Below are 62,994 nucleotides of genomic sequence, written 5' to 3' on the forward strand. Positions count from 1 at the left end.
TCATTTGAAATGAATATGCAAGATGTCTCTAAAACTTTATTGATGATAGGATAGGAAGTAATTTTATGAATCTCCAAAGCCTATAAAACGTTGGTAATGATATATTATTTAGTTATTCGCTGCATCATTGATAGCTATATCAAAACGCTTTGCTTACAAAAGTGCAAACAACTATAAGCAAGAAGAGAAAAAAATCATACACAAAGTTTTCTATACAACGTACGACTATACAACAATGAGATTAATTCACTTGAGAAAATTCTCTCGAAAGAGCGAATCTCGTTTTTTGTGCGTTACGACCCCCGTGTTGAAGAAAAGTAAAGTTTAGTGCATGAAATGGGTTTTTAATAAAGTGTACCTTTTCCACCTTTTCTGAACGAATTTTAAACTTAAAATGTGTATTTATGCAAAAGAATACTTCTATGTGTCATTTGGGAATAAATCTTCTAGGATTTGTCCAATTAGAAGAAGGTTTTAATTTTTAACGGAATTCCGTTACTTTGCGCAAAGTATCATAAGCCATCCCACCAAAGTTGTATGGCCTTGAGCGACCCGCCTGTTTTTTCTACAAATAACAGATAGAAACTAAAATTTCCCACTAGCTTTCAAAAAATATACCATTCAAAAAACAAAGAAATCACTAAATCCTATACGTCTCGTCAAAACACGGCGTAAAAAATATAAGAATTCACTTTTTCTTGCCTGAGAAAGGTTAAAGATTTATAGCTTATACTTCATTCTGATTGATGTTTATCTTTAATTAATTTATTTTAATTTTTTCATGTGCAAATCTAAAATCATCGTTTTGTGGTTATGGGATAATGTTCACAAGAGTTCCGAGTTTCGACGCAGTGTTTCAATCAATCTCTTTCATCATTCAGCTGATTGGAAAACTTTGTTAGCATCTTCTATGATATATCAGTAATATATGAGTAAATGTAGGCATGCTAATGCAAATATAGATTAAACGATTAATTGAATTTGTGTATATCTTGTTATTTTTTTTTTTTTTTTTGCAGAGAGATAAGCAGTTCTCTTCTTCGTGCCTCTCCCTAGACAGGAGACCCGTCGTGTGTTTTTTTATAATTTGATGTATACATTTCGCCATCAGTTTATCGGTTTATCAAAGAAGAAATCATAGCATGGATTCCCCCGAAGAGACAAAAATATAATAGGCCGAATTCGCAAAAATTTAACAGTCTTCTCTTAAACTTGTGCAATTAGTGAACATCATTTGTCCGTTTTTCCAGCATGGCAGGAATTTGAACCGCTAAATCAAACTATTTTATTAATTACACAAATATAATTAGCCCGGGGGGGGGGTACTTAGGCAAAAATAGGTGCTGGGTATGTGCGGACGGTAAGGGTCGGGTTTTTCACCTTTCAAAGTCTCTCTAAGGGTGGGAAAAATCACGATTTTTAGAAAAAAAATTTGATTTTGAGAGAAAAAATTACAAAAAAGTCTCACTAAGGGTAGGAAATTTTTGATAATCAGAGAAAATTTTTCGAAAAAGTCTCTCTAAGGGTCACTTTTTCACTAAAATTTGGTCTCTCTAAGGGTCGGTTTTCGGAGGTCCCGTCCGCACATACCCCTCATTCACCAACCCTAGTACCGCCCCTCCCCCCCGGATAATTGGTCAAGTATTTAACAGTCATGAAATTTTTACAATTTGAAATTAACACAAATAAACCAGCTGCGCTGGAAGCTCCGGCTTAAGAGATTAAAAGATGTGAAAGATGAGTTTGTTGAGTTAGAACTTTGCCCACAAACTACTAATCAGAACAGATCAGAAAGCAAAGTAATAATTCTATTGCAGAGCGAGTATGAGAAAATATCTTAACGAATATAAAAAAAAACAGCTGAAAGTTTAGCTCTTCTAAGTGATTACACATGCACTTTCTTGCCTAAGTAAAGAACCAACCCCAACCCCCCCCCCACTCATCCTCGACTAAAAAGTTCAAAATTGGAGATAAAGGAGATAAACATTTAGGAGTTAATATCTTCAAGTTCTTATAAATTTATTTTTTTCTAAACTTGCCAATAGTGAAGCCATGATGCGTCGTTAATTTGATTGTCCGGATAAAATTTTGGGGAGAAAAATAGCTTAATTAGAGGCCACGGCTTTTAGCTAAGCATTATTTTTTCTGTTGGGATAATTCTTGGAGGAGAGTAGGATAAACCAAATAAAATGGTACAATGTTGTGTATGTAATAAATACCGTAGGTCGGGGAAACTTCGGACAGATTTTCAAGTTTTTTCTTTATTTCTCCTGGAATATGAAAAAAAGATCAACCAAACTTACTGTACATAACATTTGTGTTATTGTCTTTCAGGAAACCAACGTTACAAGTAAATCAGCCAGGTCATTATGAAAGAAACACCATCTCAATTTCAGAAAGGTCAACTTCGTAAAATGTTAAACTTCGGAATGATTTGCCGTCACTCCAACGATCTACCATCATGACTGGATGCTGCGCTATTTCGAAACAAAAACATTGCACTTGAAGTGCCATTTGTTGAAAAATACCAAGAGACAAATTCGTGTGAGCCGAGAAGTTAACGACATAACGATTCGAATTTCACTTAATTGGTCATTAATTTTCTGGGCGTGCAATGGAAGCGTGAATAACAAAAACTCGTCAACCGATCATTAGACTTTTTATGGACGCTGAACACATGAGAGGGTTTTCCTAGCACACTTAAAATTTACGATTTATATAGCGGAAACCTGGGAAATAGTCATAGGGGTTTCCTGAGTAGGCTGTGAATTTCTAAAGCGGGAAAAGAAAGAAGGCGAAAAATTTGAATGTTTTTATAAGTACACATAATTAGAATCCGATCATAAATATAAAAAGTACCACTATAATATGAATTTCAATCTTGAATATAGACAGAATATAGTCAGCAAAATGACTATCAACATAAATGTTTTATGAACACAAATTTACACACTGAATTAAAAAGTACTGAAAAAATTTATTTTTTCGCCTTTTGTTTTAAGCGTTGGCTTTGCCTCTGCGCTGGTCTCGGCTGACAAACATCACATGTGAACGGTATCGTCTCCCAATCAATTTCGTTAACTTTTCGAATGTTATAATGTAAACCGGAACAATGGATGTGGTACGCCCGGCCACATTTTTGATCACATACTATCCAGCTGAAATAGCAAAGAGTTAAAAAAATAAGAGTGCAAAAAAAACAGTACCAAAATGTGTTTAAGGTATTTGAAGCCATAAATTAGAACCTTTTCGTCCAAAAATCATAAGCATTGATTTCTACTATCAATGGGTGACGTTTTAATTTAGACACTTTCTGTACCAACAAATGGAGCATGTTTGAAATACTATACTCCCGCCAAAATTGTTAAAACCTGTCATTTCAGATTTAATCCTAGATTTAAGCATGGGCTTGTGACACAGGGGTGTACTTAAGGAATTAGTCAGCTGTTACACTTTACTAATCTTATTGTCAATTATATTGTAAAATGAAAATGCCAAAGGGTTGAAATATTTCTAACGAGTTTATATAGACAGGGTGCAGACACTCACATTTCAGAAGCAGTGTCGCTGTTCCAACCGATATTGCAGCCTGGACACACCCAGCTGATGCCATCTCCGTCCTCTTCCTGCGTCATTTCCTCAGTTTCCTCTACTGTATCTGTGGGGAGTTGTTCCTCGGCCTGTTGTCTTTCTTTTGCCGCAAGATTTTCCATTGCCTCTATTTCTATTTCATCCATCTCTTCCTCTATATTGAAGTATTCCTCATCCTCATCTTCATCCGATTGTGCGGCCAGGGCTTCCTCTAGCTCCAATGTCAATTGCTCTTCGACGTCACTATCATCAGTGTCTGTATCAACCTCTCTGTCATTGATGACGTTCGATGGCCCTGGTTGTTCACCATCGTCCACACTGGCTTGTGCTTGGGTCTGTGCTGGTTGCTGTGAAACCTCAAGGACTTCAGTAGTTGTAGCCGCCTGGGTATCCAGCATGTCGCAAGCATTTTTGCCAGGCTCACATTTCTTGCCTCTGGTTTGTTTGTATAAGGGAGAAAACAGTTGTCATTTCAAGTATTTCAAGAAGAGCAAGATTTTTCCATTGTGTGACATCAACGACCGGTTTTCCATCTTTTTAACGAGGACAAAACCGACTGTTAAAATCCTGGGGGGGGGTACTAGGGTTGAGGGAGAGATTGCTATTTGCTGACAAATCAGAAAGTCTTAAATTAGTCTCTCTAAGGGTCACCTTAGAGAGACTGATTTAAAACTTTCTGATTTTTCCGACCTTTCGAGAGACTTTGGAAGGTGAAAAAACCGACCGACCTTAAGCCACGCACATACCCAGCACTCATTTTTGCCTAAGTAACACTCCCCACCCGGGTTAAAATCTTTGTAGTGGATTTGGTGAACAAATAAGCATATCTGTAAGCTTGATGATTGGTGTATACTTGGGTGTAACTTTCGTTTATCTTTTCCATTTTAATGACTCCCTTTTTTCGGAAGAATTCAATTCACAATATAGCTAGGCGTAACCGAGTCTGTTTAAAAAAAGGAAATATGCTTATAAGAACGTGTACTCACTGGTTACAGAACATGTTCGGTTGTTTTCGAGAAAGTCTAGAACACTATCATTGAATATATTTAAATCAAAGCCATCAACAACATGAACACGTGAAGGTATCTTCTTTGCTATCTTAGTACGGTCCAGTGGGTGAATGCCACACGTTCGAAATCCTAAAATGACGTGGAATGATAGAATTCATGAAAATGTGATATCGACTGTTCATGGCTTCATTAGACGAAGGTAGAAGAGCAAATTTCACCCTAATTTAACACTCAAAAATCCACAATTTATCCGGCCCGTCGGCATAAACCGTTGTCGTATCTTTTCAAACTCTAAGTTCATTACGTTGACTCCCAAAAATAATTTGTATTTGCACGTCCAATTAAGAAGTAAGAATCACTGACGGGAAAATTATCAAGTCTCCATAAAAAAGAGATGCCTTGGAGTTTTTACAAGATACTTTAATAATTGGTCATGTAAAGCGATAGAGATGACGCGTTCTTTAGAAAAGGTAATAAGATTCTTTTATTACATCTTAACAACCAACCAAATCAAATAAGAGCTAGTAAAAACTCCAGCTTGTCCCATAAAAAAGGCATTTTTATGAAAATCAACCGCTATCATATATAAAAATGCATACTAACCAGATTCTAGGGCAGTTCCAAGCTCGCGTTCTATCCTGATAAAAGTACTCCTTAGAATTGCCGGAAAGCACGTTTTTTGTAAGTCATCCTTAATTCTGGTTTCCCGTCTCCATGCCTCCAAGCTTTGCCGCCAAAACTTCTTTACTGGGGAGAAAACGGCAACATCAAGGGGTTGTGAAATGTGGGTGGTGTTCGGAATGAGCGGAATGAATGCAATGTTGTGACGGCGGCATTCAATCAAGACGTCAGCAGTGTAATGACACCCAAGATTGTCACCAATGATGACCTTCTTTCCAGTCAACTCCTTTAGACGTGGTAACGCCAGGTCCATAAACCATTTGGTGAAGGATTGTGCCTCAAACCAACCATTTTTACTCATAGTATACGAAGCACCTTAGAGTAATGTGATAAGACGTTATTTCCACTATAATACACCCCTGTCTCAGTGCCCCGGTGGAACCTTTTCCCACGGTGGGGATGAAAATTTCTATCGAAAGCCCAATATGGATAGAAAATCTATTGTTTCCAGCTCAAAATTTACAGTGGGGATGGTTTTGGAGTCCAATTTTTTTCATTGAATTTTCAATGGGGATAGCCCACAATTAAGTCACTCAGGTATTGTCTGTAAATCAATGCTAAGGCAGGCTATGTGAACGGTAAAATAACTACGCAAAAAACCTTATTGTTGACGAATATGAAATAGGAGGAGTCAGTTACTACATAGAAACATACATACCTCTTGGCCCGTGTTTCTTCCAGTTTTCCCACATACATTTCGATTTATATACAATCATGGGTGGCATGAACTCGCCCTTCGGGTTGCCGCAACACATGACTGAAAATGAAGTTTTCGAGTGAGGCATGCATCGTTCAACTCTCCGTCTCCTCTTAGATACAATGACCTGGACGAGATAATATATGTCGATAAAGTTAATTAGCGTGCCCTGTGAAACAGAGATATGGTGCTCACAATCCAAAAAGACTCCTGTGTAATGGACGCGGTCAGATCTTAATGGGCTAGCTAGGTTAGCTAAGTAAAAAATTGAACATCAATGTAATCCTGAACTTTCTGACACGAATACTAACATCTACAGTTACACAAAAGGTACGAGAATTCAATTAAACTTTTGATAAAATTAGTTAACCTATGATTAGGAATTGAGTATAAAATCTCCACCTTTGTAAAACCGAAGATTATAAATCCCTATATTTGGTTATTTGCCTGATTTTATCTGAAAAGGTACGAATTTGCATTTGGGTCACAGGAGAAGGGGTTAAAAAACCTTTTCTGATGTAAAAAACGGTCAGATTTGATCAATAATCTAGAAATGTTTTAACCTTTTTCTTTCCTGGATCGTCAGTGAAATTAGTCTCGTCAAAATTCCAAATATTCTCTGGCGGTACCCCGTCGAGTTCTTTTTCCAGATTGATGAAAAATTTGTTTACATCTTCCAAACTTAACCCACTTCTGTTCGGTTTGACGTTGTCTACACTTCGTAGTTTGAGTTTGAAGTCACGAATAAAGCGTTCGGTCCAATCCATGCTGGGGAGGTTTTCATTTCTGAACAACTGTAAGACAATATATACATGTTTTTATATAAGCGTATAGGTTCAGCGATGCCTAGGTTGAGGGCGTGGCAAGGCCGAATACTGTTCGTAAGAGTGCTTATACCCCGAGCAAAATGTTAGGAAAAATCCGTGAAACCCAGTTCAAATCAGGATAATTTTCTTAGTCTCGAGAAATGCCTAGTATATGCTTAAATTATTGCCATTACTGATTCTAGATGTTTATAACTTCAATGCTTATAAAAAAACATAATAATGTAAATTGGTTTAATAAAATTCGTCACAATTCTGGCAGTCCATTTCCCCTAAAAACACATCAGAATATTTCCCTAACCTTTACGCCCTTTTTGTTGAGGTAGTCTTGCACAAAGTATCGTAGGTCTGTTCTGTCCATGGGTACCTGCCACTCACATGTCAGCTCTACCATTGAAGCCAGTGCCTTCTCTTCATCATGACTGAGCACGGTCGGGCGTCCAACTTTCTTTGGGTGATTGTCTGAGAGTATGCAGAGGAAAATAATTTTATAAAGGCAAATTTTATAAATTTATAAAGGCAATTCTTTGTTAAAAGTCTTAAAGAACCTAAGATATAACTGTTATGTTCAAATACTAAAATCAATTTACCGACTATGGTCAGAGCCCTTAAATGAAATCCTTTATAATAAGTTCCCTCTTTTACTCGGGTATCGTAAATATTACCTTTTATTTTGTCATACAGAGTGGACCGTGGGATTTTATATTTTAGCGCGATATCTTTGACTTTTTTTCCCAACCTGATTTCTGTTAACGCCCTCTCCATTGTCCCATCGTTTGGGTCATACTTTGTCTGGTATTGACGAGCTCCGTACTTCCCCGCTTTTCTCTTTGGATGTCTTGCCATGATGCTTTGTTCCTACTGCAAAGGAAATATAGTTTTGTTATATTGCTGCAACAATGGAGATAAATCATAAAGAATTTGTGTCCATTCATTTTTGCCAGCATTGGCTCGATGGCTCTTGATTAATCATAGCGTGTGAACGTGCTACGTATGAGAGAACGACAATGGTCGTTCGCGCCACGCAGAAGAGTCGGTCACTTTCGATTACACCGGCACTCTTATTCCCTTGCGGCACGAACACACTGCGACTGATCAAGGCCGTCCCAAGGGAACGCCTCACCTCTAGCATTGTATTACAGGCTGACTGTACACAACTTGTTAAGATATAGTGGATTACAAAATTACCAAAACACATTTGGGACAAACTTCACTTGTGGTGCCCAAATTAAATTTTTGTAAGACAACATGTAAGCGCTATAATTTATTGGAGGACAGGCTAACAAAGAAAAAAGAAAATATCCATACACCTGGATGATAGACATGGGTTTCTGCAAAGTATGTATTAGATCAGGGTTTGCCCTGGAATCAGGTAACAATAAAAAACTCTTTTCAAATCCCCAATACTTTTATCGGTACAGGCTAAGTGAAATAAGCCCATACATCCACAACAAATATACAGGCCCTGCAATTTAGGTAGAATAAGTGTAACTGAAACAGGGGTGGCTTATGTCACGAAAACATGATTGACCCACTAAAATAAACATTTCAGCCCAAAGCTATAGCTAATAATTTACATGTAAATTTAAAAGGATAAATAAAATTTTCTTACCTTTGGATGTGTTTTGATGTAGATTTGTTTCAGTGTGTCATGCGAGTATGTATGTATGTGTATTTGGATACAAATTTGTGCTCAAGGCATTTATACACAAAACTGCACACGTGTGTAAACAGTGGTCACCCGCTCATTCACACTCACGAGATGAAAACAATTATTACCGCCCTTTCAATACGCCCCTACGTCACTGACCCAGTGAGACCCCCGCCTCACTGGAAAATTTGACCGAAATTTCGTTCCGGTAGGAAAACACTTTACAATTTCTACAAGTATGGGAAGAAATCCTACTGGGGCTGTGAGACCGGGATATAATAGTTATGTGGATATTTGCTGGGACTATAGTGAGTAAGACCGTTAGCAACGGAGGGTGAAAAAAAAGAAGGAAACTGTGAGGGTAAATTTCAAAGTCACCCTGCCGCAAGTGACTCAAATACGATGGTCGCAAAAAACTTTTGAATTAAAGACTTTTTGGACGTTAAAAATAAAAAGGACTCAGACAGCCGTTATTCCATGGCTAGCCACTTAAAATATAAGTTGTTATTACTATTATTATGTTATTATCAGTAACTGTTGAAATAACGCGAAAGAGGCCAGCACGAAAACATTTGGGTCATTTTTCTCCTTTTTGTGATTTTTGAACAGAAACAACGAGGCGCTATTTCGCTTCCATTGTCTTTCGGTGCTCCCTGTAGAAATTGCCTGCTAGTGTTACCCCTGGCCCCCCTGCCACCACGTTACTACTTGTCTAAATTAAACCCCCCTGTAACAGATCATTCCGGTGGTTGAATAACCAAGTGTATAAGATTGTCAATCAATGCCTTGGATACTTAACGTGTGAACCTGGTCACAATTATTCATAAATTAAAGTTTATAAGTTGGTCAACAATGCAAGATTTTTCAAGGGAGCAGCCAACTAAAGTAAAATTTTTCTTATCCGCTTATTTTTAACATAACGCATGCTAAAATAAGTTATCGCAGCAAGGTTTTAAAATGCCACCGGGTTACTGAGATAGGGTTGTTCAAAAAAAGTTACCATGCGTAAAAGTTGAGTTAAATAGTCGTCCAACTATGGAAAAAATGGCCGACATATTGTCAAGAAAGTATTCACTCACAAATCAGACAACGGTTCCTATAAAAAACTTGTTGCACTTTCCCCTCACCTTTTGAAATAGAATTAAGGGGTTTCCCTTTACTTTTTCATTTAAAACGTCATAATTAGTCTACTTACGTCATAATTGGAAAACGTGCAAATCGCGGGACAATTCTAAAAAACCAATTACCTTAAATGACTAGCATAACGTAAGAGCTTGAGAAATTTCTCGCTTGGGAATTGGTTCAATTCTTAGATCTTCGGCTACCGGTGCAACAATTTCCGCAGCGATCTTTCTGCGTGATGAATGGGCCAACTTTAAAGGGCTGTTAAAGATCGAGGAATGAATATTTTTGAACGAAATAAACTTTAACATAACATTGAATATATCCTCTTTTCATTACATAATAAAAATTTGAGGTTGCCGCCTTAGTTATCCAACAAATCTCTTTACAATGGAAGATGGTCAAATATCGTGGTTTTCTTCAATTTCTTCTTCGTTTTTCTTTCGGCGTTCCGTCGCTTGATATGTATCGTCGGGTGTACTTCATTTCTGAACTGTGAAAGAAAAAAGTACGATAAAATGTTAAATCCTCGCGAAGTAATCACTCGTTAAAGATTTTAGTCCGAAGTTTCCTTCATTCCGAAGTTTTCCCCGACCTACGGTAGTGGTATATTATTCGGGTTTGAAAAATCTCCAAAGGAACGGTCGCCCCAGCCAATGAAATTACGACACAAAGTCCAAAAAAATATCATTTTCAGTTATTAACAACAAAAGGCTACTAGGCAAGGATAGGCAGAAAGCACACAGATATGTCTACATGGTATTTTCAGTTCTTGACGGAATAAAACACTGTGAAAACGGCACAGACAAAATATGTACAGGAATATAAAACTAGGAAAATAAAACAAATGATTACAGGAGCACAGTATAGTAAATAATGACACAATACAAACATATAGGTATATATATAAAATCAATGGGCCAGCAAATGGCAAATACATAGTATAGACCGTAAAGGAAACGGTTCACATAAAGAAAATCTAAGAAAAATATCAAAATATTCGGTGACCTAAGCATTAAATAAAATTGAACCTAGGAAAGCTTCCACCAAGATGCTGGGGAGGGAGGCGGAGCAAAAAACAGCAGTCTGCACTGAAGAACTGAAGAACTGAAAAAGGCCCATGTGGAAAATCTGTGGCCTTATAAGGGGCATGAAAGTGAGGCTAAAACAAGAGTCCGGATTAGGACCACCAAACAAACCATTGCATCTAAACCCTGATATACAAAAACATATATCAGACACTTAAACACAAAAGGCTACTAGGCAAGGATAGGCAGAAAGCACACAGATATGTCTACATGGTATTTTCAGTTCTTGACGGAATAAACACTGTGAAAACGGCACAGACAAAATATGTACAGGAAATATAAACTAGGAAAATAAAACAAATGTCCAAATCCAATGTGTGTATTAGTTGTTAGGTAAAGAAGAAATATATGAAGAAATAGAATGCTGGGCATGCAAACGCTGCGACAAGGGCATATGTAGATAAAGATACATTGCATCAGACTTCCAGTCACCCATAACTGCAATGGAGTCAAGAGGCACACCAGCCTCCAAAGCAAAGGTAGCCCCACCACGTCTGAATGAGTGTGACCCATATTGACGGTGTGAGAGCCCAGAACGTGAGAGGTGTGCTTGAAGAATGTGCATGAAATCCCGGTAAACAAAAACACGGTTAGCCCCAAGGTAGGAATCCCTCCAACAAAAAGCTTGATCACACGGGAGGGCCCCAGGGGTAAGGGAGAAGGCACGTGAAACTGCGGAAACAGGACAGAGGTGAGATGAAGGCATTGCCACCAGTGGTATAGTAACAGTGCGTTGACCAAACTGGATAGTCTTGCTCCATCTCACCCTGATGTGGATCTCAGAACCCAAAAAAGTAAAATCATCCCGGGTGAGAAAAGTGTCTGGGGAAAAACCCTTCTGGGAAACGGGTAAAAGGTGACTCTTCCGAAAAAGCCCAAAAAAGGAAACCAAACATAGAGCCCAAAAAGAAGCTTGCTTACTATCCCGCAGGTTGAGCTGGGAGTGAATGAAAGAAAGAATCTCAACCGTGATGGGAAGCTTGGGGACGGGAGGGACACCCTTGGAGCGCTTGATACCCTTCAAACAGAGGACAGGAAAAAATTATCAAGAAGAGGGTTGGGGAACCCCATCTCACGATGCAAGAGGCCAACAATGTTCAAATATATACAAACAGACTGAGGTAACAGGAAACGGGCTAGATACGCAGCATACATGCAGAGGTGCACACACTTAGCAGGAGCTGGCGGTAGATCAAGCATATTGCAAAACTGAAGATAAACCTTGCGGTGAGTACGGTAGGCCTTGCGGGTATTGGTAGCATAGGTGGCTTCACGATAGAACTGCACATCCGCCAGCAGCGAAGACGCAAACTCTAAAAAGCAGAGTGAAGACGTGAGCCTGAGCCATGCAAGCCAAGAAGAAAACAGAAACAGTTCACAGACATGTGCCAGACAACATTATCAGTGGAAGCAGATTGGCCAAAACAGTCACAAAGATACTGGAGAAAGGCTGCAAGATGTGAATGCTCATGCAAACGAGATACATGATCAGCAACAACATTTTGGACTCCCGGCACATGAAAGACTTTAGGCGAAAGTTATAGGTGGCAGAACACCAGAACAGACGTCTGAGGTAAGTCATCATGAGCGGGTTGCGAGATGATCCTTTATTCAACATCCCAACTGCAGCCGTGTTGTCACAGTAAATATGGACAACCTTATTACACAAGTAAGGTGCCCAGCGTTCCAAGGCAAAAACAATGCAAAGCGCTTCCTTGTAGTTGATGTGCAAGCCTGCAAGGGCAGGAGCATCAACCAACAAATTAGAATAGAACCAGTCATTGTCAAAAACTGCTCCAATGCCTGTTGTACAGGCATCCGTGTGGATGTTAGTAACAGGTCTAGTGTCATGAAAGGAACACTGACCATTAAAAATCTCAAGAAAATCCAACCACCAAGAAATGTCCTAAAAAACTCCTCACTCAACAGACACTTGGATGACTGTTTCCGTAAGGAGCCCATAAGGTCAAGAATACGACGCAAAAAAGTTCTTCCTCCATAAATAACTTTGCAAGCCCAGTTTAAGACGGCCAGCAAGCTGTTGTAGCTGCCTCTTGATGCACGAGCTCGGGACTGAAAAGACAGTAGTGCATCTTTCAGATCACCTAGCTTCTTGACTGGGAGAGAGAGAGTCAAAGAGGTGGTGTCAATCTCAACTCCAAGAAATACCAGTCTTGTGCATGGTGGGACAAGCTTAGAGGGGCTGATGGTAAAACCTAGGGAAACCAGAAGAGAGGAAAGAGTATCAAAGGCAGCTTGACATTCATGCTGAGTCCTACCAATGACCAAGAAATCGTCAAGATATACTATGATCAAAGGGTAGCCTCTTCTCTGCATCATACGTCTGACACTCTGAGTTAAACGATGAAAAAATACCAGGGGCACTGCGTGCCACAAAAGGGAGACGTGGTCTTTTAGATACGTGTAATGGCTATCCCCACTAAATTTCCACTTCAAACCGAGAGCATCTCGGTTAGAAGGATGGACTGGGACAGATCGATATGCATGTCTCAAATCTATCTTAGCGATGAAGAAATCCTTCCCTATCAACCTGCAGGCATCATCTAGGGTCTGGAAAGATTGCTTCTCAAATCGATGTAAGAATTAACGCCCATACCGTGGGGCATCGAACAGTCATGATCAAACGGAGATCCTCAGAATCAGGCTTTGGAACTGCTCCAAGTGGCCTGACTATCACAGGCTTTTCAGTAGCAATAATGTAATTTCCGGCCGCGAGTTCTTCAAGGATAGTGGCTTCAACTTTCCCTTTAGAACCCTGGCCAATAGCAGAATTATAGTTATCCATCTCCGCAGGGCTGATTGAAGCATCTGCTGGGAGCAATTGAAAAATCCATTGACCACAACCATCAAACAAAAATTGACGGTCCGGATCATTTTGGGAGTTCTTTGTCCCAAAGTGCAGAATCAAGCGGAGAGGACCAGGTTCAGAAGAAAAGAGTCATTGAGAGCCACCCTCATTCACAGGATGCAGAAAACCCTGATGTGATTTTTCCACAAGCCTGAGAGCCAACCTTGCGGTTACAGGCATGGGGTGAACCTGCAGGGTGACTTCTGACAACCTTTTCTGAATTAAACATCCGACAAATCTCAGAGCCAGATGAGAGATGTGTCATTGTGGGAGGACCAGAAACCTTACTGTTACCCGCAAGACCTGAGGAGAGAAAATCAATCTTGGGTGAGGAAGTAATCAGTGCCATGCCCAAGCCCACGAGGTAGCTTTGCAGCCCAGCGAGGTATAAGAACAACCTCATGTAGATGGCTATGGTCAGTACTCCACGAGAACCCATAAAGTATGTTGCAAAATCCGAAATTCATCGTCAATTGCAACACGGATTGCCATGTGTACTTAGTTGCCAGCTCTAGACCTTAATCGCTAAGAAAGGTACTCCTGTACATGGAAAAGGGTGGAAAGCTTCCCAGAAAAAAGTAACTCGTAAAAAATTCTCAAATTAGCAATGTTTAAATTGTTCAACTGTAACACTAGAAAGTTTGGGTTAGAGATCCTGTAAAATCAAGGCAAGTTTACAATTGTTGTCTAAGACAAAAACCTTTCATCCTCCGCAGGTCGAATACGAGAGACAAAGTCCACTTATACGTAAAGCTTTACCTCTGGTACGTCGTTGGTGCGTGTTGGGCGAAGAAAACGTTCGTTCTGTGTAAACTGACGAGTAGAAAGAAGGTTCAGCGGTCGAGCCAGAATTCAAAAGGGAAGAACATTACCAAACGAAGAGCCAGGATTCAAAGTTTGTTGTTGTTGTTGTTGAGAAGAAAGAAGAAGCGGGCGGTGAAGCAAGTAGACATGGAATCGGCAGGAAAAATTATTTAAAATGGCGGATTGAGCTGTAAGGTTTTCCCCTGAGGAACTGTTGCGGTGTTTCGGGCGGAGGGGCGGCGCGAGACGAATGTTGTTGACTTCTAGAGTCTTTACTGCAAAGGAAAATAATATTTTATATTGCTGCAACAATGGAGGATAAAAAGAGCTTTCTTGTGGCGTATCATTTTTGCCAGCATTGGCTCGATGGCTCTTGATTAATCATAGCGTGTGAACGTGCTTTTTCTGAGCTACGACAATGGTCGTTCGCGCCACGCAGAAAAGTCGGTCACTTTCGATTACACCGGCACTCTTATTCCCTTGCGGCACGAAACACCTGCGACTCAAAACACCCAAGGGAACGCCTCACCTCTAGCATTGTATTTTTGGCTGACTGTACACACTTTAAGATATAGTGGATTACAAAATTACCAAAACACATTTGGGACAAACTTCACTTGTGGTGCCCAAATTAAATTTTTGTAAGACAACATGTAAGCGCTATAATTTATTGGAGGACAGGCTAACAAAGAAAAAAGAAAATATCCATACACCTGGATGATAGACATGGGTTTCTGCAAAGTATGTATTAGATCATGGTTTGCCCTGGAATCAGGTAACAATAAAAAACTCTTTTCAAATCCCCAATACTTTTATCGGTACAGGCTAAGTGAAATAAGCCCATACATCCACAACAAATATACAGGCCCTGCAATTTAGGTAGAATTAAGTGTAACTGAAACAGGGGTGGCTTATGTCACGAAAACATGATTGACCCACTAAAATAAACATTTCAGCCCAAAGCTATAGCTAATAATTTACATGTAAATTTAAAAGGATAAATAAAATTTTCTTACCTTTGGATGTGTTTTGATGTAGATTTGTTTCAGTGTGTCATGCGAGTATGTATGTATGTGTATTTGGATACACAATTTGTGCTCAAGGCATTTATACACAAAACTGCACACGTGTGTAAACAGTGGTCACCCGCTCATTCACACTCACGAGATGAAACAATTATTACCGCCCTTTCAATACGCCCCTACGTCACTGACCCAGTGAGACCCCCGCCTCACTGGAAAATTTGACCGAAATTTCGTTCCCGGTAGGAAAACACTTTACAATTTCACTACAAGTATGGGAAGAAATCCTACTGGGGCTGTGAGACCGGGATATAATAGTTATGTGGATATTTGCTGGGACTATAGTGAGTAAGACCGTTAGCAACGGAGGGTGAAAAAAACGAAGGAAACTGTGAGGGTAAATTTCAAAGTCACCCTGCCGCAAGTGACTCAAATACGATGGTCGCAAAAAACTTTTGAATTAAAGACTTTTTGGACGTTAAAAATAAAAAGGACTCAGACAGCCGTTATTCCATGGCTAGCCACTTAAAATATAAGTTGTTATTACTATTATTATGTTATTATCAGTAACTGTTGAAATAACGCGAAAGAGGCCAGCACGAAAACATTTGGGTCATTTTTCTCCTTTTTGTGATTTTTGAACAGAAACAACGAGGCGCTATTTCGCTTCCATTGTCTTTCGGTGCTCCCTGTAGAAATTGCCTGCTAGTGTTACCCCTGGCCCCCCTGCCACCACGTTACTACTTGTCTAAATTAAACCCCCCTGTAACAGATCATTCCGGTGGTTGAATAACCAAGTGTATAAGATTGTCAATCAATGCCTTGGATACTTAACGTGTGAACCTGGTCACAATTATTCATAAATTAAAGTTTATAAGTTGGTCAACAATGCAAGATTTTTCAAGGGAGCAGCCAACTAAAGTAAAATTTTTCTTATCCGCTTATTTTTAACATAACGCATGCTAAAATAAGTTATCGCAGCAAGGTTTTAAAATGCCACCGGGTTACTGAGATAGGGTTGTTCAAAAAAAGTTACCATGCGTAAAAGTTGAGTTAAATAGTCGTCCAACTATGGAAAAAATGGCCGACATATTGTCAAGAAAGTATTCACTCACAAATCAGACAACGGTTTCCTATAAAAAACTTGTTGCACTTTCCCCTCACCTTTTGAAATAGAATTAAGGGGTTTCCCTTTACTTTTTCATTTAAAACGTCATAATTAGTCTACTTACGTCATAATTGGAAAACGTGCAAATCGCGGGACAATTCTTAAAAAACCAATTACCTTAAATGACTAGCATAACGTAAGAGCTTGAGAAATTTCTCGCTTGGGAATTGGTTCAATTCTTAGATCTTCGGCTACCGGTGCAACAATTTCCGCAGCGATCTTTCTGCGTGATGAATGGGCCAACTTTAAAGGGCTGTTAAAGATCGAGGAATGAATATTTTTGAACGAAATAAACTTTAACATAACATTGAATATATCCTATTTTCATTACATAAATAAAATTTTGAGGTTGCCGCCTTAGTTATCCAACAAATCTCTTTACAATGGAAGATGGTCAAATATCGTGGTTTTCTTCAATTTCTTCTTCGTTTTTCTTTCGGCGTTCCGTCGCTTGATATGTATCGTCGGGTGTACTTCATTTCTGAACTGTGAAAGAAAAAAGTACGATAAAATGTTAAATCCTCGCGAAGTAATCACTCGTTAAAGATTTTAGTCCGAAGTTTCCTTCATTCCGAAGTTTCCCCGACCTACGGTAGTGGTATATTATTTCGGGTTTGAAAAATCTTCAAAAGGAACGGTCGCCCCAGCCAATGAAATTACGACACAAAGTCCAAAAAATATCATTTTCAGTTATTAAACACAAAAGGCTACTAGGCAAGGATAGGCAGAAAGCACACAGATATGTCTACATGGTATTTTCAGTTCTTGACGGAATAAACACTGTGAAAACGGCACAGACAAAATATGTACAGGAATATAAACTAGGAAAATAAAACAAATGATTACAGGAGCACAGTATAGTAAATAATGACACAATACAAACATATAGGTATATATATAAAATCAATGGGCCAGCAAATGGCAAATACATAGTATAGACCGTAAAGGAAACGGTTCACATAAAGAAAATCTAAGAAAAATATCAAAATATTCGGTGACCTAAGCATTAAATAAAATTGAACCTAGGAAAGCTTCCACCAAGATGCTGGGGAGGGAGGCGGAGCAAAAAACAGCAGTCTGCACTGAAGAACTGAAGAACTGAAAAAGGCCCATGTGGAAAATCTGTGGCCTTATAAGGGGCATGAAAGTGAGGCTAAAACAAGAGTCCGGATTAGGACCAAACAAACCAATTGCATCTAAACCCTGATATACAAAAACATATATCAGACACTTAAACACAAAAGGCTACTAGGCAAGGATAGGCAGAAAGCACACAGATATGTCTACATGGTATTTTCAGTTCTTGACGGAATAAACACTGTGAAAACGGCACAGACAAAATATGTACAGGAATATAAACTAGGAAAATAAAACAAATGTCCAAATCCAATGTGTGTATTAGTTGTTAGGTAAAGAAGAAATATATGAAGAAATAGAATGCTGGGCATGCAAACGCTGCGACAAGGGCATATGTAGATAAAGATACATTGCATCAGACTTCCAGTCACCCATAACTGCAATGGAGTCAAGAGGCACACCAGCCTCCAAAGCAAAGGTAGCCCCACCACGTCTGAATGAGTGTGACCCATATTGACGGTGTGAGAGCCCAGAACGTGAGAGGTGTGCTTGAAGAATGTGCATGAAATCCCGGTAAACAAAAACACGGTTAGCCCCAAGGTAGGAATCCCTCCAACAAAAAGCTTGATCACACGGGAGGGCCCCAGGGGTAAGGGAGAAGGCACGTGAAACTGCGGAAACAGGACAGAGGTGAGACGAAGGCATTGCCACCAGTGGTATAGTAACAGTGCGTTGACCAAACTGGATAGTCTTGCTCCATCTCACCCTGATGTGGATCTCAGAACCCAAAAAAGTAAAATCATCCCGGGTGAGAAAAGTGTCTGGGGAAAAACCCTTCTGGGAAACGGGTAAAAGGTGACTCTTCCGAAAAAGCCCAAAAAAGGAAACCAAACATAGAGCCCAAAAAGAAGCTTGCTTACTATCCCGCAGGTTGAGCTGGGAGTGAATGAAAGAAAGAATCTCAACCGTGATGGGAAGCTTGGGGACGGGAGGGACACCCTTGGAGCGCTTGATACCCTTCAACACAGAGGACAGGAAAAAATTATCAAGAAGAGGGTTGGGGAACCCCATCTCACGATGCAAGAGGCCAACAATGTTCAAATATATACAAACAGACTGAGGTAACAGGAAACGGGCTAGATACGCAGCATACATGCAGAGGTGCACACACTTAGCAGGAGCTGGCGGTAGATCAAGCATATTGCAAAACTGAAGATAAACCTTGCGGTGAGTACGGTAGGCCTTGCGGGTATTGGTAGCATAGGTGGCTTCACGATAGAACTGCACATCCGCCAGCAGCGAAGACGCAAACTCTAAAAAGCAGAGTGAAGACGTGAGCCTGAGCCATGCAAGCCAAGAAGAAAACAGAAACAGTTCACAGACATGTGCCAGACAACATTATCAGTGGAAGCAGATTGGCCAAAACAGTCACAAAGATACTGGAGAAAGGCTGCAAGATGTGAATGCTCATGCAAACGAGATACATGATCAGCAACAACATTTTGGACTCCCGGCACATGAAAGACTTTTAGGCGAAAGTTATAGGTGGCAGAACACCAGAACAGACGTCTGAGGTAAGTCATCATGAGCGGGTTGCGAGATGATCCTTTATTCAACATCCCAACTGCAGCCGTGTTGTCACAGTAAATATGGACAACCTTATTACACAAGTAAGGTGCCCAGCGTTCCAAGGCAAAAACAATGCAAAGCGCTTCCTTGTAGTTGATGTGCAAGCCTGCAAGGGCAGGAGCATCAACCAACAAATTAGAATAGAACCAGTCATTGTCAAAAACTGCTCCAATGCCTGTTGTACAGGCATCCGTGTGGATGTTAGTAACAGGTCTAGTGTCATGAAAGGAACACTGACCATTAAAAATCTCAAGAAAATCCAACCACCAAGAAATGTCCTTAAAAAACTCCTCACTCAACAGACACTTGGATGACTGTTTCCGTAAGGAGCCCATAAGGTCAAGAATACGACGCAAAAAAGTTCTTCCTCCATAAATAACTTTGCAAGCCCAGTTAAGACGGCCAGCAAGCTGTTGTAGCTGCCTCTTTGATGCACGAGCTCGGGACTGAAAAGACAGTAGTGCATCTTTCAGATCACCTAGCTTCTTGACTGGGAGAGAGAGAGTCAAAGAGGTGGTGTCAATCTCAACTCCAAGAAATACCAGTCTTGTGCATGGTGGGACAAGCTTAGAGGGGCTGATGGTAAAACCTAGGGAAACCAGAAGAGAGGAAAGAGTATCAAAGGCAGCTTGACATTCATGCTGAGTCCTACCAATGACCAAGAAATCGTCAAGATATACTATGATCAAAGGGTAGCCTCTTCTCTGCATCATACGTCTGACACTCTGAGTTAAACGATGAAAAATACCAGGGGCACTGCGTGCACCAAAAGGGAGACGTGTGTCTTTTAGATACGTGTAATGGCTATCCCCACTAAATTTCCACTTCAAACCGAGAGCATCTCGGTTAGAAGGATGGACTGGGACAGATCGATATGCATGTCTCAAATCTATCTTAGCGATGAAGAAATCCTTCCCTATCAACCTGCAGGCATCATCTAGGGTCTGGAAAGATTGCTTCTCAATATCGATGTAAGAATTAACGCCCATACCGTGGGGCATCGAACAGTCATGGATCAAACGGAGATCCTCAGAATCAGGCTTTGGAACTGCTCCAAGTGCGCTGACTATCACAGGCTTTTCAGTAGCAATAATGTAATTTCCGGCCGCGAGTTCTTCAAGGATAGTGGCTTCAACTTTCCCTTTAGAACCCTGGCCAATAGCAGAATTATAGTTATCCATCTCCGCAGGGCTGATTGAAGCATCTGCTGGGAGCAATTGAAATCCATTGACCACACCATCAAACAAAAATTGACGGTCCGGATCATTTTGGAGTTCTTTGTCCCAAAGTGCAGAATCAAGCGGAGAAGGACCAGGTTCAGAAGAAAAGAGTCATTGAGAGCCACCCTCATTCACAGGATGCAGAAAACCCTGATGTGATTTTCCACAAGCCTGAGAGCCAACCTTGCGGTTACAGGCATGGGTGAACCTGCAGGGTGACTTCTGACAACCTTTTCTTGAATTAAACATCCGACAAATCTCAGAGCCAGATGAGAGATGTGTCATTGTGGGAGGACCAGAAACCTTACTGTTACCCGCAAGACCTGAGGAGAGAAAATCAATCTTGGGTGAGGAAGTATCAGTGCCATGCCCAAGCCCACGAGGTAGCTTTGCAGCCCAGCGAGGTATAAGAACAACCTCATGTAGATGGCTATGGTCAGTACTCCACGAGAACCCATAAGTATGTTGCAAAATCCGAAATTCATCGTCATATTGCAACACGGATTGCCATGTGTACTTAGTTGCCAGCTCTAAGACCTTAATCGCATAAGAAAGGTACTCCTGTACATGGAAAAGGGTGGAAAGCTTCCCAGAAAAAAGTAACTCGTAAAAAATTCTCAAATTAGCAATGTTAAATTGTTCAACTGTAACACTAGAAAGTTTGGGTTTAGAGTCCTGTAAAATCAAGGCAAGTTTACAATTGTTGTCATAAGACAAAACCTTTTCATCCTCAGCAGGTCGAATACGAGAGACAAAGTCCACTATACGTAAAGCTTTACCTCTGGTAACGTCGTTGGTGCGTGTTGGGCGAAGAAAAAGTTCGTTCTGTGTAAACTGACGAGTAGAAGAAGGTTCAGCGGTCGAGCCAGAATTCAAAAAGGGAAGAACATTACCAAACGAAGAGCCAGGATTCAAAGTTTGTTGTTGTTGTTGTTGAGAAGAAAGAAGCGGGCGGTGAAGCAAAGTAGACATGGAATCGGCAGGAAAATTATTTAAAATGGCGGATTGAGCTGTAAGGTTTTCCCCTGAGGAACTGTTGCGTGTTTCGGGCGGAGGGGCGGAGCGAGACGAATGTTGTTGACTTCTAGAGTCTTTTAAACGTTGGAGTTTCTCTGTCTGTCGTTTAATTTCCTCGATCAAAACGTTTTCTTCTTCACGAAGTTGGTTCTCTTTGTCACGTCTGATCGATTCCAGGAGCTCAGTTTCTTGATTTTTAAGGTCTTGAAGATGTTGGCGGTAATGATCCATCTGCTCTGTTGAGAAGGGACGAGAATCGGGGCTTTTCCTTGTGTTTTCAGCAGATGAGCGACGATTTCGTGTAGATGGAGAAGAAGGAGACGGCGGTGGAGGTGGACCTTGGCAGTTTTTGCTTGGATGACCAAAATCATGTAAGTCATGACTTCTTTGGCATCCAGGGCATTTTTTCTTTCTGGTACCAGTATCCTCACTGGTTGGGGTACCAGGTGGAGTAGTCAGGAACATAAGTATTGAAAAGAATAGTCTTTCAGCAAGCATTTTGACAGATAAACAGTAACAGGAGATAAATATGAAAACAGCAAAAAACAGCAGTCTGCACTGAAGAACTGAAGAACTGAAAACGGCCCATGTGGAAAATCTGTGGCCTTATAAGGGGCATGAAAGTGAGGCTAAAACAAGAGTCCGGATTAGGACCAAACAAACCAATTGCATCTAAACCCTGATATACAAAAACATATATCAGACACTAACACTGTGAAAATTTCTCCGATCTTGTTCAAATTTACACAGGAATTGTGTTTTAGTATCCTTTACTGAATTCCCATAGTGATATGTTTGTAAAAAATCTGTGTCGGGTTTGAAAAATCAAAAGTAACGGTCGCCAGCCGCGATAAAATTACGACAAAGTCAAAAACGATAATTTTCAGCCATAACACTGTGAAAATTTCTCCAATCTTGTTCAAATTTACACATGAATTGTGTTTTAGTATCCTTTACTGAATTCTCATAGTGATACGTTTGTAAAAAATCTGTGTCAGGTTTGAAAAATCAAAAGGAACGGTCCCCAGCCGCGATGAAATTACGACAAAGTCCAAAAACGATAATAGACCTTTTTTCAAAGAGGACGTCCTGTTGAATAATTATGTAGCCCAGCCATAAAAAACAATGATAGAGCCATGCATAATTACTGTATCATGCATATTGTAATAATTATGCATGGTTTTATCATTGTTTTTCTGCTGGACTATATTTGCGAAAGTAATTCTAATGAATTTATGCAAATAAATATATAGAAATAGAAATAGACTACATAATTATTCAACAGGGTGGCCTCTTTAAAAAAAGGTCTATTTTCAGCCATAACACTGTGAAGATTTCTCCAATCTTGTTCAAATTTACACAGAAATTGTGTTTTAGTATCCTTTATTGAATTCTCATAGTGATATGTTTGTAAAATATCTGTGTCGGGTTTGAAAAATCAAAAGGAACGGTCGCCAGTCGCGATGAAATTACGACAAAGTCCAAAAACGATAATTTTCAGCCATAACACTGTGAAGATTTCTCCAATCTTGTTCAAATTTACACAGGAATTGTGTTTTAGTATCCTTTATTGAATTCTCATAGTGATATGTTTGTAAAAAATCTGTGTCAGGTTTGAAAAATCAAAAGGAACGGTCGCCAGTCGCGATGAAATTACGACAAAGTCCAAAAACGATAATTTTCAGCCATAACACTGTGAAAATTTCTCCAATCTTGTTCAATTTTACACATGAATTGTGTTTTAGTATCTTTTACTGAATTCTCATAGTGATATGTTTGTAAAAAATCTGACAATGATGAATACAAAACAGGATCATTTTCAGCCATGACTATGGCCATACACATAATCTATTTGTACTTCAGCGGTCAGAAGCTTGGGGAATAGCGATAGATTTGGACCCTTGTTACATTTCATCATAAATCCCAAGGTAATTAGCATTACTTATTTCCAGATTAAAGTATAGATAGGGCCTTGTCTTAGCAAAGTATCCTGGGACGCCCTATATGTGACGCCCTCATTCCTCCCGTTACGCCCGAAAAAAATTCCTAACCGCCGCCGCCGCAGAAACACGCTGAAACAATACTTTCGCTAGGCGAAATTAATAATAAAAGTTTGATGTAGTAAAGATATTATTATCCACCTAAATCACTTAAAGTGAATGGACTTTTTCAATTCTGCAGGTTTATTCCGAGAGGGGGGCAAATTCCGGGGTGTGTGATTGCATGGCATGGTTTTGGCTATCTTTTACAATCATAATGAAAACTAAATTTAGGCATACTGTAACGAGTTTTACAGCTGCGTTGGTGTACGTTGGCAAAATTGGGGCAGACATGAAGGTCTCTTTTATGAGGTACACCCCTCAGCGTTAAGTCAGATCACGATATCACACAATTTTTTTGTCTTCAGTTCAATCATGATCACATAAATCAGCAAAAAATTTGGATATCAGGAATCCCTTTGAAAAAGTCCAAATCACGCATCACGGCTCGAAAATCTTTACAAATCAAGATCACGCTCTTTGATTTGACCTCTGTTCAGATGGGTGCATGTCACTAGTCTGACACTTTCTAGTCTGACAGTAAAATAGTCAGAATCTATAAAATAAATTTACAATTTATAAGTCTTTTTTTCCAACGTCACTTTTGTGACCACCCCCCTCCCCCCCAAGAAAAAAGAAGGATCGTAAAAACAGCTAAATTCAATTTCTTGACTCTTGAAAGCCTGATCCTAATAAACTTCCCAAAATTTAAGAGAAGTTGAGTTGAGGGGCCCAACCTCAAAGTCGGAACTTTGGATTTTTATAAGCACCTGTTGCTTATAAAAGATGTGCCTCCTCATATTTCGTTTTATATGTGTTTTTTTGACTCGTTGTCAGACGAAATCGTTATCGGACTAGAAAGTGTCCGACTACTACACGACCTCCTGTTCTAAATCACGCAATCAAAAAAAAAAAATTTCCAAATCACCCAGTTTGGAAATTGCGACTCTGGCGTAGATTTGAGGTTTGAGATCTGCTGCCTTCAACTTTTCCCAGTTAAGTTGCCGCAGCTCCAGCGTAACATTTCTCCTCCTTTCCAGATTGGCAAATCACGTATAATCATGCAAGAAAAAGGTCTCTATCACGCCATCACAAAGACCGCTTCTGGGGGGGGGGCTCTTTTATTTGGTATTCTTTACACCCTTGAAAATTGACCTGTAGTAAAGAGACTGAACTTAAAAATTTTATGACCCTTGACCCTTCTTCAGCAGACAGAGAAACTCAAGAATATCAGAAACAAAAAAAATTATACCAATTTTGAGTAGCAAAATCTTGGCTGATCTGATCAAAATCTGGTGGGTCTGGAATCGGTTTGTACATTATCACTTTTATAAATCAATGCTTGCCAATAAATCTTTCTTTTACGAAATAACCCGAAATAACTCATTCATCATTTTGGACATTTTTGGTGGCGTCAGACATCGGATTGGGCAGTTCATCCTCCTCAACGTGCGAAAAAAAATTTTTTTTGAGATCTACTTTTTCCCGCCAAATAATTGATGTCCAGGTTTCACTGACCAAAATTTAAGAATAATTTTTCAATTTATCTCAAATTAAATGTGTCTTGCTTTATATCGAACAATTAATTTAAATTATATATTTTAAGAATAAAAAAAATAGTGTATTCAATTCGATTATTTATGTAGTTTATTAACACAGTTGAAAAACTTTCTCAGTCTGTAATTTACACACACTATAAAACTTAAATTCTCGGAAGAAAATGTAAACAAAATTTCTAAACGACGTGTTTCAAGCAGAAGTGACCAAAATGAAGCCAGCGTCCACAGGAAAAAAATTTTGATTCCTTAGGCTATGGAAATGTATATTTCCAGATCTGGAAATCTAGATTTTTCCCTAACCAATCCCTAACTAGGGAAGGTGCAACAGCTCCCTAGTTATGGAAATGAAATTTCCCGATCTTATGACTACCTAGGGATGTTAAATTTCCCTATTATTGAAAAGTGCTTTTATTGAGCGAACCCCAATAAAACCCCATAGGGCTACCCATATTCACGAATTAAATCCTGATTTATAGAAAGCTGGTAAATAATTAAATGTATTCGATCATTCTGTGAGCATTGGTTCGATAGCTCTCATTCGTTCTGACATGTACTTGCGCTACTTTGAGAATCCCGGCACTTTTGTCACAACAGTGGAGCTGCACTAGAGAGCCAACTTAATGACCTCAAACCCGTCTCACCGATCCACTGAGCCCTTGCGACGCAAGTCCATTGCGAACGAATGAGGCCGCCCTGGCGGGACGCCTCACCTTTAGCGTTGTGTTACACACTGATCGAATACACCCTTATAATGATTTGCTTTACATACGACTCGAACACTTTTGAGTGAAAAATCACTTGTGGTTTTTTCTCACGCATGCGTAATACAAGTTAGGGGAATCAATTTTCCCGAACCTAAACAAAAATTTCCCGAACTTAGGCTCTAATTTCTGACAGTTTAAAATTTTTGATTGAATTGTCTTATTTGAAGGTTTGAAAAATAAGTTCTGATTTTATTAATTGTTTAAAGGTAGCCATTCCAGGGTCAAATTGAAACTATTCTGGTGGCAATCAAACCTAGTTCATCTTGTAGAGCTTCAAAAAAGAAAAAAAATGAGGGGTCATACACCTCCTAATGATAAGCGGTTCCGGAGATATTGAGATTTTGGTTCCGCTAAAATAGTACCTTTTTAGACATTTGGCGTTGACAATTTAGCCCAGAAATGGCATATGAAATGGCACCGAAATATGCTGCGAAAATTGAAAATTCAAGCTTTTGTATTGAGTCAAGATATTCCAGATATCTTCATTTTGACTGCAGACTTTTATCAAATTCTTTTTGTAATGGCTTGCTAACACTTCAAGGAAGAAATGAAAAGACATTTTTTTGAAAAAGAAGACATTGCATTGCAAAAAACAATTAAAACGTTATAAAGCGGAAGCTAAAATTGCTGAACCTACCTATCTTTGTAATCAAAGCGCTATGGAGGAAAAATTCCCCATGGCATATAAATAACTGTTTTAGGCTAAAAAAGGGTCAAATTTTTCAGTGGTATCACTCTCTATAATTCTAGTCCTCATTTTCAGGCTGAAAATGCTTGCCAAAGTATGAAAAGTAAAAATTAATAACTTTAATGAAAGAATTAATTTCAGAGAGTAGCACCATTGGATTTCTCAGGTATTTTCTGATAAATATGGAAAGTTTCACTGTCTGAACATTTTTTCCTTCGCAGCGCTTTGAAATCAAAGATGAGTTGTGAAATTTTTTGTGTCCCGCAGATCTAATTTTTCTAAAAATGGCCTTAGTTGGAACGAATTTTTAGACAAAAGTATAGAATATTACACCTGCATATTATATATGGTTGGAAAGCTAAAAGAAAGCTCTAAATTACTCAAAAATAATTAATTTTAAAGCTCAATTACATAAAGAACAATTGCTTGTCAAAGTTTGACCTAAAATAGAAGATTTTGATAAGCGTCAAATAAAAAACAAGCAAACCCGGAATGGCTATTAAAGGATACACTCAAATTAAAGAGTTTGGGAAATCAAATTTCCCAATCTAGGACATTTTATTTCCCTAATTCAAGAAATCACATTTCCCGATCCAGAGAAAGAATAGAATAAAGCAAGCAAGGTCACAATTCGTGGTATTTCCTTTCCCTAGCTTTTAGAAAGTAATCATTTCCAAAACTCGTGATCTCTCTTTTCCCGACTCATCCATAATCAGTTTAGAAAACTTGGGATTTTTAATTTCCCGATGCAATTCTGAATGGGCAAATAGAATGTTAAAAATATTAGTTTTCCACATGTGGAAATCCGTTTTCACTAACACATTGGTAATACACTTCCAGCATGGGAAAATAGGTTTCCCTAGTTTCCTTACTTTCCCGAACTTAAAATTCTAGACTAATGTGATCGAAGAAAAAACCACATCTGAAAATGAACAATCCCTAGGCTAGGGAATCAATAATTTTTTCCTGTGGTCAGTTTCGCAGCGTCAGCGTCAGCGTCAGCGTCAACGCGAATCAGATTTAAATCGAAAGTGGTTATAAAAAGTGTTCTAGCCAACTTGGATCGAATGGTATGGCTCCCATTTATAGATATTATGCAACCTAGACCTATCAGTGACCTTTTACAAAAGAAATGAAGTTCATAGCTCCTTGCAATTTTTCAGTTAGTCGAGGAACGTGTCCCTGACTGACTTTAACCAAAATGTGAAAAAGTGGAATTCGGGCTTTCTGGCCAACTTGGATCGAACGGTATGGCTCCCATTTATAGATATGATGCAACCTACACCCATTAGTGACCTTTTACAAATGAAAATGAAGTTCATAGCTCCTTCCAATTTTTCAGTTAGTCGAGGAACGTGTCCCTGACTGACTTTAACCAAAATGTGAAAAAAGTTGAATTCGGGCTTTCTGGCCAACTTGGATCGAACGGTATGGCTCCCATTTATAGATATGATGCAACCTACACCCATTAGTGACCTTTTACAAAAAAAATGAAGTTCATAGCTCCTTCCAATTTTTCAGTTATTTTCCAATAAGTGGAAAAGTGGAATTCTACCCTTCTCGCCAACTTGTAGCAGTCAATCATACTTTATACAAGCCGACATTAAATTTACCGAGGAAAAGTTGATTTTTAGAGAATGTTAAATGTTAAACATAACAGTGATACAACAATTATTGACAACAAGTTAATCTTTTTTATTTAGGACAATAATTGAATTTGTTCATAAATTTGTTTAGTTCTCTGTAAACAGCGCCAGGGGTTTTCACTTTTCTGGTTGGCTTGAAACCGAACAAGTTTCAAATACTGACAGCTGGTATGTCTCAATTGTTCCAGAAAGACTTCTAGCGTTCTACTTTTCGTGACAAGTTTGAATTTTTCTATTCTGATGCAAATTGTTCGACAACGCATCTCCTCTGCTCGGTTGAAAATTGGTTTTGCCAAATTTGAGAGGTCTTCTTCGTTTGTTCGATATGAAGCTAAAACCAATAATAATTAGATGGAATTATAAAGATCTAAATCCTGTGCTCGTTGAAAAGATCATTAGATGTTTTGTTTTACTTGCTATTTTCTAACAAATGGCTGATAAAGGGTGTGATAACTGGTTTATCGTCAACTTAAAAAATATGACCAAACTTTTCTTCTTGACACTCATCAATTGTGCCTTTTTCGTTTTTTCTCTTTCTGTGTTTTTATTGACGATAAACTTTAACGATCTTTCATGTTTGACTGCTTAGTAAGATAAAATGAAACTAGCCGGTACCCGGCGTCGCACGCCGGTTTAGCCAGCTGTTGCTGAACGCATTTTAAAGTCCTTTGGATGTTGGGAAGCTGGCTTAAAATACGATGAAGTCAAAATTAAAGGGAAAAATTATCTTCAAAGTTTGACTCTGTCCCTCCCAGGTCACGTATCTTTTAACCATATTTTGAAAAAGATTTTTAAATTGTTGCAAAAATGATCAGAAAGGGCGTTATTCACGAGATTCGTCGAAAAAAGGCAGCCCGTGGGTACTTAGGCAAGAGAAGGATACGGGCATGAGCCGTTCTTAAGGATGCCTTTTTAAAAATGGCAGTCCCTGTAAGGGTTGGAAAAATCAGAAAATCAAACTTCAGTCCCAGTAAGAGTCGGTAAAAATAGGGAAAAAATTCAGCTTTTTACCCCCACAGAAAGATAGAAATTTAATCAAATTAGTCCCAATAAGGGAAGTAAACTTCACAAAATTTCGCTTGTTTCTTCTTCTCTCTAGTCTCGCTAAGGGTCCAAGGGCCAAAAGTCAGGCAGCTAGGCACCTTCGTCATAACTTTTCGAATTCAACAATGAATGACTTAGATTTACAGCAATATAATTATCGACATAGATGTTTATAAGTCCCTTTTTACGAAAAAAGATCTCTTGTTTTTACCGCCTTTCGAATGTATTGTTAATGTTGCTGTTTAGTTGTTCCAACAAACTTTTCTTGTGATTCTTATGTTTTAAATGTTTTAAATTTCGAAATTATAAATTGAAATTTGTTCTTTTCTAAAAAAGATATTGTTTGAAAGATTTTCTTTTGTTTTGTTTTAAAACGAATTCGAATGTCTCAAATCAAATAAAGTCGTTAATTACATTCGAAAACATAAAACAAAAGAATAGAGAGAAAAAAAGAAAAAACATAAGAGGCAGCCTCGGGCACGTCTGGGCAGATATTATAATCTATCAATCAAAACAAACTTATCGAACAACTCAAAGTCTTTATAAAACGGCGCGAATCTGATTTAACACATTTGTGGGGCAAGAAGCAAAAGTCATCTTTTAAAAGAACAAAACATTGCGTTCGAAAACGAAAGTGACACACAAACAAAATGACATACAGACTACGGCTATTAATATATAGATATATAAATCGAAAAAATCTTACCAACTGCACAAGAGGGAAATTTTGATCGACATTTTTCGCTTTTGATTCCATAGTGAGAGATAGCGTGGTGTGGCACCAATTCAACTGTTGGGAATACCCCGTGTCGAAATTTCTTCGATTTGCGAAAACGGAACGGTCGTTCCGCAACCCCTTTTATGTTGATTTATTTTTTGCTCATCAACCTCACTACATAATTGTTACATTGCAAAATTAAACAATGATTATGCTAAAACTTAATGTAGTCGTCTTCCAGTGCGCGGGCGAGCTGACTGGTATATGCCACTTCTATAACCATGCTGTCTTACCTCTGAAAAAGCTAATAAAATGCTAATGAAACAGTAATGAGTCGTCTGTGACGACGTTCTGGGACCGCAAGTTTTACACGATAATATACTAAGGGACCATTCAAAAAGTACGGAAAAAAAACAACAGAAGTTGAACTTATTTTAATTTTTCTCAAAATCCCCTAATTTACCTTTGTATAGACTGTTTAATACGATCTAAATTTTTTTTGAGGGGTGGGGGGTCATTTCAAAAGCGTATGTACGCGAAAGGGGGGGGGTAATGCCAAAGCGTAAAAGGGGGAGGGGATGGTCAATTTTCACCGATTTTGAGCGTACGTACTTTTTGAATGGTCCCTAACTAAAAAGTTTTAACATAGGCAAGTTATGAATCCTAAAACAATTACTCACCAAGTTTATTGGAGTCGTGTTACTATGCGTTAGAACAGAGATTTGGGAAAAGAGGATAAGAAACGCCGCTGCCGCTCGCTGTTTTCCTATTCTTTCCCTTTGAATTTGGCACCCTTTGAAGAAGCAAGGCTGTAGAATAGTTGAGCAAGAAGGAAGGCCGAAACAAAATGGCGTTACGTACAGGTTAACCAATGTTCAAGAAAAAAGTCCTTGAATAAAGCTTTCCAGTGAGTTCTTTGTGAAAAAGAGACTGGGGAGTGAATCTTTGATCTTCTGGGGGTTTCCCCTGAGAAAATCGAGGAAAATCATTCTATATTCTGGGAGTAAAGATGGCGGACATGAGGCATGCTTGAAATTTTGAAAATTTGGGACCAATTTCTTTCTGACTTGTATTGCTCTGAATGAATTTTTTGTGTTGCAGACATAATTTTTATGGGTAGTAGGAAGGTTGATTGTGACCACCTATGCCTTAGTTTTCCTGGGCACTCTCTAAAACTTCTTGGCATTTTGATTTAAGATGGGCAAAATCGATTGATAATTTTGTTGTTTTTTTCAACTTTTAGATGAAAAAAATAGTGTAATCTTAGAAAAACTTCCTCCATGGTAATGGACTTGAGATTCAGTAAGTATACTTGATTTCCTCTGTGGTACTTTTAGCTTTATCTAGGGAAACCATTGACTTTTGGGTTGGAAATTTCAAGTTTCGGCTAACAAAAACATTGTAAAGTTCAAATAACCTCGACATGTGATATTTATAAAGTCTGACTATTGATGGGCCATGATTTTGACCGGTCAGTGGATTGACTCACAAGGCTTGGACAATTTTGCAGCCAAAACATAATTTCATCGGTGGACTTTACAGTCTGTGTTAGAGTAATTCATGCAGATTGCTTAAAAAAACAAAAAAGCCCTATAGTTGACAGAAGCTTCATGTTCATTTTTGGTAAAATTTATTTCAAGTAGACGTTTCGGCTTCTCAACAGAGAACCATCCTCAGTACAGTAAAATTAAAATGAATGAAATGCATTCTAGTTACAAATTCTAAAAACAGTTTGAAAAAGATAGGTAATTACCTTCATAAAATGCATTAATAAAATGTCGTTAAACAATAAAACATTATCAAATTTCTAAACAAAAAGTATTGACGCTAAAATCTCAAAGGAGAGAATAATTAATTATAACAATTAATATACAAAGACTCTCCAGACCCACTCCACTGTTCAAGTAATGAGATCCTGGAGTGGGTCTGGAGAGTCTTTGTATATTAATTGTTATAATTAATTATTCTCTCCTTTGAGATTTTAGCGTCAATACTTTTTGTTTAGAAATTTGATAATGTTTTATTGTTTAACGACATTTTATTAATGCATTTTATGAAGGTAATTACCTATCTTTTTCAAACTGTTTTTAGAATTTGTAACTAGAATGCATTTCATTCATTTTAATTTTACTGTACTGAGGATGGTTCTCTGTTGAGAAGCCGAAACGTCTACTTGAAATAAATTTTACCAAAAATGAACATGAAGCTTCTGTCAACTATAAACTTTACACTTAAGTTGTATGAAAGGATTGATTTGTTTAAAAAAAGCCCTAGTTTTACAGTAGATTTTCATTTTATATATTTTCAGGGCTAGTTATCGTCATTTTCTCTATGAAATATTGTTTATAACAACACTACCCAGAAAAACCATTCCACAGAAAGATAAGTATGGGCCATTGGCCATCAGCACTGGTGCAATGAAGTAAAGATTGACTCAGGATGACTCAACATTTTTGCATTTTGACCGTCACGTTAAGGCATGGAAAAGTCTGCTAAAAAATGAAATTAAACCTGCAGAACCTATATTACGTGCATTATTCAGCTTGACCAAAACAGAATGGAATAATAAATATATGCAGAGGATGTTAATATTTTGTAAATGTTTTCTGGACAACCGTGGATATGAACAGTTGAACCTGGTTGAGCACCGCCTACATAACCTTTGAAATTGGACATATACTTGGAAAATGTTCTCTGGAAAAAGTGGATTTCCATATACGTATTATGTAAATTTGATCAGTCTGGAGAATTTTTATCGATGGAGCTGTTTTGTATAACTATTGTATTTTTTTCAATAATGTTTTTGGATTATTTTATGCTTTATTGTTTCGAGTTCATATAATTAAAGCTCTTAAAAGAAAGATTTCATGATATTTGTGATCTTCTAGCATTGATATCATGAATTACCTTAAGGGTATTAATTTTCGCGGGGATTATATTTCGCGAATTTCGCGAGTTTTTCCGAAATTCGCGAAATATAATCCCCGCGAAAATTTTAAAAACCTGTGGATTCGCGAAATTCGCAAAATATAATCCTCGCGAAAAATTTAAAATCATGATTTTTGCCTGAACCCCTAGGAAAATGAAAGAAATTCGGTTAAAAAGGGGCTGATTCGCGAAATTTTATCCTCGCGAAAATTTAGAATTCCCGTCTTCGTGAAAATAAGTCCCGCGAAAATTAAATTATTTCGCGAAAAAATTGTCTCGCGAAAATAAGTTACCGCGAAAATTAGTACCCTTAAGGTATCATCGCTTCTTTTTTCTTTCTTTCTTTTGAGCTCTATTTTTGTCATGTTTCCAATTTGTTCTAATACCCAACATCACTACCCGGCTGAAGAGGCCTCCATGATTTTTCTTAGAAACTCTAGTTCAAGAAATAACCAAAAATTATCCTAGTTTTACAAGCTTATCATTTTTGGTTTTATAATGTGAATTTCAATTCTTTTAGCTACAGTATGTATAAATTGATCAAATTGATTCGATCATTCTATAAGGAAAATATTTTGGTCAAAGCTGGGAAATTCTCCCCTTCAGGCACAACGACGAAGGCTTGAGAAACACTGCGTTCAAAGTGAAAAGTGCTTATAAAAAATATCAAAATCCGCGATTTAAAAAAAAAATTATTTCACTTTCGATATCAATCACGGCTGCCATTTTTTATTTGTACTTCTAGTCTTGTGCGCATAACGAATCAAGCGCTCTGATTGGTCCAGAATAAAAACAATCGATCGGCCGCAGACATTTCAATAGAAACAAAAGCTTCTACAGCCTAGCTTCAAATAGATGAATAGCGCATTTCTTATCCTCTTTTCCCAAATCTCTGGTTAGAACGACAATAGCATCTGTGTGTTGCCTAAAAATATCTTGTTCGGGTGCTAAAAAAATTAAATATGTCATATTTATCAAATCAAAATAACTAAAAATAGCTGAACATTTTAAGAACAGTTTGACTTTTTTTTGCTCATAAAAATCTTGAATGGGTATAAAATTTCGAAACCTTTTGATACTTTGCATTAATTAAATAAAAAGTATCCAGCAGGAAACCAATTTTTGTATTGTGGTAAAATAAGGTAGCCTAAATAGCGATATACCGGGTGCACCACAAAAAGTTTAACATTTTGAATCATTACACCTTTTTGACACCTTTTTTTGGTGCACCCGGTATAGTCCTTCTATTTTCATTTTGATTATTGCTGATGATTTTTCCGTTAAGTAATAAAACTGAACTTTTGTTAGTTTTAAAAGCTCAGATTTTTTTGTTACTCTAATCAAGAAACAAGCTAGATGCTGAATGGACCTACCTGATGATGAAAGTTAGATAGCAATGCGAGGAGAAAAAAGAAAAAAAATCAGTTTTAGTTGGTCGCAAAAGTCAGTTTTATTGACAATTGAATCATGATTGATGGTGAGCATTGTTATCAATAATGTTTTTGTGTAAAAAACATAGAAATGAATATAAGGAACAGGGACACGTTCCTCGACTAACTGAAAAATTGGAAGGAGCTATGAACTTCATTTTTTTTGTAAAAAGTCACTAATGGGTGTAGGTTGCATCATATCTATAAATGGGAGCCATACCGTTCGATCCAAGTTGGCCAGAAAGACGGAATTCCACTTTTTCACATTTTGGTTAAAGTCAGTCAGGGACACGTTCCTCGACTAACTGAAAAATTGCAAGGAGCTATGAACTTCATTTTTTTGTAAAAGGTCACTGATAGGTCTAGGTTGCATCATATCTATAAATGGGAGCCATACCATCCGATCCAAGTTGGCTAGAACACTTTTTTTAACCACTTTCGATTTGAATCTGATTCGCGTTGACGCTGACGCTGACGCTGACGCTACGAAACTGACGCTGGCTTCATTTTATTGTAAACAAACCAGGAAAATGGTACCGAGCTCGAGTTAAAAAAAAACAACAACATTAAAATCGAAAGTATGAAAGTGAAAGTAAGACGTTAGCAGAATAATAAATGGATGGAGAAATCAAAGATTCCAGGAGCAAACGTTCATCCTATTATCATAAGTTACCAGCTGAAGCAAAAAGCAGGTATGATGCCAAGCTTCTTGCAATGCAGCTTGTGTATGATCCACTTGTGATTGGAAAAACATACTACCAGTTGACTGACCATTTTGAGCAATGGCCAAATTTGAGTTATGCTGATATATATGCATATCTCATTGACCACCCTAGCACATATAGCCATCAGCAGTTGAAGGCATACAAAGGACTTGATGGGTATAAATATGTAATTGCCAAACTTGTCAATAACGTCCTCGTCAAACCCATGAATCTTAAAGATGGAAACTACCATTTGGTCATGGCAAAGGTACGCCATGGTCAAAGTATGTTTAGCAAGACCCCACCTCGGGCATGGGTGTATTTGAATCCTGATGGCGAGGTTTGTTATGCCCATTGTACTTGTATGGCTGGACTTGGTGAAGCATGCTCACACATTGCAGCAATCTTATTTTTGCTTTACATGTCCACAAACCATAGAGAGCGGATGTCATCTAACTCTTGCACGTCACTAGAATGCCCTTGGCTGCCAGATTCTGCTGTCAAAGAAGTTGAGTGTCTACCAATATCGAAAATTGATTTCAGTGACCCTAAGAAACGAACAGAAAGTGATACTACCGCCACAACAGTGAAAGAAAAAAACCATATCAACCCCTTTTCAAGTGTACCAAAGCCTACAAAAGATGAGCAAAGTGCCTTCTTTAAATCTCTTGTTGGTAACAGTGCCGCACTTTCGTTGATTCCTGAATACAGTGATGACTATGTACCCTTTTCAGCTAGAGTTAGCCACAATCCTGCTAAACTATTTGACATACAAAACCAAAAGCTTCATTTCCATGACATTATTGCGTTAAGTGAACGTTATTTCAACAGTATGGCAATTTCAGAAGAAGAGATTGCTTTCATTGAATTCAAAACCAGAGAGCAGGCTAAATCAAATTTTTGGTTCAAAATGAGAGCTGGTATCATAACAGCCAGTAATTTCCGTAAAGCCTGTCACACAGATATTCAAAACCCTTCTCAAACATTGATTTTAGACATTTGCTATCCATCTACTAGGCGTTTTACTTCAGCGTCAACAGAACATGGCAATAAATTTGAAAAGGATGCACGAAATACCTTAAATGTATACCTAAGCTCGCAGCATCAGAATTGTGTGATTAAGGATTGTGGGCTTTATCGATCGCAAGACTATCCATTTTTGGGTGCTTCTCCAGATGGAATAATGGAGTGTTCTTGTTGTAGTGTTGGCTATGTAATTGAGGTAAAATGTCCCCACAAATGTACAAAGTCTGATATGATTCACCTTGCAGACACAGATAATGATTTTTGTATGGAAAAAGAGGAAGGGACTGAAAATAAATACAAACTCAAACAAGATCACCCCTATTATTATCAAGTACAGTTACAAATGTTAATCACAGGAATACCTAGAAGCTACTTCATTGTTTACTCACCTACTGTATCTCTGATTCAAGAAATTTTTATAGATCCTGATTTTCTTAATGAGAAAGTTCCTATCTCCAAGCAGTTTTATGTTAATGTTATTTTGCCAGAATTAACCAGCAAATGGTACTCAAGGAAATATTCAGATATTCCAGAATTTGCAATCGAAAACACTTCCTCCGTTGCTGAAAATGATTCAGAAGATTTGTGTTGTACATGTAATAGGGAAGTGAATGAAGATATAATTGTTTGTGGAGATAAATCATGTGTTGTTAGAGTGTATCATTTAAAATGTGTTGGTTTGGATTCTGCCCCTAAAAGAAAGTGGTTTTGTCCCTACTGCAGTAAAAAGAAAACAAGAAAATCTAAAACAAAGGTAGCAAATTGAACTTTGGTATATTGTAACATATTCTTTATAATAACAATAACTGCATCAAATATTCTAACATTGTTTCTATATATATATATATAAAGTATAAATTTTTTGTGTATTTATCCCAGGAAAATCAGTTACATAATTTTTACTCAAATCGTTTAGGTAATTACTAAGGAGAATAAATATTGTGTGTTTTCTAGAACCTTCAACGTATTTTCCAAGGAAAATTGATACATAATATTTTTTGAGTTAAATTTACGTATTCTCAAAGGATGATTAAAACAATATGTTTTTGAGATTGTTTTACGTATTTTCCAAGGAAAAGTATTACAGTATTCTATGTATTAGTAATTTAGATCTGTTCATGTATAAGGAAATGAAAATCAACACAATATATTTTATCTCATAAGGAAAATTGACGTTAAATTGTTAGAAATCAATTACGTATTTTTCAAGGAAAATTGAGTTTAGTCTCTTTTCACATATTTTTCAAGGAAAGTCTACACAATCAATTTTAGAGATTTATTTATGTATTTTATAAAGAAAATTGAGGTTTATTTGTTAGAAATCGATCTCGTATTTGTCAAGGAAATTTAAGTTTAGTCTTTTATCACGTATTTTCCAAGGAAAGTCAACACAATTAATTTTAGGGATTTACTTATGTAATTTCTCAAGAAAATTGAGGTTTAATTGTTAGAGATCAATTACGTATTTTTTAAGGAGCATTGTGGTTTAACCTTTTTTTGCGTATTCTCTAAGGAAAATCAACGCAATATATTGTAGAGATTTATTATGTATTTCATAAGGTAAATTAAGGTTTAATTGTTAGAAATAAATTCTGTATTTTTCAAGGAAAATTGTGGTTTAACCTTTTTTGCGTATTCTCTAAGGAAAATCAACACAATATATATTTTTGAGATTAATTATGTATTTCATAAGGAAAATTAAGGTTTAGTTGTTAGAAATCAATTCAGTATTTTGCAAGGAAAATTTGTGTATTTTTCGAGGAACAATTATTTATTAATAAAATTTATCATAGTTAATAGAGTTATAGTTAATAGAGTTTGAATTTTTTTTGAAAATCAACTTAAAGGTATAGTTTGTTACAAGGGAAATTTAGATCTATAATTGCTCCCGAAGGGAGCCTATGTTGCTTCACGAGGCTGGGGATCGAGCTGGCGAAAAATTGTTCAAGAAAAAACGGGACGATGTAACCTAGTGACCGCATCTATAAAAGATTGCCGTGTGGTGAGCTTTTAAGCTAGCTCGACCGCGCGAACAGATATTTTACGTTTTTGGCGCTCCAAAGTCATAGCTTGGAATACAACAACACCGCGTGAACAGAAATTTAGCGTCTTTAGCGCTCCAAAGTCATAGCTTGGAATACAACAAAAAGCAATGAAGCAACTTGGGACCAGTTGGTTTCAGAAAGTAGAAGGTATAATCCCACAGACTGTTCTGCAACTTTGATAGTAAGTATAATACTATTTTATCAAAAGTAATGTTTCAGATAGGATGTTTGATTGAAAATTATTTTACAGAATTTCTTTTTGCTTTGTATCTTTGTTGTTGGTGTATATATTATATTCAGGCATCATCAGTTAGACATTAGATACTTGTTACTTTTGGGTAATTATTATCAGAAATTGGAAAAAACTTTGCATACCACCATTAACGAACCTTCTGTTTATCTCCAGGCGATGTCAATTGAGGGATGGTGAAATTGACGCCCATGTGTGATCGCCCAATTGTTTAAGTGCGTCTCGCAGACCACGCGTTCAGTCCGGGGTAAGTCTCAAAAAGTAATGTTAAAATCCTCGGACACGCAACAAGAAAATCCCTGGAGTCCGGGGAATCGGCAGGGTCGTTCGAACATAATTCACCAGAATCTTTTAGTTTCGTTACTGTTCGATTTGGTTGCGGTAATCTAACACCTATTATCGTTTGATAATGTTAGATTGGTGTTTGAGAGAAACTTTACATTGCCTCCAAACTGCTGACTGCAGACCTTTCTTGGTCTGCACTTTGTCCAAGCTAAAATGTAAATTAAATGTTTTTGACTTTTGAATTTTTACAATTTTATTACCAGAAAGCTCTACTATTTGGAGGCGATACCAGTTTCCCTCAGTGATTACTCTTTTTCACGGTAATCAAACAGTCTGATTGACATCACCTGGATATTTATTACAAATTATCTATTGACAGTTTCTTCTTCTCTATCTGTCTATTCCTATTTCAGCTTTATGGTTTTGCCTTCCAGCCTTCGTTCATTCACGACAAATACCATATTAACCATTAAAGTAGTTTTACACGTTGGATGTACCGTCAACTGCTTTAAAGCCAGATTGACATTATATGTTTTTACGAGCTCTGAATCGCTGCTTCAAATACGCTGAGTTTGCACAAAGATAGCAGTTGTTCAACCAATCATCAAACTTCATTTTAACATAACATTTTAATGACAAGAGAGTTCTGACTTCAAAATGTTGAACAAGAATTGGTATGAATTGTCTGCGTTTTTAATGGAGCTGTGCAATGTTTGTGCAATGGGACACCAAAACAGCAACCATTTTAACCGAACCTCCACAGAATCATCTTTTTTGTACTGTCCAAGAAACATGGATCTGTTTGTTGTTGAAGAGGATGTGACGATAGAGAGAAAAAGCTGACCAGAAAGCAGTATGCCCCATGTTATCTCAAGTAATCCCATTTTAGAGCAGTTGACATTAACACTCCTTTTGTTGGAGAAATTCCTGAAGGATATTTCATGTTGTGTTCCTGTTGTTTGGTTGTATTTTGAATCATTTTGGTTTTGGAATGCTTCTGTATCCACTGTATTCTTTACAAAACAATATTACATTACGATATAGACAACAACTTAGCTGAAAATTATATCATTGTCAAAATATAGTCTTGGAAATTATAAATTCATGTTTTGATATGTTTGTTATTTCTATTTTTGTTATTGTTGTTTCAAAGAAAATGTATTTGAGAAGAAAGTCATTCTAAATATTTCCTGAAGATTATTCAAAGTCCCTGCCTATAAAACATGAAAAGCTTTGTAATTCAAGCTTTATAATGTATCTATTAAAGGGGGCATGTTTAGTGCAAGCTATGGCTGAGAAAAATTGAATACTTTGCAATATCACTGTATTTCTGACAAAAATAAACACGGCATTTCGCCTTTTCTGAATTTCAATCAATCACTGTCAAATGCCTGTCATCGGGAGCATCATAGCGAAAGCTACTTGCTAGTATATATTAATTAATTATGTAGTAGAATTATTTGTTAAAAATATTGCAATTAATCTTTAGACAACCTCTTAATAACAATCATAAACTCAATCTCAAATTAAATAGCAGAACCTTATTTTTTAAAGCAACAGTTTCTTAAAACAAGGCAAAATAATAATTTTCAATCTTTTGGAATAATGCTTGGGCAGATATTGCACAATGCGCTGCACACAAGGACAATGTCTGTTATTTGACTGTAGTCATTTACATCATTCATCACAGTGTTGATGGCTAAAACCCTTTGCAAATAAGTGTATTTGTTTCTCAGTAGACCAATTACTCTTTCTACATGAATTCTCACCCTGGAAATTGATCTTGAGGTATCCACTTCTTTCATACTTAATTGTGATTTACCTTTTGTGAAAGCAGGGATGACAATTTCTGCGCGGTAAAGGGCAGCTGATTCCTGTAACGTGAACCCTCTATCAGCAAGAACTACATCTCCTGGCTCAAGTCTGGATAGTAATCCACTGTTTTCTGTTAGATAAACATCTGAAACTCTTCCTCCCCAAGGCTCTGAAATAAAAGACACAGTCCCTTGTGGTGTAATTCCGATCAAAACTTTGATGGTGTTGTGTTTCTTATATTGAGAATATGTTGATGCCCGAGTAACAAGTTCAGAAGGCTTTTCAATAAATATTTCAAAGCAATCGATGATAACTGCGCACTTTCTAAACGATTCACGGAAACATGTAGGCATAGTTTTGTACAGCTCTTCTCGTTCAGGCCAACGAACCAAAAAACTCATGCGCCTAGCCATAGTCCCAATCCAGCGCTTAAAAATTCTACTAACTGTAGATTGATGTACTCTAAATCTGTAGGCAAGATCTTGCTCTAAAAGACCAAGCCTCAGTCTCATCAGAGTCATGATCATTTGTTGAAACTTGGAGAGCTTCGTTGTTAGGGTTGATTCGATGTATGGGGCATTGATGTTATATAAAGCTCGAAGAGCTGCTGCATTTGGAAGACCAGTGTAGAAGTTGATTTTGAAGTCACTGTCAAAGAAATTCCAATCCCATTTATAATAGTCAACTTCTGCCTGAAGATTCTTAATTTCACTGGATGAAATGGACGAGTCAAGCGAAAAGTCTATTTGGATCGAATCGTCAGTTTGACAGGCAGTTGAATGATTGGTTACCTGATTAGCTGGTATTGCCTGGCTTTCTGTTAATGATAGATCTTCCAGTAACGGTTCCAAATCATTTTCATGGTCTATAGTTTCATTTGATGAGTTAGAAGTTTCTGAACCTGCAATTTCAGAAAATTCGTTTTCGGAAAGTTCGTGTTCGGAAAGTTCGTGTTCGGAAAGTTCGTGTTCGGAAAGTTCGTGTTCGGAAAGATTGTTCTCAGAAAGTTCAACATCTGAAGAGTCACTTTTATCAGACGTTTTTGTGTTGATTGTGGATTCATCGTTTATAGTGTTTTGATTTTCAAGAAACTTTTGGCGTCTTCTCTGGAAAAGTCTGTTGTATCGATCAACAGAAGAAGTGTTTGTGTTATTTTGCTCATTATCATAGTCTTTAAAAATCGTTGGTACATAGCTCGGATGTCCAGATATGTCAACTTGTTTCCCAGATTTAAAGTGTCTACCACAAATCCTGGCAGCGTTTAGATTATCAGGTAGAGAGCCGTTTTTCATACAAGCCCTTACCCATAGCTCCCTTCGTTCCTTATTGGCTGGGAAGCGATGGAATGGAATTTCCTCTCCTTTCTCTTTGATCGAGAATGTCTTTTCACCAACTGTCTTCTTCCTTTTGTAAACTCGATAAAATCGTTTCTTACAGTTGGGAATGGAACAATTTTTTACCATCACATCAGACTTGAATTTTATTTAAGATTGCTAAAAAATAAAATATTTCCCGCGTACATTATCAAAGTGACACCTGTCAATCAGTTTCGTTTTGACACCTGTCAATCAGTTTCGTTTTGACACCTGTCAATCAGTTTCGTTTTGACTTGTGCTTTCCGCCGGAAAAATATGGACAACATTTTTGAAAAAACTTAGCTTTTAAGTAAGTGGAAAAATAGAAAAGTTGACATGTATGAAAACAGTCAAAGGTAAAAAGATAAAAATAATCAGATCTCCTTGGGACTCTTATATGACTTATATCGGACTTATATCCCAATTCCAACTGAACTTAATTCATTGGTTGTCATTTTTTAATACAGTAGAGCTCTGAACAGATCAGACATTGAGGATCATGAATATAGGCAAAATTGACATCTTTGACACTGGCAAAGTAAAAAGATAAACATAATCAGATCTTCTTGGGACACGAACCTTAAGTTCTAAAAAAGTATGTAACACAAGCACGACTTAATTCATAAGTTGTCAACTTTTTAATACAGTAAAGATGGAAGGTGCACAAGAAACAAATTTAACATCTGACAGAAATCAAAGAGAATAGACTTATATCGAATTCTTTTCATGGGACTCGAACGTCCAATATCAACTACCATTGAAGGGGGGGGGGCGTACGGGTTTGTCGGTGTGTCGGTATTGACCCTTTTTTGCGTCGGTGTTTCGGTGTTTTAAGTAAAAAGTGTCGGTATTTCGGTGTTGGACATGCCTTGCGGTGACGGTAAAATTGATTTTTTGGGTCGGTATTTCGGTGATTCGAGAAATACTGGCGGTAAATCTGCATATTTCATAAAGTTTTTGAATCTGTATTTCAGCTATTGAATATCTTATCTATACAAGAATTGTAGCTATGACGAGTAGAATTGTAGCTATGACGAGTAGAATTGTAGCTATAATATAGCTATTTTTGGGTAGCTATGTACCCTGTCTCATCCTCTTTTTAAAATTGTGTGCATAATGGTGTTTCTCTTAACCACTTCTTTACGGGAAATGTGCACTTTATGAAAAAAGTCATAATAGTGGGTAACAGGTAAAGAAAGCCAAGTTTGCAGAATTTCTCGAGGTCTCGAATGCAGCACTCATCAAAAATCAACAATCGTTAAATTCTTTCATTTTACGGAATAATCCATTAACCTATGATTTAGATGCGTTTTTCAGCATTTCTGGCACCTTAAATTTCAAATTTTGCCTCCTCGGGCCAAACCATGGTTGGCCCTCGAATCATATCTCATTTGCCTTTCAATATAAAATACTTCCTGTGGTCCTCCCCTTGCAGAGCTCTCTTTGCAGGCTTTCAATACCAGTTTAGTTTCAGCCTAAATCAAACGAACTATTTATCTGGATGGCGTAGTAAAATGACTAGTTTTGTGAAAAAGAGAGCGTTTTTAGCCAAATGAGATTTCCTGAAATATTTTTCTGTCGGCGCAAACCATGCTTGTGCCTTCTTTTACCCGCGTGGCTTTGTTTCAATCGGTTTGCGACCCTGTCTGGTTAAAGCGTTTTAAAGACAATGTAATGAGAAACATGCAAAGGCTTCAGGGGTTTCGACCCGTGAATGATTAGAAAACCCATTTCTTGGGATCGGGAGGGGTTCTCAGTTATAATGTCATGCCGTGAATAAATCACCAAATGAGAGATTACCAAAAAGATCGAAACTTATTGATGCTCGCTGTGGTTTTTGTGGTCTTATGCTGACTAACTTTCTCCTTTTTAGGAGCTCTTTAAGCCACTCTATTCATACATGAGGCTCTTTGCTTATTCTGCAAAAGCATAACATTATTCACGTTACTGCATTAAAAACACAGACACTTTATTTCAATTCTTATTCATCTCTTAAAAGTCAAAACATTGCAAACTTTCGGGTCGTTAAAATGTAATTTTAGAAAGAGGACATTCTATTGTTTAATTGAACAATGAAATAACGTTGCGCGCGTTCTTTTGTTTTGATGATTGGTTTAAAAAAGTGCTATATGTATAAAATGTCAGCATTTTTTAAAACAGCAATTCAGACCTCGCTAAAAAGCGTCAATGTGGCTTTAAGCTGGTTTGACCTTTCTCACACCAAAGATTTTTGCCAAAATTTCAAAGAACCCGTTTCTTGTTTCCGTGCCCCTTATTCCTGCCTCTTTTTAGCCATTGATCTTTATTAATGGAGAAAAAACTAAGACCAGCGGCGCAAAAGCTTAAAGATTATCAGGTAATTTTTCTGAGAAAATTTTAGAAAACAAAAATGTCGTGTAGAACAAATTGCCTTACAAAATCACCTTAGGTACAAAATTTCAATTTCAAGTATCAACAGCGCATGTATTTTATTTGAGGGGCTTTATTTTTGGTGCTAAATCGGTATAATATGGGGCGTTTTTAGACAGATTGAAAGTTGAAAGTTGAAAAATTTTCTGTCGGCGCAAACCATGGTTGCGCCTCCTTGTCCAGAAGATTTTTACATTTCAAATTACAAGGAAATAAATATCAAGTTATCATTACCACCATCTTCGTATAAATAAAAATTCCAAGTTTCTTAACTCAAAGATTCTGGGCGCTACTTTCAGCCATTCACTGCTCTTACAGTTTATGTCACTTAATGATGGAGGGCGCAAATAAGGACAAAAAGTACCAGGGGTGCCTATTTCATAGTTTGCACCATCGAGAAAATTAAGCCAGGTCGCTACTGAACAAGAGCTCTTTTGCGGCGCCCTTTTCTAACGGTGCTTTCGGCTAAGGTAGATTTACTTCTAATAACGTTCAAAAAGATCTCTTTTAGCTAAACAAGAGGACAAAAATGGGAAAATTTTCTCCGTTTGCGCAAACCATGGTTGCGCCTCCTCCTCCATTATTTTATACATTCAGATTTCTCTTTTGTTCCCTCGTTTTTTGCAAAGATCTTTTAAAAACTTTTTAAATGTTTTTCTTCAAAGTCAACTAAAGTAAGCACTAAAGTAAGCACTAAAGTAAAAATAGCACTTTAAACCTTCAAAGTGTTCCCTAAAAATTCTGGTCGTTGAAAAACTGAGATTTAAAGATTTGAAACCCTTGAATCGGCGATAGTTTTCTCCAAGAAAAACTGAACTAGTGCACTACTACGCTCGTGATATTGAGCATTCGTACTAAGAATAAAAAATCTTAAGCTTGCTTGCTCTAAAAGACGTCGGTGTCGGTGTTTTAGGAAAATTTTGTCGGTATTACGGTGATTTAAGAAAAATCTGTCGGTATTTCGGTGTTGGCAACCCTCGTACGCCCCCCACATTGAACATTGAAGCAACAACCATGACCACTCGCCCACACGACTACGTAGGGAACTGTGTTTGTTTTGATCAAATATTTTCCCGCGGATTTTTTATTCAACCCAACATGGCGGCAAGAACGCATTACGTAATGTTACGCAATGCGATGCGTGAAGACATTGCAAGGGTGCATATCATGAATTACACCAATAAAAAAGTTAGGCGTATTATAACAAAAGATAAATAAATGGGAATAAGGCTCTGTAAAAAAAATCAATAACCCGAGGCATTCATAAAGTACGTTCAGCTATTTAGACCTAATTTCCCTCCCCCTTTTAAACTTTCTTTCATGAAATTATTTGGCAGCAAACGTACTTTGTGAGTGTTTCTCTGCCTTGATTGATATAAATATAAACCAAAATATTACTACTTTCGATGTTAAAATATAAAACTTTCATAGAATAAACTATAGAATAAACTATTTTTATGTCATGTGTTAGATCTGTACACTAGTTATATCTAAATTATACAAATAATCATCAATCAGAATAAATTACATGATGACCAACGATGAAACGTCTCAAAAAGATTTCTTTCGACTCATAAATGAATGGAATAAAGGTAACAGAAGGCAAAATATGCTAAAAGTAAAGTAGAACGTAATGCAAAAAAGTTCACTTCGATCAACGTGTGCCCGCACATGTTGTTCAAAGAAGAACTTGAACAAAAGCTAAGCCATTAGGTCGATTTCCTTGTAAAACTCCTTTCCATGTGAAAATGGCATTATGTGGAAATGGTAAATTATTTTAGGAATTAGAACATTTCTATAGGACAACCTTAGACTTGAATCGTCAGAAGAACAAAATAAATAATAACGTTTTATGCTAATGCAAACTCGGTTATGGTTACAATATTTAACAAAAATCTTAAAAACAATAAAGTTTTTCACCAAATCAAATCAAATCCACTTCTTCTTCAAGTTCTGTAATTTTTGTGATCGTGCGTTTGTTTTTTGAATAAGTTATTTCAACCATGTCCGACAGCTCTAATATCTTATCCTCGATATCTTCTTTTTCAAAATGAAGAAAGTTCTTTCCCAGGAAAGGATGCAAAACCTCGGGGAAGAACGTTAAGGAAAGAGGATCATCATCGTTATTTTCAAGTTGGACATTACCAACAAATCCTAATGGTAGTTTGCTAATCAATAATCTTCCTCCACAGAGCTGACATGAAAAACTCTTTTGGTTTGGGGGCACTGTGATTTTTTTCTTACAATGAACGCAAGTTGGAAACAGATCAACGGAACATCCAATAATGGAAGCGACGATAGTAGGAAAGAATTTATCCTTGTGGGCTTTCTCTATTTTATCCCAATCTAACATATCCACTGCATTCCAATTAACATCTGTTACAGCAGAAGCATCAATTTCGATTGTTGACGTGTCAGTCACATCCAATTTTGGATAAGACCAGAGTGTTTTCAGTTTAAGTTGGGTAAACTCGTAAACAGCCTTTTCGGTGGTAATCTTGTCTATCATCTTTCCCCACACTGTGACTGAAATAGAAGAAGTAGTGGTTTCCACAATGACTCCATCTCTTGCTCTTTCATTGGATTTATCCTTCTTTTCAACGACGGTTTCATCTTTGATCCAGGCGAACGCACCTTTTACGTTAAAAGTGCCCATTTCATTTGATATGATGGTGCTGATGGGCGTGAACAAATTATCTTCATAATTAAAATTGGTGGTAACATGCTCCTTTATGACCGTCGAGAATTTGTAAATTGAGTTATAAAACAGCACGTTGTCACCTTGCGTAAGCTTTGTCAGTCTAACTGGTATTTGCCGCGCGTCTAGGAAAAAAGATCGTTTGATGGAACGGTTATGTTTTTTCATCACGCGAATAATGGATTGTTCATTGGGTGATGTCTTCAAATGTACATCAAAATATTCGTTTCCAGTGTGCTTGCTCATGACTGATTGAGTGACATTTGTAATGTAACCAGTTAAATCTAAATAAAATTAAATCAAATTTATGATAATTAAATAAAATAAAATAAAGTCTAATTTTTTGGGGGGAGGAATTTGAGCTCTGACAAACTACCTTAAAGGAAGAAATTTTGCCAAACAGGTTTACACCAAAATTTCCTTTTTCCGTCATCCGCCAAATTAAATTCCTGCCAAATTTTCTCATATTTAGTTCAATTTTTCACTATTTCTGCCCCAAAAGGGTGTATTTTTAACATTTTCACCTTGATTTTGAACTTTAAAATCCAAATTAAATTCACGCAGAAATTAATTTTATTGCTGATCCACCAAATTAAATTCCTTCTGAAAAAACTTTTTCGGCCTCCCGTCAAATTAAATTCCTGCCAAAATTTCTTCCTTTATTAACGGGTAACCCAAAAATTGGCATTTGAAATCAGACATCGTTCAGCTTGACATTGTCAACTGAATTGTAAAATGAAGTTAAATTACCTTGTAAATTAGCAGATTGCTTAGCTGGTGATGAATGAGAGGATGATTGTGAATGAGAGGATGATGGTGTTGATGGTGAATAATAAAGTCGTTTTCTTCCTGGGGACGAGTCTTTAAAAATGAAAAAATTAAATTAAAAGATATTTTTAAAGTTGCATGAGGTAAAAGTTACCATTTAAAAATTGAAATGAAAACAGCTCAAATATTTTTTCCTATTTTTTCGCTTGTTGCATGTAGACATAAAATGTGATTTCGAGAATCATCTAAAACTGTTTGTATATAAAAATGTGATTGACAATTTATACTGTACCTCTATTACTGCTTGTAGATGAAGATTTTTCAGGCGTTTTTGTATCAGCTTTTTCAGGTGTTGTTGAAAGAGAATCTAAAAATAGAATATTGAGACAAATATAGTAAAAACAAAAAAAGATTTCAGTCAAAATAAATTTTGAGCAAAGAGTTTGCAAAATTAGCTGCAATAATCAATTGGAGGAATAAGTGCGGATTAAATTACCCTTAAAAAAGGGGACTAATTTTTTGCAAAACATTTTTTTTGCGAAATTCAAAATTTTTGCGAGAAGTTATTTTTGCGATTAGCATAAATTGATAGATTTTGCTGGAATTAAATTTCGCAAGTTTCGCAAAGGTTTTAAGAAAACAAGCTAGATGCTGAATGGACCTACCTGATGATGAAAGTTAGATAATAATAAGGAGAAAAACGGAAACAATCCGTTAGAAAATATAATGTTTAGCGAAAAGGCATAACGCGTTAAATTTCATCATTGATTGTTGATGGGGAGAGGGAAGGGGAGAAAGGAAAAAAGATATAGAAAGTTCCGGTTGCAGAAATCATGTCGAATCATGCTTGATGGTGGGAATTGCTATCAATGATGTTTTGTTTTTTTTGAGAAAAAAACAAAGAAAAGTTAGGAAAAAGTCCAATGAAAATCTGCAAAAACGGCGATTTCTGGCATATTTCCAGCATTTTCGGCCGTAAAAAATTTTTTCTCAAGAAATCGAACTCGGTCATGTTTTGAGCATTGCGAATATGCATCTTTCTGCAAAAAATCAGAAAAAACTAAGGATGAAAATTTGAGAAAATGTAAAAAAACGGTTTTTCCGGCATATTTCCGGCATTTTCGGCCGGAAAATGTTTTTCAAAAATCGGGCTCCGTCACATTTTAGGTATTGTCATTTTGCATCATTGTGCAAAATTTCATAAAAAAATATAAAGTACAGCTCGAGAAATTCAAGAAATACTGTCTTTCCGACGAAAATAGGTTGTTCCGGCAATTTTTAAATAGTTTTGGCTTCAAAAATCAATTTTATTGATAATTGAAACATGCTTGACAGTGGGCATTGTTATCAATAACGTTTCTCTGTGAAGAAACAAAGAAATGTTAGGAAAAAGTCCAATGAAAATCTGCAAAAACGGCGATTTCCGGCATATTTCCGGCATTTTCGGCCGAAAATGAATTTTTCTCACAAATCGGACTCGGCCATGTTTTGGCGATTGCTAATACGCATCTTTGAGCAAAAAATCAGAGAAAACTATTGATGAAATCTCAAGAAAATGCCAAAAAACCGTTTTTTCCAGCATATTTCTGGCATTTTCGGCCGGAAAAGTACGTTAATTGAAAATCAGGCTCTGTCATATTTTAGGTATTGCCATTTTGCATCAGTGTGCAAAATTTCATGAAAAAATATAAAGTACAGCTCGAGAAATTCAAGAAATACCGTTTTTCCGGCGAAAATAGGCTGTTCCGGCGATTTTTAGAAAGTTCCGGCTTCAAAAATCACTTTTATTGACAATTAAACCATGCTTGATGGTGGGCATTGCTATCAATAATGTTTTTGTGTGAAAAAACAACGAAATATAAGGAAAAAGTCCGATGAAAATCTGCAAAAACGGCGATTTCCGGGATATTTCCGGCATTTTCAGCCGGAATAGAATTTTTCTCAAAAATCGGACTAGGCCATGTTTTAGACATTGTTAATACGCATCTTTGTGCAAAAAATCAGAAAAAACTAATGATGAAATCTCGAGAAAATGCCAAAAAACCGGTTTTTCCGGCATATTTCCGGCATTTTCGGCCGGAAAAGTACGTTAATTGAAAATCAGGCTCTGTCATATTTTAGGTATTGCCATTTTGCATCAGTGTGCAAAATTTCATGAAAAAATATAAAGTACAGCTCGAGAAATTCAAGAAATACCGTTTTTCCGGCGAAAATAGGCTGTTCCGGCGATTTTTAGAAAGTTCCGGCTTCAAAAATCACTTGTATTGACAATTAAACCATGCTTGATGGTGGGCATTGCTACAAATAATGTTTTAGTGTGAAAAAACAACGAAATATAAGGAAAAAGTCCAATGAAAATCTGCAAAAACGGCGATTTCCGGGATATTTCCGGCATTTTCAGCCGGAATAGAATTTTTCTCAAAAATCGGACTAATCCATGTTTTAGGCATTGCTAATACGCATCTTTGTGCAAAAAATCAGAAAAAACTAATGATGAAATCTCGAGAAAATGCCAAAAACCGGTTTTTCCGGCATATTTCCGGCATATTTCCGGCATTTTCGGCCGGAAATGAATTTTTTTCGAAAATCGGGCTCCGTCACATTTTGGGCATTACCATTTTGCATCTTTATGCCAAAAATTAGGAAAAACTAATGAGCCAATCCCGAGAAAAGCTAGTAACGAACGAACGAACGAACGAACGAACGAACACGGGTTAATTTATAGGACCTCCAAAGGTAGGTCCAAAAAGCAGAAATTACATATTTTGGCCCTATTTCCTTCTTTAATGAGAGAAGCTTGGAAAAGAAGATCTTCGTCTTGCAAAAAAAACAATAAGATAAAGAAGAAAATTCGCAAAATTTGATTTTGCAAAATTGATATTAAAAAATAGAATGTAAAAATAAAACTAACCTTGGGACATTGAATGGTTTGATTCGGAACTCATTTTTTTTGTCAATAATATTTCAATTTTTTGATCTGAAGTAAAAGTCAAGATTTCATATACAAAGGTATATTGCAAGAAATTTTACTACCTTTAGCGCCTAATTAAGACAAGACATCACTAACTGTGAATGTGCAAATCATATGCATTTCTTTTCATTTGTTATTTGTGCTAATTTTTCTAGTCTCCATTCTTCATGCAAACTTTTTCCTTCATCCATTTCTTAATATCTATTCTTATTTCTTGATGCTAACTCTTCTAGTCTGCTTTCTTCGCGCACTCTAAATTTAAATCTTTTCCCATCACTCAATTTATTTATTCTTTCGAATGGAAATGATTCAATGACCATGTCAGTCAGCTTTTTCACACGTGATAATGCAACATAAGTTAAACCATCCATGCTTTCTTTCTTTCCCAAATCCACTACAACTTTATCTAATGTTAGACCTTGAGATTTGTGAATTGTTATTGACCATGCAAGCTTCAAAGGTATCTGCATCCTTTCTTTCTGAATATTATCTTCAGATGAAGTCTCAACGATAGGCACGATTGGAACACAACTATCTTCGTCATCAAAAAAACTTGGCCCTGTATATTTATCAAATTTTACAATAACAGCTATAGGAAGCGCAGGTGGTAGATGGTTTCTTTGAAATATTATGTCTTTGACAATGCCTAAACTTCCGTTACAAAGCCCTACATCTGACCACAAGTTTCTTGTAAGCATTACTTTGGCACCTTTAGCAAGGAAAACTTCATTTACTAAACCAAATTCTTCTGAGGAAGATTTTGACGCACTTGGTGGAGTATTTTTTGCTTTGATGACTGCAATAGGTGATTGTAAAGAATCCAACATTCTCCCATTATGTTCTCTCACAACTTCATTTGCAAATGACAGTCTAATACATTTATCATAGTCAACAGGGTTTTTTTCAGGCTGTCTAGGGGGTTTCAAGGGGTACCCGATTCCGTAATTCCGCCAATTTTTTCTCCAATTTCCGTCACACCGTCTTAAATTGAACCAAAATTCCGTCACCGAAAATTCCTTTGAAATTCAATATTTTTGTCGAAATTTCCGCAAGTTTTGAAAATCTTTTACCAATTCCGAAATTCCGCAAATTTTTTTGCTAAATTCCGTTTTTCCGCACTAAAATTGTCTAATTTTCCGTCTCCGTCAGAGAACCCAATTTCCGTAATTCCGTCTAAATTTTCGCCAAATTCCGCCACTCCGTCCGAAAAAAGGACCGATTCCGCTCCTCCGCCAACCATGAAACTCCCCCCCTGTCTAGTCAAGAAAAAATTCCAGTCTTCCATTGTTGATTTTCCATTTCTCAAATTTTTCAAAGCTTTTCTAAATTTCTTTTGAGACTCATTCTCACCAGCTGATCTCATATTTGATTTGAGTTTCACAACAGTTCTAAAACAACAATAGGCAACATAGCCAGCAAGTGCTATTTCATTTTTTGGAAAAGAACTATACAAAACATCATCCATAACAGGTGGCAGTTGTGCAACGTCTCCAACTAATATAATAGATATTCCACCAAATAATGTTTCCATGTTTCCCTTAGCTTGACGACATCGACTATCTATCCAGCCTAACATTCTTTGGCCTACTACAGAAAATTAATCAATAATGATATACTCTATATATTCAAGGTCAGTTTGTAAATTATCAAGTGAATTTCCTTTGAGTTCATGGTTCAGTTTGTTTCTAATTGGCAATTTAAGAGTGCTGTGCAACGTTTTTCCATTAATATTGAATGCAGCAATACCAAAATAGGATGTCAATAAACACTTTTCACCGAGAAGTTTTTAATGCAGTTAATCAAATATGACTTTCCACTTCCTGCTATCCCAGTAATTATCATTTGCAAAGGGTCTGCATTTATTTTTTGAGCATGATCATGTACAATATTGTAAGCTTGGACCTGTTCCGCATTTAAGTTTTCGACTTCATATTGACTGTAATCTGTGGCATTTTCGTTCTCAAAAGTTTTTTTCTTCTCTTCAATCCAAAATGGCATTGCATTAATTTGCTCTTGAGTATAGGAATCAAACGAATCAGTCCAATACTGTTGATTTTCTGAGGAAATATTATTGGGTATGGAATTCAGGTCAGCAATATCCATCCAATCTTCACGTAAAAAAATATTTTCACTTTCGTCTTCATCATTTTCTTCATCTTCAAGCTGACATTCAAAATTGTTTGCATTAATGTAATGCCTTCTCCAATCTGGAACTAATTCTCTTCCTAAAGAGCTGTTAATAAACTCCTTCCATTTCTGGCAATATGTCTCATTGGTTGCTGGTAAACCTTCCCATAGACTATCTATAGAATCATTCCATGGTTTGTACTTGATCAATTGAAATTTACAAAATAAAGGATAACTGTCATTCTTTGGGTTTGGACTATAATTGGGAAAAGTACGAACAACAACTGCATTTTTCCTTTTTTGAATCTTTTTATCTTTAGCATTTATTTTCCAGTTCGAAATGAAATCTATGAGGTTACTCTGCCTAATTTCGTTATCTTCATATACATATCTAGAAGCATAATCATCTAAGAAAGAGGTCTTGGTTTCAATGTCATCATTGACAATTTTCATTTGTCTTGATCCCTCAAGAGAGCAACTTACAACATCAAATGAAGAGCAATATAGTTTCAAGGACATAATTTGATGCATAACTTCTTGAGCACTAAAGTCTCTTTCACCGACAGATTTGAAAATCAGTTTTCGAAAAATATTACCAGAAGTCTCCTTTCCTGAAAGATTACCAATGACAGATGTAAACGCTTCTTTTGCAACATCAGATATCTTTTCTGCTTTTGATGCATACTTAGCAATATAATTCAAGCAAGCATTGTGATCAAGGATAATTTGTATATCACAGTTAGCTCTCCATGATTGTAATTGAAGCTGTTGATGCCTATTCATTCTAGGATCGTTTCTTTTCAGAACAATGTTTGGAACATACTTCTCACCACCTCCTTTCAATTTTACTTTTTCAAAGTTTAAATGTGTTTTCTCAGAGTATTCAAAAGGAAATTTAAAACGACATTCCTGTTTTTCATTCTTGGTTCTGAGACAATAGGCGGAACTACACTTTGTATGTCGTTGAACGCAATTCGCAAGATCTATGTAATCTTGTTCTAAATCTTCTTCAGGTATATCCTCAAGTCTTTTTTTGCAAGGATGAACATTTGGCTTTTCCCCTTCATCAACAGGTCCTTCAATTGGATTCATAGCTGTCATTAAAGAATCTATAAACCGTAAAAGAAGTAAGAAGCAAAACCAAAAACATACCAAAAAATCAAAGGACACAACAAGCTAATATCACATCTACCAACAATATTAAAGTTCAAAAAGAAATGAGAATTCTCTATACTAACGCCGATCAATTTACGTCTGGAAAATTAATTGAATTACAAACCTCTTGTTTTACAACAATTATGCCCTGATGATGGTTGCGTGGAAAAGATAAACTTTAAAAATTTAAAAGAATTTTTCTAAAGCTTAAATCTGTCATGACTTATGCTTCAACAAAGTGCGGTCCAAAAATGAGCCAATACTTAGCATTTTAGTAGGAGCAAATACTTAGCATTTGGATTTAGAGGCTTGTAATTCATTGTACAGAAAGAAAAACCTCTTCTCAGCTATTTTCTCTTCTCAAATCTCAAACAATAATAGACACATAAGGCATAGTTTATTGGATAGATCTTGCAGTGAACACGCCTTTTGTATTGAAATACATATATGTTACATTATAAAAATAAATTTGGTTACGGTAAGTATTACAGTGGTCATTTGTGTAAATTTTGACATCACGATATAGCTAATAATGATAAAAAATACTTTTTTAGAATGTATGGTTATTGTTAATATCCTCTAAAGTAATATACTTGTATTGTTGAATAATTTTACATGTTCAAATTCATCAAATGAAAATATGTTTGTAATTCGTAGAACTTGGGAATAGTTAAATTGTACTGTGACGAAGCATGTAGCGTAAAACCCCCAGTGGCTGTTTATTCTGGAGGAAACATTATCTCCGACCAAGGCATCCGTCACGCCGACCTTCGGAGGTTAAAGGTCCTCCCACTATTTATAATGTGAAATTTAACGTAAAAAATTCAAAACATTTTATAGTTTGGTTTCTGGTATAAAGTTCTTTCATCGTTTCAAATGTCCACGTTAGAGTGTCGAATTTTTGTAATGTAACGTATTTTGCAACTGTAATTCAAATGTATGTCTCAATTATAGTTGTGTCCCGGTATCGCTCCAGTAGAACATCTTGATCGTTGGGTCATGGTTGCCCAGCATTGATAAACGGGTTTTCCAGGTTCGGGAGCGTGTAAGAAAAAGAAATAGCATTAATGTTATAACAGTAAACTTAAATGTGAAACTTAACTTAGTTCAAGGCGTATGCAAGAGCGAGGATTGACAAGCTGACAAGCAGCTTCTTTAAAGCATATTGCGCATGCGCAGTTTGTTCCAATCTGCGCAAGATGGTAGATTTTCGTACGAAAAACGCGGAGAAGCTCGATTTCCACCTTTCTTCGATCGTTGGAAATCACACATCTGACTGCAATATGTGAAGTGAAAACGAAAGTAGGCCAGCTGAAACATCTACACAATACGAATTTGGGGAGTACACGCTCGTTAATCAAACAAATGTTGACACTAACAAGGGACGTGGTATCATCATATTATCGCATAACTCCATCAAGCATTTAATTGTCAGGTCTTCAACAGTTGAATTTGAAGAAGCTTGCACTATCGAAGTTCGTCTTGCAGATAAAGATCTGTTGGTGTTTGCTTGTCTTTATCGTAGCCCAACAAAAACCAGATCGTCTGACGAAAACAATGCCAAGCTGAATTCTCTTGTCAAGTCCATCTCCCTGGACAAGAAGTACTCTCATAAAATCCTCATTGGTGATTTTAACTATCCGACAATCAATTGGGAGAATTGGACCACACCCCATAACGAGAAGAGTAAGGAAGAACAATTTCTGGATGCGGTGCGTGATTCTTTCTTACACCAACATGTCGATGAGCCGACAAGATGCCGTGGATCTGATGATCCGTCGACCATCGATTTAATCTTTACAGATGAAAAGAATCAAGTTCGTGATCTACAGTACCTAAGCCCGCTTGGAAGAAGCGACCATAATGTTCTAGCTTTCAACTTCACAGCTTACACTGAGCGCAAATCAAACTCAAAACGTTATGCGTATAACCTGGGAGACTACGCCAACATGAAACAAGAAGCTAGTGTATGGTCTAGAGAGTTTCTTGAAGGCATAGATCAAATGCCAATAGGGGAAACTTGGAATTTATTCAAAAGTAAGCTGTTAGAGCTTAGGAATCTTAATGTGCCATTGAAAGAAATTGATCGTCAGAGTTGGAGAAGAAAAGGATCGATACCAATAGGAAGAGACCTACAGATAGAAGTAAGTGAAAAACGACGACTACACAGGAAATGGGCTAGATCGGTTTGCCCCATTGAAAAAAGACGCAACCGTCAAATCTACATAACAACAAGAAACAGAGTGAATCGCATGATGACAAGAGCTTGTCGAAACTACGAACAAAACATTTGCAACAAAGCCAAGTGCAATCCGAAAGTTTTCTGGTCACACGTGCGAAGTAAGATGAAATCTGCTAGCGGAGTTTCCTCTCTTCTAGAAACACCAAAAGATAAATCATCCCTGCGGCACGAAGATAATGAAAAGGCGAATATTCTCCAAAAACAGTTCTGCAGTGTTTTCACTAATGAACCAGAAGGTGAAGTCCCTGATTTTCCAAGCAGGACCGAGGAAATTATTGACGATATCGTCATAACCAAGGAAATGCTATCTAAGAAAATTAAGGAGCTTGATACCAATAAATCACTCGGTCCCGATGAAATCCACCCGAAAATGCTAAAAGAGCTTGTAGACGAGATCGCAGAACCTCTTTCCCGTATAATGAACAAGACCTTGACTGAAGGAGAATTACCTGAGGATTGGAAACTTGCCCACGTTACTCCTATTTACAAAAACAAAGGTGCTCATAATCTAGCAGTCAACTATAGACCAGTGAGTCTAACATCAGTAGTTTGTAAACTAATGGAGTCAATCTTAAGAGAGCATATCACAAGATACCTTACAAACCTAAAGTTGCTATCCAAAAAGCAATACGGCTTCATCAGCAGACGTTCTACTGTCACTCAACTACTGATGTATATAGACAAATGCTGTGAAAGTATGTCGGAAGGTAAAGTCGTCGACTGCATATATTTCGATTTCGCGAAAGCGTTTGATACCGTGCCCCATCGCCGACTTTGCAAAAAGTTAGAAGGATATGGAATCACCGGAACAACCAAAAATTGGATAACATCTTTTCTCAAGGGACGAAAGCAACTAGTGAAAGTGAACCAATCTCACTCAAAGCTAGACGATGTAATCAGCGGTATACCACAAGGAAGTGTATTAGGACCTCTACTTTTTGTGCTGTATATAAACGATCTTCCTGACAAAGTTGTTTCCGACCTATTACTTTTTGCAGATGACACGAAGATATTCAAAGAGGTCAATTCCATCAATGATTCTCTTGTCATTCAGAAGGATGTAGACACATTGAATGAATGGTCTAAAGATTGGCTCTTAAAGTTCCATCCCGATAAATGTCATGTTTTAACACTTGGCAAACTAGCTAACATAAAGCACGCACATCCTTATTCTCTCGCTGGTAATCAACTGGAGCATGTTTTCGAGGAGAAAGACTTGGGAGTTTTGGTGGATGCTGAGCTGATGTTTGAAGAACATATAGCCAAACAGGTAAACAAAGCGAATTCGACACTTGGTATTATCAGAAGGGGGTTTGATAATCTTACTCCAAAGACCATAACGACACTATACTCCGCCTTTGTGAGACCACACCTTGAGTACGCGCAGTCAGTCTGGTCACCCAAACTACGCAAACATGTGAACATGCTCGAGGGAGTCCAAAGACGAGCTTCAAAACTTATCCCAATATATCGACACCTCCCGTACAGTGAAAGGCTAAAAAGGCTTGGATTACCAACCCTCGAATTTCGGAGACAGTTTTGTGATATGGTGCAGGTTTATAAACATCTTTCCTTTTACGACAAAGATACTATAACCTTCAAAATTAATCAGCCGTGCACGTCCTAAACGAAGACATTCCAAAGAGCTTTTACCAAACTTTGCTAATGACGGCTTCAATGGACCCCAAACTAAATCGTTTTATTATAGATGTGTGCCAACGTGGGATAAACTACCAAGAGAAGTTGTATCCGCACAATCGATTCAGTCGTTTAAAGAGAAACTGAATGATGCATGGACCCACAAAAATTTGTTACAAGAGGAATGTGAAAGAAGATCGGTTAGAGGCCCATCGTGAGCCTAGCTTGTAAATCTGTATAATAATATATAATCACAGATTTGTCTTTCTGCATTGTTTCCTTCAATTACAGCAAGATTTAAAAGAGTATTATTTTCCAGGTCAATCTCTGTTTGACTTGATAAAGTTTGTTGAGCCAAAAAACCTTGCAGAGCCTTCTCGGTTAATTCACATATTCCTGGGTCATCTTTCAATTTTGCTAAACCGTGACAATGTATAGAACCACGCATGACAGCAAATTCAAACCTATACCAATGCCATTCTGCATTTAAAGATTCATACAACCAATGTTTTACAAAACTTTTTACTCGTTCAGTGAAAAGCCAATCTACTATATGGGGATTATCAACAATGTTCTGTCTAAAGTCAGCAGATTCAGATTCATCATTTGAAGAAAATAAATCATGAATGTCCGGCCAGTGAAAATCAGCCATACTTAATGTCCAAAATATAGTCGGTGTGCCCATTTGCGTTATTGTGGCTTTTAGTTTTTCCTTGACATCACACCAATAGGCATTGGTACCTGTAACATTCTTTGAGTATCTTTGCAGTTTTTTCATTACTACATAATGATCATTGTCCCTTACGAGATCTTGCAAATCTTCAATGCTCAAGTTAGCTTCACCTGGGTTTTGCTTGATAAAAAAATTTCCTTGACTAATCAACCGTTTTCTATAAAGCATATTGAAGCCCCAAAATGAAAATCTTGGATGAGATGCAAATCTATAAAACCACTTTCCTTTGTCATCAATTTCTGCAAATTTGATTAAATGCTTCAATTTTTCGGCAAAACTCTCTGTTTCACTTTTTGCTATTTCCCTTATAATCGCAGGATTAGTTGGGTCACCTTTTGTGTCTGGAAACAATGTTGGAAACGCAAGACTTGCTAAGTAGGGTGTATTGAATTCACTAAGTGGAGAACTTCCAATATCAAGTTCAGTTTTTGTATTCAAAATTTCACTTTTTGTTAAGTCAGCTTCCTTTGCTTTCTTTAGTTTGGATGGTAAGAAACTTCTCATTTCAGTGTTTTCATCAAAAACACGTTCTTCATCTTCATCATTAACTGGACCTAAATCTGGTAATTCTTCCCTTTCACTGACATCTTCATTTTCCGCATCACTTTCGCTTTCTTCACCGTTCTCATTTTCACTTTTCTCATTCATTTGTACATGCAAGTCTGGTAAATTGATGAATCCGTTTTCAGGGAGTTTTTGTAGTCTTTCCATGTTTATGTTGATTTCACTATATAGAAAGTTATTGGGTTCACCTTTTTCATTTTTTCCAGTTAACCATAATAATGCCTGTAAGATTTTTTCACGTCGAACAACAAGTTCTTTTGAGGTATTATTTTTCCCATTTATTTTAAAAATCATTATAGGAATGTCACTGGGCTCTCTTGGTAGGACATCTGCAATTTTTTGTACATTGTGAGGCAGATTCAAAACGTGACCTTTATAAGCTCTCTGACCTCCTCTTGGTCGGGTGTACACTTGCATTACAGGAAAAGCTCTAGCAATAAGCATTTCTTCAACTTGTGTGAGACCTTTGAGTGCTTCTGGTACTGGACTTGGCTTCATATTATTGTCAGCACTGAATTTTTTAGGAGTTCCTTTGTCTCTTTTGCAACGCGTACAAATATAATCATCGACTGAGTTACATCTGGAGGTAATTTTTACCGGCCAAGATTCAAAACATGTTTGACATTGAGTCATTGAGAACTTCATGGATTTCTGAAAATCTTTCATATCTTTACTAATGTTGGTATAATTTTCTGTTTCTTGCGATTTTGATTTCTTATCTTGTTTTTTAGAACAATGTCTTTCTTTACGTTGCTTTGAATCATAGCTTTCTTTTCGCTTTGTTGAATCATATTTTGCCTTTCGTTTTTCAGGGTTGTCAGATTTTTGATACTGTTCCTTCCGTTTTGTGGGGTCATATTTTGCCTTTTGTTTTTCAGGGTCATAAGAATTTTGATGTTGATCTTTACGTTTTTCAGGGTCATAAGAATTTTGATGTTGATCTTTACGTTTTTCAGGGTCATAAGAATTTTGATGTTGATCTTTACGCTTTAAAGGCTCATAGGAATTTTGATGTTCCTCTTTACGTGTTAAAGGCTCATAAGATTTTTGATGTCGCTCTTTACGTTTCAAAGGGTCATATTTTGCCTTTCTATTTTCACATTGTATCCTTTTGTCAATTGCTTTAAATAAATCATCAAGCTTTCCTTTTTTATTATTACTGTTACTACAAAGACCTTCATAGTTGACAAATTTTCTTTTTCGATTTGGGTATTCTTTTTTAATTTTGTCTGTCTGAATATTTTCCTTATTGACATTTTCTTTTAGATTAGGATTTGTTGTGATATTAGCAGTTGCATCATGTATGACAAAATCTACTTCCTCATCAGTTTTTCTATAAAATGCAAAAAACCATCCTCCATCATTTTCTGAAAACATTGCATTTGAATTTTGATAAAATATTTTGTTAGTTTTCAAATCATCAATGTAAACCCATTTGTTTTCGATAAATACGCCACATGCAAAATGAAAACCTCGATTTCTAACAACGGCTTGTAATTTATAGGTATTTCCTTTCACTATAATGTGATCCAAAAATCTACAACTGTTGTGAATCGTAGAACTAAATTCTATTAACAAATAACAAGGAAGGTCAACAGATTGATACTGGACAGGAATATTGACAGAACATGTATTGCAGTAAACTTCTGTACTTGGATCAACAAGAGCGTTATTCACACAATCTGGCCAGTTGTTTGGGTCTATCGTAATCTCTGGATATAAAAGATCTGAAATAAGTGCAACAATGATACCTGTTTTAACTTGCCTCTCATTATCACAACCAGTACAAGTTGCTCGAACATCAAATCTTGTTTCAAGAAGTCTTTTCTCTCCTTCTGATAATTTCCTGAAAAGGTTACTTGAAAAAAGCTCTGTAAACTGTGCATCACTATTTCTATTAGCAAACGTACCACAACTTTCAATAATTCTTGACCATATTGGTTCTCGAATTTCGTCCAGCAGTCTAAACGCATTACTTTTGACATCAGTGACATTATTTTCAATTGGAATTTCCATTGAACCACTTATATTAAGCAAATAAAAGAATTCACTTAATTCTTCAAAGGGGAGTTTGGCTTTAATCTCAGGAAGAAGTAGGCGATAACTTATCTCGAGAAAACAATCAACAGCGCAAGAATATGTACGACCACCACTTGTTCTGCTTGAATTTTGGAAATGGGCAACACTCAATGCTGTGTCTAAATCAATTAAAAAGTCATCCTCTTCCATTGCTGTGAAAAATTTTATGCAGAACGCAATTCAATTTCCCCTTTTATTTGACTCCTCCCTTGGGACCTTGCTTTATAGTTTATACGTGTAATTCAGTTTCAATATAATTCCTTTACTTTAATTTCTTGTACTTTCAATCAGCTTGAGTTGCTTACTCAAACTGGGTTTGACAGTGTTTATCCCAGCTGGAGTTGCTTACTCACAGCTGTGGCAGTTGAACGTGCTTCGAACAAACTGTAAGCCGAAAAATATGTCAATCTGAATGTCTAATACAGGAGACAGATTGTATAATTTGACTGTCAGCAAATTCACTATTAAGTTTGCAAGTATGTATTCCAGTTTAATCCCAAAGTCAAAAGTTAATGCGCTTTGACTGCAGGAGAATGTCTGAGACTGAGTAAAGTTGAGTTTTAAAACTTCCAGATTCCTGTAACATTCAAAAGAGAAAATTCTATATAAGTGGATAAAAAGAAATAAAATCCACGGCTAAAAGCACGGTAAAATGCCCGCGGCGTCTGCCGTAAACAACAAAAGGTTTGCAGGCTAAAGACCACAGGCCCGCTAGTCTAGGGAAAACCGAGCAGTAACCGAACATTTACGGAGTAGGCTAACTACGGATATGCTTACGCGACAACAACAACAACAAAACAATTCGCAAAATTTTGAGATTCCAGTCCAATATTACTTGCGTGAAGCTATGAAAGCCACCTCCGCTCGCTGCGCTCGCTATGGTGGCAAATAGAAGCACTCGATTTCATTCAAAAAGAAAAAGACATTCTTTTTTTCTTTCAGTTTTATGTAAGTCTTTTTGTGTTGTTGTTGAACATTATAGCAAATTATATTCACTTTTTCGAATAAATTTTTTGGAATAAAATCACTTTTGGTTTTTGTTATGATCATGGAGGTATAAAGAGACAGGAGAAGTATGCTATTGTAACCAAGCTCGCCCTACGATTAAAAAAGTTACGATGTATGCATGCTCATAATCTCATATATCGTGCATTTTTAATGAGCTCTTTTATCCATAGGTGAAATCCTATTGGCTCATTTAAGCTTTAGAAATTAGATGAGACGAGATTCATTGTTTCTGACATCAGTGTAAGAAAATATTTGGACTAAAAAAAGGCCTGTAAACTTGGCAATCCTTCATCAAATGATAAGATTTTTCGATCAATGTTTTCCTTAAGGTGAACTCTATTGCTTGATACTTTCCTCCAAAATTCTCCAGCGACTTTATGTCTACAGAATTGAGTCTGAAATCGTGTGTGCTTATAAAGAACTTTTCATTTTCTGGCTTGAGAAAATATCTTTTCAAAACAAAATTGAACGGATAGCGAAATGGAACATAAACTTGCTTCGTGGACGAATTTTTATCTAATTTTCGTATATTAAAAGGCGAGAATCTTCAATACTGATTATTAGAATGTTCATAGCAAACTTGAGTTCTACTAAAAAGTCTTATTTCATCGGGCGAGCTTAGAATTTCTTTTGATACATTTTATAAAAGAAATCAAAAGACTTTAACGACCAATTACCGACACATTCAACTCCTGTTTTTCTTTATACCTCTATGTTATGATCCAGCACTCCTAAATACTCCTCCGTATGGATGTTTGTGCCAATGCTAGATCAGCATTTCATAAATATACCATGCGTCGTTCCCTTTAATTTTGTATTTTAATGACCAGCAGAAA

The 62,994-nt window shown here is 37.0% G+C and overlaps 7 protein-coding genes and 1 long non-coding RNA gene across 11 annotated transcripts; 2 read left to right on the forward strand and 6 right to left on the reverse strand.

Moving 5' to 3' along the window:
- Positions 1–2,784: 2,784 nt before the first annotated feature.
- LOC136818427 (uncharacterized) lies at positions 2,785–8,479 on the reverse strand. 2 transcript variants are annotated; one of them, XM_067074765.1, is made up of 9 exons: positions 8,416–8,479; positions 7,469–7,664; positions 7,105–7,265; positions 6,543–6,773; positions 5,941–6,106; positions 5,205–5,597; positions 4,578–4,730; positions 3,550–4,026; positions 2,785–3,158 (listed from the first exon to the last, which is right to left on the reverse strand). In XM_067074765.1, the coding sequence occupies exons 2-8, from the start codon at positions 7,647–7,649 to the stop codon at positions 3,815–3,817; spliced, it is 1,497 nt and encodes a 498-aa protein (XP_066930866.1). In that variant the 5' UTR covers positions 7,650–7,664; positions 8,416–8,479; the 3' UTR covers positions 2,785–3,158; positions 3,550–3,814. The 2 variants fall into 2 exon arrangements, with proteins under 2 accessions (XP_066930866.1, XP_066930867.1); XM_067074766.1 differs by lacking the exon at positions 8,416–8,479 and having other exon boundaries at positions 7,543–7,624.
- Positions 8,480–16,815: 8,336 nt separating this feature from the next.
- On the reverse strand, positions 16,816–23,379 carry LOC136818416 (uncharacterized). 2 transcript variants are annotated; one of them, XM_067074751.1, is made up of 2 exons: positions 21,233–23,379; positions 16,816–17,013 (listed from the first exon to the last, which is right to left on the reverse strand). In XM_067074751.1, exons 1-2 carry the CDS (start codon positions 21,966–21,968, stop codon positions 17,003–17,005), a joined length of 747 nt encoding a protein of 248 aa, XP_066930852.1. In that variant the 5' UTR covers positions 21,969–23,379; the 3' UTR covers positions 16,816–17,002. The 2 variants fall into 2 exon arrangements, with proteins under 2 accessions (XP_066930852.1, XP_066930850.1); XM_067074749.1 differs by lacking the exon at positions 16,816–17,013 and adding an exon at positions 17,274–18,917 and having other exon boundaries at positions 21,233–23,358.
- An 11,463-nt stretch (positions 23,380–34,842) lies between these two features.
- LOC136818448 (uncharacterized) lies at positions 34,843–36,938 on the forward strand. The gene has a single exon (XM_067074790.1). It carries the CDS (start codon positions 34,902–34,904, stop codon positions 36,780–36,782), a length of 1,881 nt encoding a protein of 626 aa, XP_066930891.1. The 5' UTR covers positions 34,843–34,901; the 3' UTR covers positions 36,783–36,938.
- A 1,128-nt stretch (positions 36,939–38,066) lies between these two features.
- Positions 38,067–39,608, forward strand: LOC136818455 (uncharacterized). Of its 2 annotated transcripts, XR_010848238.1 has the most exons (3): positions 38,067–38,242; positions 38,468–38,558; positions 39,010–39,608. It is a non-coding gene; the product is annotated as an uncharacterized lncRNA (long non-coding RNA). The 2 variants fall into 2 exon arrangements; XR_010848237.1 differs by having other exon boundaries at positions 38,468–39,608.
- A 577-nt stretch (positions 39,609–40,185) lies between these two features.
- Positions 40,186–41,874, reverse strand: LOC136818480 (uncharacterized). The gene has a single exon (XM_067074814.1). The coding sequence runs from the start codon at positions 41,872–41,874 to the stop codon at positions 40,186–40,188; it is 1,689 nt and encodes a 562-aa protein (XP_066930915.1).
- A 4,225-nt stretch (positions 41,875–46,099) lies between these two features.
- Positions 46,100–50,586, reverse strand: LOC136818481 (uncharacterized). The gene is made up of 4 exons (XM_067074815.1): positions 50,553–50,586; positions 47,934–48,008; positions 47,624–47,734; positions 46,100–47,157 (listed from the first exon to the last, which is right to left on the reverse strand). Exons 1-4 carry the CDS (start codon positions 50,584–50,586, stop codon positions 46,100–46,102), a joined length of 1,278 nt encoding a protein of 425 aa, XP_066930916.1.
- Positions 50,587–50,806: 220 nt separating this feature from the next.
- On the reverse strand, positions 50,807–51,439 carry LOC136818482 (ATP-dependent DNA helicase PIF1-like). The gene has a single exon (XM_067074816.1). The coding sequence runs from the start codon at positions 51,437–51,439 to the stop codon at positions 50,807–50,809; it is 633 nt and encodes a 210-aa protein (XP_066930917.1).
- A 931-nt stretch (positions 51,440–52,370) lies between these two features.
- On the reverse strand, positions 52,371–53,840 carry LOC136818483 (uncharacterized). Its single transcript, XM_067074817.1, has one exon. The coding sequence runs from the start codon at positions 53,838–53,840 to the stop codon at positions 52,371–52,373; it is 1,470 nt and encodes a 489-aa protein (XP_066930918.1).
- Between the last annotated feature and the right edge of the window lie 9,154 nt (positions 53,841–62,994).

This window comes from Clytia hemisphaerica, unplaced genomic scaffold (assembly GCF_902728285.1).
Source record: "Clytia hemisphaerica strain Z4C2 unplaced genomic scaffold, Clytia hemisphaerica genome assembly, whole genome shotgun sequence".
In the NCBI taxonomy this organism is placed as follows: domain Eukaryota; kingdom Metazoa; phylum Cnidaria; class Hydrozoa; order Leptothecata; family Clytiidae; genus Clytia; species Clytia hemisphaerica.

Bases quoted from the DNA above. Each gene is read 5' to 3' on its own strand.
- LOC136818483 (XM_067074817.1), bottom strand. From the start codon at position 53,840: ATGACAGCTATGAATCCAATTGAAGGACCTGTTGATGAAGGGGAAAAG.
- LOC136818481 (XM_067074815.1), bottom strand. From the start codon at position 50,586: ATGAGTTCCGAATCAAACCATTCAATGTCCCAAG. The intron at 48,009-50,552 runs GTTAGTTTTATT...TTCTATTTTTAG, and splicing joins AAACCATTCAATGTCCCAAG to ATTCTCTTTCAACAACACCT. The intron at 47,158-47,623 runs GTAATTTAACTT...AATTTTATTTAG, and splicing joins GCAATCTGCTAATTTACAAG to ATTTAACTGGTTACATTACA.
- LOC136818416 (XM_067074749.1), bottom strand. From the start codon at position 21,968: ATGCTTGCTGAAAGACTATTCTTTTCAATACTTATGTTCCTGACTACT. The intron at 18,918-21,232 runs GTAAAGCTTTAC...TCTGCTTTTTAG, and splicing joins CACCAACGACGTTACCAGAG to AGTTTGCGTCTTCGCTGCTG.
- LOC136818448 (XM_067074790.1), top strand. From the start codon at position 34,902: ATGGATGGAGAAATCAAAGATTCCAGGAGCAAACGTTCATCCTATTAT.
- LOC136818480 (XM_067074814.1), bottom strand. From the start codon at position 41,874: ATGGTAAAAAATTGTTCCATTCCCAACTGTAAGAAACGATTTTATCGA.
- LOC136818427 (XM_067074765.1), bottom strand. From the start codon at position 7,649: ATGGCAAGACATCCAAAGAGAAAAGCGGGGAAGTACGGAGCTCGTCAA. The intron at 5,598-5,940 runs GTATGTATGTTT...CATTACTCTAAG, and splicing joins GAAGAAACACGGGCCAAGAG to GTGCTTCGTATACTATGAGT. The intron at 4,027-4,577 runs GTGAGTACACGT...CAAACAAACCAG, and splicing joins CCGAACATGTTCTGTAACCA to AGGCAAGAAATGTGAGCCTG.
- LOC136818482 (XM_067074816.1), bottom strand. From the start codon at position 51,439: ATGTTGGATTCTTTACAATCACCTATTGCAGTCATCAAAGCAAAAAAT.